We start from the raw sequence: 72,089 nt of genomic DNA on the forward strand, positions 1-72,089 counted from the left end.
TGCAAATAAGTTTCAATAGAAACTTAAAATAATATGCTATTTTGGAAAACTAGCATCAGTTGAACACAATTTGCATCAAGACTGTTGAGAAAGCAGAAACCCAAGAGGAATCTTTAATAATCAGCTCATTGTGACACATTGAAATATGAATAAAGGAGCTTTCTTTTTCAGTGCTCAATTATTTGTTTCAGTGGAGAATGGAATGAATAATTGCCCAGGTATTGAGAAAGTGAACTTTTTTAGAAACTGGTACATGGTTCACATGGCCATTATGAACTTAATACAATGTAAAAGGCAGTTAAAAGAAATGACCAGAGTATGTTCATAAATTAAAGTTCTAAACTTATTTTAAGACATGTTACTGCCACAAGTAGGAAGAGTATTGATATTACATTTATTAACTTACTCAAACCATTTGACTGTTGTTCTCAGCTTCTATCAATTTTAATGAAAACCAATCCTTATGTGTGCATTCACATTGAACTGAGAATGAATTGATTTCGAGCTTGTTGTGGATTTATTCAGTTAACTCATTCTGACTCAGAATATTTTCTTGCTGCCGCTTTCCATTCAGGTTTTGAAACATCATACCATTGTGAAGATTGGGGAATATAAATCTGTAGACAGAAGAGGTAAGATATTCCTAAGAAATAAATTTGGTATTGTCTAAGAGATAATGTCCTGAAGTTTATCTTTGGCCATGGTTCAGTAAGGAGGTGGTAGGAGAGAAGTTAGAGTTTAGTTTCTGTGGAGGGTGGTCATTTCACCAAACCACAATAACAATGGCTCTGTCAGCTAGTTTGATAAATATGCTGAGATTGATCGGCCACGAGTCAGTCACTGTCAGTTTAATGGTGGAGAGTTTAGAGGGAGGACAATTGGAAATTTGAATCAACAGTTGGCCATAAACAGGTATAAAGAGGGTAAGAGACCAAATGGATAGGACTGAATAATCTGAAGTTCTGGGGATGGGAGATGATGTCCATTTTTGGATCAAGACTTCTGGCTAAAAAAGTGGCAGAAGAAAAGATGACAAAAGAAGAATTCAATTTTTTTAACTATTCAGCTCAGTATTCATGAAGAATTGTGCAGAGGGGGATAAACCTGAAGTCTCTATTGTAGGCTGGTTTGTTGGAAACAGAAAGAAGGCAATGAAAATGAGTATCATTGGAAACACATTAAAATCAGATATTTGCTGGGCAATAGCAGAATATCTGGCAAGTCATAGGCTGATCAAAAATATCAGCAAGGCACTTTGGAGGGTAATCATGTCTGCATATTCATTGTTTGAGGAAGTGTCAAACAGAGGCAAGAGAGAGAAGCATTAGGAGGAAATAATTCAATATTCAAAAGTACTACAACAAAGATTATTTTGCAGGGCAAGAGATCATGGTGTTAGGAGTATTATGTTAGCATGGAAAATAGATTGCCTGGTAAAGTCCTGATAAGAATCTACTAGATGTAATTTTTAATTTGAATCCTTTTTATAATGGATCTATATCTAATATTTATAATATGCTGTTGGAAATGAGAAACGTTCCTTTAGATAAAATTAAAAATCATTGAGAACAAGATTTACAGACTTCGATTTCTGAGGAAACTTGGAATCAAATTTTTAAATTGGTTAACATTTCATCGTTAAGTGCCCACCACTCTCTCCGACAATTTAAAGTGGTCCATAGGGCCCAAATGACCAAGGATAAGTTGTCTCGCTTTTATTTAGATATATCTCTGTATTGTGATAAATGTAATAATGGAGATGCTTGACTCATTCATATGTTTTTGACATGTCCATATCTTGGAAAATTTTGGAAAGAAGTATTTTAAACTTTCTCAATACTTTTCAAAGTAAACTTTAGGCCTAATCCTTTGACCGCTTTATTTGGTATTGCTGGAGGAAAGGATATTATTTTGGAGTCATCTGATTTGCACATTTTGGCTTTTATTTCTCTTATGGCCAGAAGGATGCTCTTGCTTAAATGGAAAGATGCAGTCCCTCCTATTCACGCCCAGTGGTTATGTGATGTGATGTCACATTTAAATTTAGAGAAGATTCAATGTTCCGTCTCTGAATCTAGTCAAGACTTTTAAACATTGTGGGGACCTTTTCTGAATTATTTTCAAAATCTTTGATTTGCTGTTAAAGCACAGATGATGACTAATAATTTTTTTCCTTTTTTTTCTTTACTAATCAACTGGGGTCTTGGAAGTGGGTTAGTTTTTTAATATAATAAAATTACTCTATTTCGATGTTATGAAAATTAATTTGTATGAATATAGGGTAAGGAGTCTTTATATGCAATTTAGTATAATGTATTGATAAGTATATTTTTTATACATGAAGCACAGAAAGCTGATATAGAGGCATACAGGTATTGCAAAGACTTATTTTAATGGGACTGGAGTATATATGTAGGTAAGTCTCTCTTGACTTGTTCAGAGCACTTGTAAGCCCACACGCAAATAACTGCAAACAGGTTTGGTCTCCTTATTTAATAAAGTACTGTGCATATTATCATTGGAAATTTTTCAGAGAAGATTCACTGATGTTCCTGAGTGTGAAGTGTGAGGAAAGGTTAAGGAATTAGTTTCTGTGCTTACTGGAGTTAAGAAACATGAGCAACATCTTTCCTAAAACATTTAAGATTTTCAGGGACTTATTAGAGTGAATGCAGGTAAGATGTTTCCTCTAGTGGGATAATCTAGGACCAGAGGCACCTTCCCATAGTTAGGAAAAACTCATTTAAGACTGAGATGAGAGGAAAAAGAATCCCAAAGGGTTTTGACTTTGGGCTCCTTGCGAAGCAGTTAGTGCAATTGCTTCACAGCGCTGGTGATCACCAATTAGGGTTTGATTCCCGTTGACGTCTATAAGGAATTTGTATGTCCTCCCTGTGACCGTGGGGTTTTCCATTGGGTGCTCCAGCTTCCTCCCATATTCCAAAGATGTACAATTATGGGAATGCTATTTTGGTGCTCAAATATATCTGCTTCCTTAACAAATGCCTTCATCTTCAACTTTTTCTATGTGGATTGCAACTGCAATTCCACCCTCTGCAATTCATTCCTACCTAGTTATGCAGATTGTGGTAATGTAATGTGGAAAGAGCCCCTTCAGCTTCCACAGCTTTCTTTCCTCATAGGCAATCACTTCATACCCAGAAATATCATAGTGAATTTTCTCTGAACAACTTTCAATGATAATTGGAGTTCCAGTAATAATGGAATTCAATTGTAAATGGAAAGCAACATACCTGCAGATGCTGGAGATCTGAATAAAAACAGTAGATGTTGGAAATACTATTCAAATCGGGTAGCACATTTAAAAAGGGAACAACTAACACAATAGATCAGTGACCCATCATCTGAAATCAGAAATATGAAAAAGCTAGTAGACTTTAAGTTGTTTAAGAGATGGAGGGGTGGAAATAAAAGAGAGTATGTCTGGCAGGGTAGAGATCAGGGATGTCTAGGTGACACAATGTTTTCTCTGGGGCTTTCCATGTGAAGAGCTCCTAAAACAATATATGCAATAGTAGCTTACATGAGGCAATCACTTGCTTTGTTTGGAATTCTGAGAGGAAGGGTACCCTGTATGTCTGGCTGGAGACAGCAGGAGATCTTTCTGCTTATTGCAACCTCTGGACACTATGGTTGAAATTGTGTGAAAAGGTGACAATCAAAATCTGATCAGCTGGTTATGAGAACTACCCTGTATATAAAGTGTGCACGGCATAAACTAGATCCTTAGAGCCTGTCCTACTTGTTTTCGATTGCAAAGCTGCCCTGCAGTTAAGAGTGGTTAATATTGAAAGGCTTAATATGCAGCTGAGTACCTCAGTGTCTGACACTCCATTTCGTACAGTTGCCCTGTTGAAGTCACAGGATTGATTCACCCTGAGCGTTCCAATGAAGATGAGATGCCGGACCTGCTTTGCTTGCTATTTTGTGGGATGGTAGGAAAGTTAATTGGTACATCTCTTGACTAGATAATTATTGTGCTAGTTTGAAAATCAAAGCAGGAAATCTGACATTTCTTCATTCAGGAAGTCCCTTTTCTCTGGCTCAATCCTTTCCTTGCAGCAGTCAAAGGAAAAGAAATCAAGAAATAGTGGGGACTTGGCAAACAAATTGCATATCTGCTGTTTTGCTAATGACTCTATTGGTTTTACAGGAGGGCTATGTCAGGAGACTGATGCAACAGCAAAGGCATTTCAGACTCTTAGCTTCTGCTTTCCCATGTTATGCAAATGATTGCACTTCCAAAGTGCTTCATTAGCTGAAATGTGCCCTGTGATGTCCTGAGGTTGTGTAATGTGCTATTTAAATGCATGTCTATGTTTCCTTTTACACTTGAGTGAACAGTTCAACATCGTAATTTTGACCTAGAATAATCCTGGTAAAACTTGTTTTTAGTATAGTCTCAAGGTTATGCTCAACAAAATCCACAATTGCTTCTGAATCAGAAGGTAACAAGGTCAAATCCCACTTTGGTAGCTTGTAGACATAATGAAGTCATGTTTTGGGGGAGTGCTACCCTGTTGAAGATGCCATGTTTAGATGGAATGTAATTCTTGTAGTCGGGTCAATATTTATTTCAATGCAGTTACATCACTGGTACCAATAAGATCACGTGGAATACTGCTCAGTTATCTTATTTACAAAAATCAGTTTCAGAACAACGTGGCCAATTTTTGCCCAATCAATCCACTCTCAATCACAGGCAAAGTGATGGATGGAGTAATTGAGATTGCTATCAAGCACAACGTATTCAGCCAAAGCCTACAGATAGATAACTGGTTTGGATATTGCCAGAATCACTTCCCTCCAGACCTCACGGGAAATTTGGACTAAATTTGGATCGAAGTGCAGAATTACAGAGGTGAGCTGATAGCCACTGTCCTTGATGTCAAGCCTGCATTTGACTGAGTGTGGAATCTAATCAAGCTGGTTAAGCTAAAGTCAATAGACAGCAGAGGGAAACACTTTAGTCATTGGAGTCACAAATTCACACAAGGAAAATAATGTAGAAGTCAATCTTCCCAGCTCAAGCTAGTGGTGTTCTTAGGACAGCAACTTCTCTGAATCTCTTCCTTGCAGCTCCCTGTCAGAGTTGCACACTGATCTTCACACAATGTGGAATTCCGCTTTCAGTTCTTCAGCTACTGAAGGGGTCCATACAGCATGACCGAGACAACATTCACTTGTGAGCTGATGAATGAGAGCCAGCATTCACGCTACTAAGGTGCCAGGCAATGCTCATGTTCTTTAGATAGTAAATGGCATTTTCATTGCTCTCCCCACTGTCGACATCATGAGATTCACCATTAGGCTACGATGGTAGTGCGGAGTCTCGGTTTCCTTCAATGAGTGAATCCTGGTATCCCAAGATTTATTCATCATCTCTAAGGAAGAAGTCATTAGCATAATGAAATACTTCCCACTTGCCTGGATTAGAGCAGCTCCATCTTAAGACTATCCAGGTAAAGCAGTTCACTTGCTTGCTAGACCATCCATCACTCTAACATTCATTCACTGCAGCTCTGGTAACTCGTGGCTGCTAGCTGCACCACCTACAAAAGGTACTGCTGTTCCTCACTACACTTGCAAGTTCTGTTGAATTTGCATTCCATCCTGACCTGGAAATATACTTCCTTTTCCTTTATGATAATTGAATCCAAAGCCTGGAACTTGCTTCCAAATAGCATTATGTGAATCCCTTTGTCAGAAGAATGTCAAATGACACCATCACTATCCTTTAAATTCAGAAGTTCAATATCACTAAAACATATTATCTGTTTACTTATCTTCTCAGTTCATGGGATCTTTCTACTTGTACCTTGGCTGTTCGATTTTCTCACATTACCAATGTGCCCACACTTCAGCTATAATTCAATTTCTTTGGTTCTTTCTGAACCCATATGTAGTTATGTATCAATGCCAGTTAGTTCTTTCATTTAAAAAAAATTATTTGGAAAAGCTTTTATTGCCATTTCAAATGTTTATAGGGCAGAAAAGTCAGCAGAACTTGCTGACTAAATCAAGCTAACTTCATGAATTTATGAAAATGCTAATTAGCATTTATCATACTGAGTCACATTAAATGATGCAAATTAAATTGGTTATTGCCTTTGTTGAAGTAATTTCATATGCTGATATATCCTAGGCTAAAATATATATTCATAAACAGGAGAGGTAAATTAAACTTTTCATTTGAACTTAATGCTGACAAATTCCCTTTAGGCAAGCATACTTATTAATTAAAAAAAGTAAAAATGATGCGGGTTTTGGAAATCTGCAATGAAAAATATAAATACTGTAACTATGCAACAGGCCAGTTGACAGAGAAATAATATCATGACCTTTCAAAGTCATAGAATTACAAAAATAACCTTTTTATCCTTTAATAAGGTTTTTATTGGTTAATTTCATTCTTGATGTATTTTAAGTTTTGCAGGATTTTGTCTAAACTATCCTGACATTGTAACATGATAACACTTACGATCGAGGATCTCAACTGAAAACATTGACAATTGGGTCCCCTAGCAGATGCTGTTTGATCTGCTGAGTTCCTCCAGCAATTTGTTGTTATTTGCTCCAAATTCATGTATTTGCAGTCTTTAATGTCTCAAATACTATTCGATCATTGGATATCATGGGGTATGAGCCATCAGGCTGCTAAATGATCAATATCTTGCTATCAATTGCTCCAGAATAGGTCTTCACTGGGTAGTCTACCTACACAATTGCTTCTTGATCTTGCTTCTCAAATAACAAAGCAGCAAAGGTATTACTTTAGTAATCAAGTTATTTCTTGCTTAAATAATTAAACCATCTGAAATTTATGACTGTGCTGTCATCCCAATCAAGATTTACTATTTCTTTACTGAGTGACAAAACCACTGGGTGGCAAATCTAATTAAAATTTAGTAATATGATAGTAGTTTAATACTCTTCACAGCAGCTCTACCCCTTTATTATGTTCTGTTTCAACATGATGCAGAACAGTATTGATGGAATGGTTCTTGTTGTTTTGAGACCCCTACTGTTTGCTTATTGGAGATAAATATAGAACCTGCAGATTCCTTTTGCTGACATGTGCCCTCTCATTAGAGGTAGTTCTATGCATGTACATCACATTCTCATTTAAATCTCATCCTTCCTAGCCTAAACTAAATATTGTTAACAGAACACAAAACACAAGTAATTTTATGTTGGGGTTGGTGTAATGGCGTACTATCAAAATAGAAAAAGAAGCTGGATAAAAAGGACTTTGAGCTGGATATTTTCACTCTAAATGACTGAGGCCTTTGTGCCATATGCCTGCTGCTTTAACAATCACTGTTATTCTTGCTCCTTTCAACATCAAATGCTCTCACCCTGGTTCCCTTCAGTTCAAGAGTTTAGGAGTTCAGGGGTTAATAATATTAACTCTACTATGGAACTTGGGTATGAAGGGAAAAGCAGCATTCCAGATGATTCTCTCTCAAAAGGTCCTCAAAAGAGCCTTTTGCGAATTTGGAGGTTAGTTTGGAGGAACATTATCTGGATGCAAGTCAGCAAGAATCAGGTTATCTGGTTACTCTTGCTCTTTTGTTCTCAAGTGCAAGAGTGCTTTTCCTGAGCAGTGGTTATTTTTGAATTGTCAAATTCAAAAACACATAGAGGTATGGCAAGAGTGTACTTGCACCCCAGAAACACAAGAGTTTCTACATATGATGGACATCTTCAAAACACACACAAAATGCTGGCGGAACTCAGCCAGTCAGGCACCATTTATGGAGGGGAATATACAGCTAATGTTTCAGCCTGAGACCCATCATCAGGACGGGAAAGCAAGGGACAGAGAAGCCAGAATAAGATGGTGTGGGGAGGGGAGGGAGTACAAGATAGCAGCTGATTGGTGAGACCAGATGAGGGGGACAGAAGAAGCTGAGAGATGGTAGGTGGAAGAAACTAAAGGCTGAAGAAGAAGGAATCTAATAGGCCGAATAATTGGCCATGGAAAAAAGGGAAGGAGCGGAACCAGAGGTCAGGTGAGGAGAAGACAAGCAGAGAGACAGTAACCAGAACTCATTTGCCATGTAAACACAAAGTATACTGCAGATGCTACAGTCAAATCAACACATACAAACAAGTTGGATGAATTCAGCAGGTCGGGCAGCATCCATTGACTGCTCATTTCAACGGATGCTGTCTGACCTGGTGAGTTCATCCAGCTTGTTTGTATGTGTACTCATTTGCTATGTCCTGGGCCACTTCTCTAACTGATCAAGATCCCCCTGTTCTAGTCACCATCCTCCATTCCAAAAATCAGCCTCCACCACACTCCGATTATTACGCCCGAAGCAATTTGGAATCCACCTGATTAAGTCTCCCTCGGTTGCACAAGACCAAACCTTCCAGTCCAGCCTACCAGGTGCACCTTGTTAAGGACCTTGCTAACATCTAAATAGATAATATCCACAGCCTTACCTTCATCTAACTTTTAGGTTCCCTCTTCAAAAATCTCTAAAAAGCTTGTTGAACACGACTTTCCAAATACAAAGCTTTGCTGACTCCTAATCAGAATCTGTCTATCCAAATACTAGGTGATCCTGTCTTTCAGAATTCAATAGAAACAGCAGAATCAATAGTAGAGAATAGGCGTTTTGTCTGTAATGAAAAGTATTACTTTTACTGATATTACTGACTTGAAGGAATAAATAAGTCAGTTGTCTACTTAAGAGCAGGTGACGAGGTTCACATAACACATATAATTACAATGACAGAATCACAGATATAATGAGGGACACAAAGAAAATAGAAGACCAAGTACCTTCCTCAACTCTCCAATAATTGCTTAAGAGCAAGCATTTACTTTTGTTACATTGTTGGGCACATTCTTAATACGTAGCATCATGCATGCTAGTAAATTGATGTTCCTGCACATGTTATTCTGCATAATGTGCAGTGATGATGCCAGTACTTAGAGTGAGCGGCTCTCTGCAAGGAGCTGTGAATGGATTGGGAAATTGCTGGTTTATGGAGTGCGGATTAGAACTTTGGAGTGTTTCGCTATTGGTTCAGTATAGAATGCAGGACTTTGCATGGTCGTGGGGTGCTGTAAATGATGTCTTATGGGGTTTAATCCAGATGTTGTGAGGCTTGTGTGCCAATGCTCTGTGGGTGTTGTGCAGATGCTCTGTTGAGTACGTGAAGTAAGGAGTGGTGGATTTTTATGGGGATTTGTTGTATTGCCTGGAGTGCTATGCAGAATGTAGTGTGAGGTATAGAGAGAGATGCAGAAATAGGATTCTGTCTGGTGTGGACTGCAGGATACTGTACAGAGCCTTGTTGCAATGACTCTGTGGTGAACTACATATACCTGTCTGGACACGCCCCCTGCTGACTGCTCCTGTGGCTCTTCCCACAGACCCCAGTATAAAGGCGATTGAGGCCTGAGCCCGGCCTCATTCTCCAGGATGTAGTGTGGTGGTCAAATACTGCTTGGTCTTTCTTCCAGTCAATAAAAGCCGATATCTCAACTTCACGTCTCAGAGAGAGTTATTGATGGTACATCAGACACTTTATGGAAGTTATGGGCATAGATAAAGATTTTCATCTTTACTGTTGAGATACTAAACTCTTAGATCTGGATATCATTTTTATCCATATTCAAAGTTTAAAGTTCAAAGTAAATTTTATTATCTAGGTACATATCCTATATGTCTCCATATATAAACCCGAGATTCATTTTCCTGTGGACATACTCAGCAAATCTATATAATGGTAACTATAACGGGATCAATGAAAGATCAACCAGTGTGCAGAAGACAATAAATGACAATAAATAATGAGAACATGAGATAATGAGATAAAGAGTCCATAAAGTGAGATCATTGGTTGTGGCAATGTTAACTCATAAGCAATATCCATAATACCTACACCCTTAAAAACTTCCCCTGTACCTCTGGTACACATTTTATCAATGGAACACCAAGTAAAATTACCCAGTGTCATTTTCCAAGCAACTGACTCTCATCACTACAGTTCAGACAAAGGATCTTTCACCTGAAATACTCACAATGTTCCTCTTTGCAAAGTTTCTGCTTTTATTTCAGGTTTCATGCATCTGATTTTTTTTTTGGGTTTTACCTCTAAAGCCAGGCTTAGCACCATTTTTTTTAGTATACTGCCACCTCCTTTTCATTTTCATGGAATCATGGCTTTATACTGTCCTTTATTTCCATGTTTTTATATCAAATTGTCATTCCAAGATCTTTCCACACTCAGTTTGATGAACTGTGTTGTTCCTGATAATTCTTCACTACACGACAAGTGTAATGTTACAAATATTATTTGCTCTATTACCTGCCTAGTCATTAGAAGACTCTGCCAGCTGCTTTTCCTTATGTTTTTCCTATGGTTGGCTATCACTCTTTTGAAATCTAGACTTGTATATTTATCACCACCAACAGTTAAAATATATACTTTAGCTTGTAGGTGAACAGCAAGTATGAGCAGCAGTATCAGGCTAGGAATCTTTTTCTTTACTGCAAAGACATTAAAATGAATCTGGTTGAAGGCATTATCATCCATTCCCTACACGAAAACAGAATATAATATGGCAAAGCTTCACAGTCTCATTCTTAGACAAAAAATTAAAAGAAGTTCTTAGTGTCCAAAGTTTATATCCTCCTATTCCCGCCTTCCAATTACAGTGATGCACCATCAATAACTCTCGGAGATGGGAGGCGAATGATAGGCTTTTATTAGCAGCAAGAGACCACCACACAACATCCTGGAGACTGAGGGAGGAGCAGTGCCTCCAATCACCTTTATACAGGGGTCTGTGGGAGGAGCCACAGGAGCAGTCAGCAGAGGGGCATGTCCAGACAGGTATATGTAGTTTACCACATACAGGCTGCTAAATTCTTGGAGAGTTGTGTTTTTTTTCAGTGAAGCATGATATTTCTGTCCTGATTTTTTGTATCCTTCACTGCACCACTTAAAGCAATGGCCAGCAGGAGGTGTAACAATTCACAGCTGGTTACTAAGGCCTAATGCTTCAGTGCACTACTTTCAAATGCCAAGAGCTGGTAAATTGAATTGGGAGGTCAGTGTACTTTTCTAAACACAGACTGAGGTTTCAGTTAAATGAAAGTAGCATTTGACTTACTTTGTATGAGGAGAGCAATCACATAGAAGATACGTGTATCACTTTTGCCACAAGACAAATGACACAGCCTGCAAATGCCTGCTCTAACTCCATAATTCTGGTGAGAGATCAATGGAACTATCTAACAAAAAGGGTGCAAATTGCCATTTTAAACTATTCCTAAGATTTCAGCAAATCTTTAATAGAGGATGAGATGAGACAACAGGAAAACTTCAGTAAAAATCAATTGCAATACAGTTAGAGTTAGAGAGCTGTGCAGCACAGAAATGTGCCCTATAGCCAACAAGTCCATCCTGAATTTTTTTGCTAATCTACACAAATCCCAGCTGCCTGTTTTAAATCTGTACCTACCTGTTGTCCGCCTGTTTAAATGCCTGTCTAAATGTCTCATTAATGAAGTGATTATATTTGACTTTGCTACCTCCTCTGGCAGCAAAATCCAGATATCAACGTCTCCTTGGTATATACTTTAAAACTCCTTTCTATTACCTTGAACCTGTGCCTTCTTATTTTTGGTATCCTGACCACAGGAGAAAGATTTGATTATCTATCTTCTTATAATTTTATATTCCCCCATCACTCCCCAGATTCCTTCACTCAAGGGAAAGACAACTCAATTTATCCAGTTTCTCCACATAATAAAGATCTCCTGTTCAGGCAATATCCTGGTGAATTTATTCCAGTGTAGTCGGTATAATCACATCCCCTTTTCTAATGGGGTCATTGAAACTTCACACAACTTTCCAAGTGCAGTCTAACCAGTATTAACTGACGTTTCAACATTAAGTCTCAAAGTTCATATTCTATACCCTGATCTAAGAAGCTAAGCTTTCACTATGTCTTTTTCACCACCCTTTCTACCTGTGTTGCCATCTTCAGAAAACTGTGGAGTTAAACCCCAATACCTCTCTGTTCATTAATGTTTCATATTACCCCACCATTTACTGTTTATGTTCTATCTCTATTTGACTTCCCAAAATGCATCACATTGCACTTACTAGGATTCAATTCCATCTGTTAACATTCCATCTAATCTACAGGATATCCTGCTTAGCCAACCTTCCTAGCTATCTACAACATTCCAAATATATGCACCATTATAAGCTTACTAATCATATTCTGTATATTTACATCAACATCATTGATATATTTCAGAAACAACAAGTATCCCAGCACAAATCCCTATGGTACACCATTGGCTAAAGAGTTTCAATCAGAAATATATCTTCCTATCACAATACTCTGCCTCCTATCAGTTAAGCCCATTAGCAATGAGATCCTGATGAAGGTTCTTGACCTGAAACATTGACTATGTATTCCTCTTCATAGAAGGTGCCTGACCTGCTGAGTTCCTCCAGCAACGTGTGTAGATTCTTTTGTGTTTAGTCTTATCCATCCCCCAGTTTACTGGCACTTCACTGTGTATAATGGAAAATTGCAAGAATTTCTATCAGTGACCCAGTTATTTTCTTTCTTTCATTCCCATAGCAACCTGGGATAGATCACATCCAACATTGGGGATTTATGTATCACTTATCATCTAGCACCTCCTTCTCCTTAATACTGATTTGCACCAGGCTATTCATGTACCCCTCCCTCAAGTCAGTATCTTCCACATCCTCTCTTTGGTGAATATAGATGGGAAGTTTTCATTTAGATTCCCCTGCACCTTCTTGGCACCACACATAGATTACCCCTTTTGTCCCTAAGGAAACACCTTCTTTCCCTGGATACTTTCTTCATCCTAATATTGAATGCCTTGGGATTTTCCTTAATCTTGCTCACCCAGAATACTTAATGGCCTTTTTCACCATGATCTGGGGTGGAGGGGCTCTGGATATCTTGGTGTCTGGATGGCTCTCGATATCTTTGGTGTCTGGCAGCTGAACTCTACCTCGTAGGGTGAATGGGCATCACTGGGCCTCATCCATCTCCTAAATCTCTCATGTCTGCCTCCAAGTGGCACACTCTGGCACACCACTTCAGCTAGTGGGCTAAACGACATGAGGGGGTGGTGTTAACATGGCGTCAATGGGCGAAGGACGTCATTGGTGAAGGCATCGGCCAGGGTAGATGCATTCCCTGAAGAACTACAATGGCTACGTGTTTGAGACTAGGGTGAGACACCAAGCTGGACAGCTTTGGCTGTGGTCTTGCCTTGAGAGAGCTGGGCACCACCAGGCCTCACTAGCCCCTACAATCCTTAAAAAAGGTTTGTTAGCAAATCATAAGCAAGAGAAAATCTGCAGATGCTGGGAATCCAAGCAACACACACAGAGTGCTGGAGGAACTCAGCAGGCCAGGCAGCTTCTGTGGAGAAAAGTAAAGAGAAATTTCGGGACAAAACCCTTCAGTAGGACTGGAGGAAAGAAAGCTCGGGAGTAGATTCAACCCCACTGGGCTCCGTATCCAGCATATAATTCTCTGAAACTTCCAATGGGATCCCACCACCAAGCAGATCTTCTCCCCCCCCCCACTGAATTTCTGCTTTCCAAAGGGGCCACTACCTACGTGACACCTTTGTACATTCATCCCTCCCCACTGAGCTCCCTCCTAGCACTTATCCTTGCAAGCGGAACAAGTGCTACACCTGCCCCTACACCTCCTCCCTCACTACCATCCATGGCCCTAAAGAGTACTTCCAGGTGAGGTGGCACTTCACCTGTGAGTCTGTTGTGGTCATTTACTGTATTCAGAGCTTCCGGTGTGGCCTCCTGTACATTGGTGAGACCCACTGTCGATTAGGAGACCACTTCACTAAGCATCTACACTCCATCTGCCAGATCAAGCGGGAACTGCCAGTGGCCACCAATTCTGCTTCTCTTTCCCATTCCAATATGTCCATTGATGGCCTCTTCCCTGTTGTGATGAGGCCACACTTAGGATGGAGGAACAACACTTTATACTCCATTTGGGTAGCCTCCAACCTGATGGCATGAACATGGATTTCTCAAACCTCTAATAGTGTTCCCCTCGTCTCCATTTCTCATCCTTTTTCACTTATCTCCTTGCCTACTCATTGCTTCCCTCTGCTGCTCCTCCCCCTGATTTTCTTCCTTCCATGGCCTTCTGTCTCTCACTCATCAACTTCCCAGCTCTAAACCTCATCCTTCAGATTTTGCTCATCACCTGGTATTTCTCTCTCCCCTCCCCCACCTTTTTGAATCTACTTCTCAGCATTTTTTCTCTGGTCCTACCAAAAGGTTTCAGCCCGAAATGTCGACTGGACTTTTTTCCACTGATGCTGTCTGACCTGCTGACTTCCTGCTGCATTTTGTGTGTGTTGAAAAGGGTCGTGGCATTCAAACTGAACTGAACTGAATTATGTACTCTCCAACACACATTATATTCCTCAAGAAGCTGCCTTGATTCCAGTTGTTTATACCTGCCACATGCTTCCTTCCTTAGCTGATGAATAATCTTTGTCATCGAAGGTTTCCCAGTCCTGCCATATTTGCTCTTCACCCTTACCTGAACCTGCTGGCCATGAAACCTCACGTATTCCCTTTAAAAGACTCACTTGTTAATTGTTCCAAATCTAGTTTTGCAAAGCTCTCTCTTACACTATTGAAACCAGACTTCCACAATTTCCCCAATTCTTGACCTTAATATGAGGACCAACCATATTCCTTTAAACTTCAAATTTGCTCCGTCCCAAGGTGCTCCCCGACTGACACTACCACCACATTTCCAATTGTCCCATTTCCAGCAGGATTCGAAATGTTACCTCAAAATATCTTTCTTAGCCATTCACCAAATTCTGCCCATTTAAGCACGGAAGTAATCCCAGTCAATATTGGGAAAATGAAATCCTTCTCTACTATAACTTATTGTTCTTAGTTTTCTGTGATTAGCTTACTCTTGTGTCTCTCTACTGTCTGCTGATTATTGGGAGACCTGTAGTATAACCTCAGCAAATTGAGTCCTGGGTTCTAACTACATGACCTCATTGGACTGCCCCTTCTCTATCATGTCTGAAACTATCATATTCTGCAACCTTAAGCTACCAGTGATGCTCTTTCCTCAACCATATTTCCGTGATTGCAATAACATCATAATTGCAGGCGCTGAGCCATGCTCCAAGCTCATCTCACTCACCTGGCCTTAACGTAAATAACATTGATCCTATCAACCCTCCAATGCTCCTTAATTGGCCTCTGTCTGCTTTGTCCACTGGACTTGATTTATTTATCCTCTGCATTTTCTGGCCTGCTATGATGCCACTTTCACCCCTGCAAAATTAGTTTAAACCCTCCTGAGTACTGGTGTTGGTCCCCCTCCAGTTCAGGTGCAATACAACCTTCTTGTACAGATTTCCATACCTCGGAAGTGACCCTAATGATCCAAGTACTTAAAACCCTTCTTTCTTAGTCAGTTCTTTAGCCATGTATTTCTATTTTTCTCAATGTCACCTTCCCATCATTTGACCAAGCTTCTGCAAGCCTCATTTTCAAAGCTGTGCCTCTTCTGCAAATCCTCCAGGGATCACTTTGAAAATGATTTCATGCTGCTTATAGAGATAAATGCTTTCATTGTGAAGTTTATGACACAAATACAATCAGTTTGGCAAAATTTACTTTCTCTTTTGTACTGTGATGATTTTTGGATCAGAATTCTTATAAGCAGTTACAAATATGGCAATTTGTAAGCCTTTCTATGCAAACCAATCTAATTTCTCCTGCACCAATTTAATCTAAACAGAGCAGCAGAAAATATTCATTGCAACACACTTTACATAAAGCCAATTGATTTCTAAAATGAACAAATCTTTCCAGTAGAAATTTAGCAGTAACTTAACTGATTTCAGGGTGCTGATCATTAATACCGAGAATTGCCTTTTTGACGATACAAACAATTTGTAATTAAATGTGATATCAAAAACTCTGAGTAATGGACATGAATGGGATGGAATTTGGAGCCCCATTGCTTGGACAATAATTTATGTGAGATGGCATTTTAACATTTTTCAGTATCCATATTCTATGCTATGGAATCCAGGGAAATGCCTCAATCTTCCATTTACAGGAGAGAGCCGTTATTCTATGACTGGAGCTGCAGAGGGGAGGAGGGAGAAGAGTTTATTAGAAACCTACCAAGATCATGGATAATCAGGTGAGAATATAGGCATGGAAAGGCAACTTGTGTAAGGTGGGCATGGAACTATTCCAGGATTACAGCCAAGCATTGCAGTCAGGAGATTCCTGGCAAGCCCTCACAGTGAAATCTATTCTTCGCATTAACAACCAATACGGGTAAATATGTGCTAGGGGCAGCTTGCAAGTGTCATCACTCATTCTGGTGCCAATATAGCATGCCCACAATGTTCATCAGAAAAACCCAAACAGCAACAACAATAACAATAGCAACTGGCCATTTCTGAGACTGAGGTATGAAGAACATCCCAACTTGTCAACAGCTGCAATGTAGTGGGGTCAGATGGCATCCCAGGGTGCATCCTAAAGGTTGATGCTGAACAGCTGGATGGTGTGTTTACAAACATTTTTAATCTCTCCCTCTCCCAGTGTGTAGTGCCCTCCTCTTTCAATTTGTCCTTCATTGTCCCTGTACTTAAGAAATCCAAGATATCCTGACTGAATAATTGGTGTCCTGTCACATTCTCCTCTATAGGAAGCAAATGCTTTGAGAAGCTGGTTAAAGAACACATCTGCGGCATGCTACCACCCACACCAGACTCCCTACAGCTTGACTGGCATTCAACACCGTAATGTCCTCTACACTTGACAGGAAGCTCAGAGACCTCGACCTGTGCCCCACCTTCTGTAGTCGGATCCTGGACTTCCTATCAGATTGCCAACAGGTGGTAAGGGTGGGCTCACTCACCTCTGCCCTCTGACCCTCAACACAGGTGCCCCCAAGGGTTGTGTCCTGAGTCCACTTCTCTACTCGCTTTACAGCCATGACTGTACTGCACACACAGCTCCAATCTGCTGATCAAATTCACAGATGACATGACTTTGATCAGCCTTATTTCCAGCAGTAATGAGAAAGCCTGCAGAGGAGAGGCTGACACCCTGACACAGTGGTGCCAAGATAACCTCAATGTCCAAAAACAAAAGAGCTGATTGTGGCTTATAAGAGGAATAGAGACAGGCTTGGCCCGATCAACATCAATGTGTCTGCAGTTGAGAGGGTGAGTAGTTTCAAGTTCCTCAGTATACACATCACCGAAGATCTCACCTGGACTGTACACAGCGGCTTTGTGGCAAAAAAAGCACAACAGCATCTCTTCCACCTCAGGCGACTGAAGAAGTTCGGCATGAGCCCCCAAATCCTCAAGACCTTCTACAGGGGCACCATTGAGAGCATATTGACTGGCTTTATCACCGCCTGGTATGGGACCTGCACCAACCTTGATCACTGGGCACTGCGGAAAGTGGTACAAGCAGCTCAGTACATCTGTGGATGTGAATTTCGCTCCACTGAGGAGATTATTAGCAGCAGGTGCAGAAAGAAGGCCTGGAAGATCAACAGGGACACCAGTCACCCCAACCATAAACTATTTCAGCTGCTTCCATCTGGCAAACAGTACTGCAACATTAAAGCCAAGATCAACAGGCTTCTTTCTACAAGCCATTAGACTTTTAAATTCACGTGTCTGTACATTGTGCAATGGACTCACAACACAAAGTTTTTTACTCCCTCATGTCGTGGGGTGGACTTAAGATTTAAATAAATTCTAATTTTAATTCAGTACAAAAGAAAATTACAATAGCAAAACAAGTCCCATTCAAACCCTCCCACCCACCCACCCATTCACACAAACACAGGCAGGCCTTCAACACTAGCACAGGCATCCAGGCCTCCAGTCCTTGGCCCTGCACTTTCAGACTTGCAGATAATAGGCCTCTGAACTCCAGTCCCAGATTTGGACTTGCAGACATTGGGCCTCTTACCTCCAGACATGCCGACCCAGAAACTTTGATCTTAGTGTCTCCAACTTTGGACTCGCCGACTTTTGTCTTCAACCTTCGGGTTTTCACCTTCACACTCGTGGACCTCTGGACTTTGACCTTTTGCTTTGCCCTTCAGACTTTTCTGACCTCTGGGAATTGATCCCAGGACTTGCTGATCACAGGACTTTGACCTTTGGGATTCCACCCTAGGACTTGTTGATCATGAGTTTCACCTTGGAGCCTTGACTTCCGGTCTTGCACTGAACTTCCGAGCCCCGAGACCTGGAGTGTCACCAGCCCTCATGACCCCTGCTCATATGCTCTGACCTGGGATTCGCCAAACAGGGCATTGCTGGCGTTTTCGGCCCTGCCCACCCAACCTCCAGGATTGCTCACCTTCAACCGTGGAGCATTCCAACCTGGCCTCTAAATACTGGCTCCTGCCCCTGGCTCTTCATTTACAGCCACTGGCCCCTTACTCTACAAGGATTACTATTATCAGTCTATTCTCTAGGTGCCTGCATTGTAGGGAAGTCTGTAGTGTAAACACATTCCCATGACCCTTTTGTCAGTTGAAAGCAAAGAAGATGGAGCTAGGTCGACCTCTGTATTGTAGCAGTGAGCACCAGATCGTAAGACATGGCAACAGTCAGCAGCAGCTGCTTGCAATGATCCTGAACAAGAAACTGAGAGTGACCGTGACCCTGACCTCCAAGGGCAGATCAATCTAGACACTTACGTTAGGCTCTGTTTGATCTTACAGAAGATCACACATCTCAGTGAGGACAAAATTTGCAGCTTCAGTTTTGTACTACACTGTTCCATCATTGATTATTTTCCTCTACTCTGCCCTCATTCAGTTCCTTGTGTTTATATCTCCTCAAGGCAGATCCACAGTGATGAACAAGCCAGTGTCATCATCTCTTTGGTGACCCCAACAAAATTTGTGGCATCTGCATTCTGCTGGTCTACTCCCTAGCACAGAAATTCCCTTTCTTCTCTCCCATTCCTCCCCTGCTGCAATTAAAAATCTCATCTCTCCACTTCAGATGAAAGGGCGATGATGTGAAATGGAAATTCCTTCCCTCTTCCCACAGATGTCACTTCCCTTGTGTTTCCAGCATTTTCTGCTTTACTTCAGATTTTCAGCATCATCTAGTTTTGGTGTGGGCGCTTTTTAAGCTATTTGTTGTTTGGTGAAATAGAAATAATAGAAGCTATATGCATAAATATGAACTGTTGTTTTCAGAACAAATCCAAAAATCAGACTATTTTTCTAAATAGCAGCAATGTTGAAAATTCCTGAAGATTTCTAAGAAATAAGCATTATAGTCTTCACTAGGTTGAGCTGATTTCCAAATACCAAGAACTTTCTTCTTGTGCAAAAGAATTTCTATGTTGTGCACTAGGAGAACTGAATGGAAAGGAATAACATTTAAGGAAAGAGGCAAATTAAGTCTACAGAGGAAAGAGGAAACAATTGTTTTCCCTGTGCCCCATTCATTTGAAACCCTGAATAAGCTTGTCTGACCCTTTCCTTTCCAAGGCACCAGTAATTTAAGCCCTGACTTCAGTAATATTGGTTTAAGCTGTGAAGTAAATGAAGTGACATTCCTCTCTTCAGTAACTTAGACAATAATTTCTACTGGAAACAATTTGTATTCCCCATTGGTATCCCAGTTGCTCTTTTGCTTTTAGAAAGCTTTAAGACTAGGCAATTACTTGAAGGCTTGAAACATAGCTTAAGTCAAAAAGTGGGACCTCAGTTGCAGTAAGTAACCCTATGAGGGTATGCAATATGTTGGAAATAGAAGCACTGTTTGATTCACAGTACATTGTTTAACTAAACTTACAATGGTACGTGAGGAAACTGGTCCCAGTATTGTGAGTTGGGCAAAACATTCAGCAGACCATATTAGATTAATTTGCAACTTAGCTGTTAAACTGGCTTGTACTGAGGGTTATCCTGCAGTCAGTGCATCCAATAAAATTACCTTTATTTATATTTGGCTGTGTCAACTATTCATTTAGTAGTTGGTAGCAATTATTGTGTCAGATCTTATCCTTACCTGAGATACAGTAAAGGTCAAAAGAACTTTTTTATTAAGCTTTACACGTTTCTGTTCAAAATGGCACCGGAGTACAGCTAGAAAGTAATGTAATTCTGATAGCTACATTGGTTGCTACTTCACCAAGGCTGATTTACAATGTGGGAAGTTCACATTTTTGTTGTTATTATTAAACATGTAAAATAGATTTATTTTATATTAGTGTTCATAAAATTTCAATTTCAATGGGACAGTGCACAAATGAATATATAAATTATCCCCTTGTTCATCCCTGCTGATCCCAAACAATTGGCATTCATTTGTCGCTATAAGAATACTCCATAAAGTATTTATCATCCACCTAACTTGCAATTTCTAAGAAATCAAAATTTAAACTGTCCAACCACAATAGGAAAAAATTAAACTACTCATTCCATCAAGTCTGCTCCTCAATTTGATTGTTTATTTTTTTCTCTGAATCCCATATTTCCTGCCTTCTCTCTGTGACCTTTAATGCCCTTATTAATGAAGAATCTATCAATCTTTTCTTTAAATAGACCAAATGACTTGGCCTTCATTGCCATCTACGGTAACGAATTTTACAGATTCACCACCCTCTAGCTAAAGAATTTCAAAATTCAATGTAAACATATTGTCAAGGTATGTATATGTCAACAAATAGTACACTGAGATTCATTTTCTCGCAGGCATTCACAGTGAAACAAAGAAATACAATAGAATCAATGAAAAGCTACACACAAAGACTGATAACCAATGTGCAAAAGAAGACAAATTGTGCGATAACAAACAAAGAATAATAACAATGAATAAATAATACTGAATGCATGAGTCATGGAGTCTCTGAAAGTGAGTCCATAGGTCGTGTTTAGTATGTTGGAGCCTGATTGTTAAAGGGTAAGAACTGCTCCTGAACTTGATGGAATGGGAATTGAGGCTCCTGGACCTTCATCCAAATGGAAGAAATTCCTCCTCGTCTCTGTTCTAAAGAGACATCCTGCTATTCTGAGGCCGAGTCCTCTGTTCCGAGACTATCTCACATACTCTCAACATTTGATGGGTATCAGTAAAATCCACCCTCATTCTTCTAAACTCCAGCATGTACAGGCCCAAGCCGTAAAACCCTCCTCGTATGTTAACTCTTTCATTCCCAGGATCATTCTCGTAAACCTCTTTTGGACCCGTTCCAATTCCAATACATCCTTCCTTATAGATGGGACCCAAAACTGCTCACAATACTCTAAATATGATCAGACCATTGTCTTATAAAGTCTTAGCATTGCATTCTTGCTTTTATATCTTAGTCCTCTTGAAATGAATGCTAATTTTGCATTTGCCTTCTTTACTGTATTTGCTCTCTCTTTAGAAAATAGTTTATGCCTTTATTCCTCCTACCAAAGTGCTTGCCCATACACATACCTACACTGTATTCCATCTGCCACTTTTCTATCATTCGGCGGACACCCTTCCTCAGAACTAACTACCCGCCACCCATCTTTGTATCTTTGTATCGTTTGCAAACTTGGTCTCAAGGCCATCAATTCCATTGTCCAGATCATTAATATATAGCTTAAAAAATATAAGTCCATACACTGACCCCTGCAGAATACCACTATTCAATAGGCCCCCTTTACTCTCTCTCTCTTAGCTTTCTGCCTCTAAGCCCATCTTCTGTCCATGCTAGTTTCTTTACTGTAACAGTATCTGTTCTTATCTTGTTCAGCAGTCACACGTGTGTCACCCTGTCAAAGGCCTTATATGAAAATTCATATAAGCAGCATCCACTGACTCCTCCTTGTCTCTCCTGTCTGCTCTTTCCTCAATTAATTCCAACAGTTTTGTTAGGCAACATTTCCCCTTTAAGAATTCCATGCTAACTTTGGCCGACTTTATCATGTGTTCCAAGTACCTGTAAATTGCATTCTTAATAACAGATTCTAAACATCTTGGTGTTGACACGTGGCCTAGTGATCTGAAGTTCACTAGTCTGGGCCTCAGCTAAGGCAGCGTGCTGTGTTCTTGAGTAAGGCACTTAACCACACATTGCTCTGCGACGACACCGGTGCCAAGCTGTATCGGCCTAGTGCCCTTCCCTTGGACAACATCGGTGGTGTGGAGAGGGGAGACTTGCATCATGGGCAACTGCCAGTCTTCCATGCAACCCTGCTCATGCCTGTGCCCTGGAAACTTTCCAAGGTGCAAATCTATGGTTTTTTGAGGCTAACGGATGCCTATAAAACATTTTGCCAGCCAGTGAAGTCAGGATACCTGTCACATTATTTCCTCCCTTTTGCCTCCAAATGTGGAGTGATATTTGCTATTTTTCAATTCTCTGGAAAGATCGAGAAAGATCACTCCACAATCTCTTCAGCAAAAATATTTAAGATAGCAAGAGTTCACAGTGTTTGTGAAAAATATGATAACAAGCTTATTATGAGCAAAGCTAAAGTGAAGTGATTCTTGACATTTTATTTGATGACTTTAATGAACTCTTGTTTGCAGCAACAAATTTTGTTGCATTAAAGGATGGGTGGATGAACATCACAGACTGACAATTTGATAAAGTGGAAAAAACCAGCAGTTCAAGTACAGTCACAGTTAGGTGTCAGCTTAGCTTTGAAATCACCAAATTCTGGACATGGGCTTTAAAACTCTAATCCAAAAAAAGAAGAGCTTCATCCTCTAGTTCTCCAGGCTGTGAGTGTGACTTGAAATGACTGTAAACCTTACACAGACCACGGAAATGAGAATTCAATCCAAAGATTCTTCTGTTATTAAACTCAAAAGATGATCTCTATTGCACTATTTATTGTTATTTCTCTAAATTGTTGTTAGTAATTCAAGTTAACCAAGGCAGATAAAGCAATAGATGCTAAATCAAACCACATGGTGCAAGTGAATTATAAAAGCTATACATGCACAGAATGTATCCTTGAGCTGAAACTGGAAATCCTAATAATTAATTGTCTTTTGCTATCTGAGAATTTAGCATTAGACATTTTCAATAAATGGGTAACAAAACTGTACTGTGCAATTCAAACTGTCTTCTGTTCTAATTAAGAAAAAGGTGCAACAAATTTAGTTAGGTTATTTGTTGTCAGACAATCTTCATGCAAATAATGGAACATATCCTCAACGTTGCTATAATCCTCACTAAAAATCTGCATAAACTATCCTTCAAGCCTCAGTGTAGATCAGAGACCAACTATCCTGCGGTGACTGACTCACCTAATTGCCTTGCATTTATAAGGCACATGTCATGTGTATGATGAACTGCTCTCCACTTGTCGATATGAGTGCTACACCAACTACTCTCAAGAAGCTGGACAGCGTCCAGTGCAAAGAACCTCACTAAATTGCCCCCACATCTGTTAGCATAAATTTACAATTCATCCACCACCAGCACACTATGCCTTCAGCTGGTAGCATTGGGAAGCTGCAATCTAGTAACTTAACCAAGTTATCCTTGAACCTGTAACCTTGACAATTTGGAAAATAAGGGTAGAATATCTCCTTGCTAACTTGGAAATATACTACTAATCTTTCAGCATTACTGGATCGAAAAGCTACCTACATAAAAGCCCTGTGGGAATACTTTCTACCAGAAGAATTGAGAAGATTAAGGTGATAGCTCAACTGTGTTTTCCATAAATACACATATTCTGAACTTATCCTATGAATAATAATGAAAATCTGCCCAGTGTACGTTTGTGAGAAAAAGGTGTGTGTGCAATGACAGTAAAACTCTGTTAATTTGGCACAAGTGGAACTTTTGTGAAGTTAAGTAGCTTTATGCTGTTGTAGTGGCTTTGGACATTGTAGTTTTTATTAATGGCGTGTGATTGCAAATGTGTTTTAGTCCAGAGGGCAAACTGAAATGCTGCTAAACACTTACAGAAAGAAATTTGGAAAGGTATATGGACAGAAAACATTTAGAAAGGTATGAGCTAAATGCAGGAAAATGGGAACAACTTACATAGTGATGCACCATCAATAACTCTCTGTGAGACGTAAAGGTGAGATATCGGTTTTTATTGACTGGAAGAAGGAACAAGCAGTGGTTGACCACCATACTACACCCTGGAGACAGAGAGGCTGGGCTCAGACCTCATTCGCCTTTATACAGGGGTCTGTGGGAGGAGCCACAGGAGCAGTCAGCAGGGGGCGTATCCAGACAGGTATACGTAGTTCACCACACCTAGTTATCTTCATCAGCATTGATATCTTGAGCCAGCAGTTCAGTTTTGTGCTTTATAGCTCAATGACTCTATGTCTTGAGGCAGGATGACTTTTTTTTCATGTTTTCTTTGACATTCAAAGAGACTAATTTTTCAGGCCCTTGGATCTCATTCCCATTAATACTTCAACATTGTTCTTCCAGATGTTACACAGTAGCATAATAATTTTCCAGTAAACTCAATGAGCTTAAAGGAGGTTTGGGGTCCCAGTGAGTTTCAAGCGAGAATGGGAAACAACACTTTTTTCAATAAGCATGGGAACTGAGGCCGTTGTGTATTAAACGATCCCACTGTATTAATGGGAGAGCAGGAATCAGTCAGTACATCATTGGAGTTTTTCCTGTGTTCTCATGTTAATATTCTGATATTCTCAGCAAAGACAGCAGTATTTTGTAAATACAATTTGCCTTGGGAACCCAGCCACATTCTTCAAAACATGAACTGGCATTTTAATATCCTATGAAAAAAAATTAAACTTCCACCAACTGGAAAAAGTAGATGGAGATGAATGGCAAATTGAAACAATTTGGCCAAAATTCTGCAATTCTACACATCTGAGCTTTGGGTGGTAAATGAAAACAGCTGAAATACAAAATAAAATCATAATTTGAATATACTTAGGGTAAGATTCATTTCATCTTGGCATGCGACAAGTGACTGGAGGATTTAGTACTGTGTCTTTGCCTCTATCTCCACATCAGGCAGGACATTCCTTATTATACATACCTTCTGTTTGAAAACATTCCTCTTTAGATTCCCTCTAGACCTCTTACCCCTCACTTTAAATCTATTTATCACTTTAAATTGTGGCCATCTTAGACAAGGCAATAAGTTTCCCACTATAATTTTATATAACCCCCTTAGCCTCCTTTTCTACAAGTAAAACAAACTCTCATAATAAAAACATTCCATTCCAGGCAGCTTTCTGCTGAATCTCCTCTGCACTCTCTCTAGACCACCCTTCTTTAACTATCAAGATTCTCATGGCATGCAAAACTATTGGAGATGAGATCTGCAGGGATATGTCTTGTTCCTACATTGAACGAGTATGAAGTCAACAGGTCAGATGTCATCCTTTCATGCTGTAACCTGAGATTTCATGCTATTTCTTCATGAGGAGTTGGAGATTAAATGATTTGGGGTCTCATTTTGGAGCATTTCAGTTTCAATTATGAGATAATTTATCTTAAATATGAAACAAGATATGTGAAGAATGTCCAGTGATCTCAAATTACCCCATAATATCTAAATGTCGGCACTATCCACAAATGTTAGTGTGTGACCAAGTGGTTAAGGTGTTCGTCTAGTGATCTGAAGGTCGCTAGTTCGAGCCTTGGCTGAGGCTGTGTGTGTGTGTCCTTGAGCAAGGCACTTAACCACACATTGCTAAGCAACAACACTAGTGCCAAGCTGTATGGATTCTAATGCCCTTCCCTTGGACAACATCGGTGGCATGGAGAGGGGAGACTTGCAGCTTGGGCAACTGCCGGTCTTCCATAAAATAAAACCCTGCTCAAGCTTGTGCCCTGGAAACTTCCCAAGGTGCAAATCCATGGACTTTCGAGACTAATGGAGGTCTATTACTATCCACAATATACCTGTTGAACTCAAAATGAAATGCATCAATGTAGTTCTGCACCTCACTGATGTGAAGCTCATAGACCTCGACCTTGGCTGATCACACAGACTGTAATGTGATAGCCTTGTGTCCTATCCAGCACTACCCTACAGGTTTGCTTCGCCTTCCACCACGCCAATCTTACCGTACCTTCAGGACTGTCAAGCTGCATCAGTGGCTTCCCCGGTTGCTCAACTAGTTTGCTTTCAGTTCTAACCCATGTTAGAACTGTAGAACTGTAACCGATGTCGTAGGACTTGATGTCTGGTGCAATGCTTAACTACACTTCTGTCAGTATCAATACTTCTTTCAACAAAGCACATAGTACACAAGTTTACGATTATATTGAAATGTTTACAATTCCTGTGCATTAAGAAAACAGAATGTAGCCTATCGTTTAATCAAGCATTTTCCCTTCAAATTTTCATTTTCATGTCATGCTGTGCATTCCAATTGACTGATTCACTTAATGCCTGTGATTTCAGCCCCAATAGACTCCCTCTTAGTAGTACTTTAGGTTAGCACAAGTGTCATAAAGAATAAATTTAGTGATCTTGATGTGTAAAGCTGAATTTGGTATTATTAGTAATGACTAAAACCATGTAACAATGTGAATAATATATTATTTCTCTGATGGCAGTACTCTATAATTTAATAACAATACATTTGTCCCACTCTCTTAGGTAAAAATACTCATGGAACAGAATGTCAGAGTAAAAACTAAAGCTGACTATATAACTGTAAAGCAAAACTGAGGCCCTGTGATAATTAAAGCCATTCAGTGTGTTTGCTGAATAAATTTTGAAGATATTCTTTGATTTCAGTTAGTTTCACCAGCAGGTTGGAGCCCAACCACATAGAGTGCGAGGTGTTGTTCCTCCATCCTGAGAATGGCCTCATCATTGCAAAAGAGGAGGCCATGGACCAGCGTGTCAGAAGTAGGGAGAAAGGATAAAAGAGCAGATTCGTGCAAGGCCGCTCTTTTCAGAACATGCAGGCGGGGTAAGTGTCGGCAACAGAGGCCAAACCTCGGCAGAAAATAAAAGGAAGGTAAGCTGAAGCAGAGCTGCCATTGTCAGAGTGTATCAGTGATAGAGTGTGAAGACTTTGGCTTAACAGTCTAAGTTGTGAACAGGAGAAGGCACAGTTAAGAAGAGACAAGCCCTTTTGTTTTTCGGTATAGAATAGTCAAGATGGAATACTCCTCCTGTCAAATGTGGGAATTCGGAATACTTGAGAGCCTCCCTGACGACTACATCTGCGGGAAGTGCACCCAACTGATTGGGTCAAGGAGTTGGAGCTGGAGGTGGACGTACTCAGGATCATTCGGGAGGCCAAAGATATTTTAGACGAGACCTTTGGACAGCAACGTCCCTAGTCCCGCAGAGCGCTGACGCCCCACCCCCCACCCCACACCCAAGGCTGTGTGCTCACACTGCTGACTGTGTCTCAGGATCCGGTTCAAACTGTGTCATCAAGAGGCTGAGGAGAAGGATCTCCCAGGTCGTAACCTCTGGATTACTTCCTGTATCATGGGCTACTGCAGGTAGGAAAGGGTGATAGCATGGATGAATGAGTGGCCGTGGAGATGGTGCAGGGAATAGGGTTTTAAGATCATAGATTATTGGAACCTCTTCTGGGGAACCTGTACAAGAGGGATGAGTTGCACCTGATCTGGAGGGGAACCAATATCCTGGCCAGGAGGTTGCGGATGCTATTAAGGAGAGTTTAAACTAGTCTTGCAGGGGACTGGGAACCGGAGCCCTAGGTCAGTAAGGGAAAGGTCAGGCCAGAAAGTAGATGCCAGGGAAAGTATTGAAAGACAAAATCAAAATAACAGGTAAGATAGGTTGGATAGTTTGAAGTGTGTATATTTTAATGCTAGGAGTATTCTGGGTGACAGTGATGAACTTAGAGCATGGATCAATACATGGAACTATGATATTGTAGCCATTATTGAAACTTGGTTGAGAGAGGAGCAGGAATGTGTGATTAATATACCAGGTTTTCAAAGTTATAGAAAAGATGGAGGAGGAAGTAAAAGAGGGGGTGGAGTTGCACTACTAATCTGAGGCAATATCACAGCTGCTCTCAGAGGAGACATAATGGAGTGTCAGACACTGAGTCCATTTGAGTGGAAATCAGGAACAGGAGGGGTGCAATCTCACTGGTGGGGTTGGACTACAGACCCCAATAGCCACCAGGACATTGAGAAAGAGATAATATAATTGGATTAAGGAAATGTGTAAAAATAATAGGGTTGTGGTCATGGGCTATTTCAACTTCCCTAATGTAAATTGGGACTTCCTTAGTGTAAGGGGTTTAGATGCATTTGTTAAGTGTATCCAGGAAGGTTTCTTGAATCAGTATGTAGATTGTCCAACAAGAGGAGGGACAGTACTGGATCTGGTATTGGGTAGTGAGCCTGGTCAGGTGATCAGTGAATCATCAGTTAGGGAGCAGTGACCACAACTCTTCAACTTTCAGGATAGCTATAGGTAAGGGTGGGTATAGTCCTTGTGAGAGAGTTTTAAATTGGAGTAGGCAAATTATGAGGACATTAGGCATGAATTAGGAAGTGTTAACAGGGAACACCTTTCCTCTGGCAAGTCCACATCAAACGTGGAGGATGTTTAAAGATCAATTGCACAGAGTACAGGATAGGAATGTTCCTGTTCGAAGGAAGGGCAGAGATGGAAAGATAAGAGAACCTTGGATGTCCAGAGAGGTGATGAGCTTGGTCAAGAAGAACCAGGAAAAGTATGAAGTTTCAGAAATCAGGATCAAATGAAGCACATGAGGAGTATAAAGAGCCAGAAAAGGAATAAGGAGAATTTGGAAAGCTAGGAGGGGCCATGAAAAATCCATGGCAAGTAGGATTAAGGTGAATCCTAAGGCATTCCATATATACATCAAGAGCAAGAGGAGAACTGGAGAGAGTTGGGACCACTCAAGGATAAAGGGTGAAACATTTGTTTGGATGCAGAGAATGTGAGTGAGGTACTTATTGAGAATTTACCAAGGGAAAGGTTATGGAGGACCAGGAGATCAGTGTTGGGTATAGAGATACTGTGGTGAGCACTTGGTCCATGATAACAGACTAGAAATGCTCGTTTATCTCAAATGACGTCTTTATTGTGATAAGCACAAACACAGGAAGAGAACCCACTCAGTCACATATAGACGAGGGGAGGTGATTATTACACACCCTCGTTACAGCCAGGGCAACCCACAGGCAAATAAATGACAAACTGTATAACCCAAGCTAAAATGTAACAATAATAAACTTGAATACACCACCATAATCCCACAAACACATTTTAAAACAGGAACAATGAATAGCGCAGGCCACTTGAGATGCTGGGGCAGGCTGACAAACATGCCCCTCCTCAACCCCAGAGTGCCACACTGCCTCCATCTGAGGAGTCAGCCATCTCCAGCAACCCCAGAGTCCACAACAAAGTCCAAGAGTCCCAGTGGTGGTCCACTCTGCCGCTGGGGTGCTCGGTGTGTCTGTAGCCAGCCATGGGAGGCACTGTTTGATGAGGCAAGAGGCAGGGTACCCAGGGTGTCACGGGGCTGATAGTGGTCAAGGGTTGACACAGAGCCAGGAGGTCCTAGTGCAGCACAACTACCTTCCACTGCTCAGGCGACCACACCCAGTATACCACATTGAAGATGCGGTTGAGTATCTCTCCCAGCCCCCTCCAGCAGCTTCCAAGGTGGGGGAATAATCCCTCCTGGGTGGGAAAGTAGACCCATACTAGGGCCCCACCATGTACTGCTACACCCCAGACTGGCAGCCCAGCCCCTTCTGGGATGTTCAAGCATCGCAGCAGTGCATGGATAGCTCCAGGCCATGCCAGTCCTCAGGCCGATAGAAGCATTTGTGCAGCCTGCCCAACGTCTTTGTGGCTCCGAAGTGGCTGTCCCCCTCCAGGTCGTGCTCCGACTGCAGCGCTGGGGCGTGCAGTCCTCAGGGGACCAGCAGTTGCAGGCGATATCTGTCACCGCTGGAACAGCAACCCATGGGGCACCTCCAGCGATGGTACAGGGCTTCGGTCTCTGGATCCAGGGCAGAGATCTCGGCCCACTCCGGCCGAGGCCCCATGCTCGGCCGAAGCAGTACAGAATCCCTTACCTGTTCTCTGTGGGCCGCTGGTCAATGGTGGGGAGGTCTACCTGGTTCTGCTGTGTTGCAGTGGGCCAGTGCGGGCTGGGCTGCTGTGAGACCCACGGTGGCTGTTGCTGCGTCTGCTGGGTCCGCTTCCTGCAACTGCCCTGCCGGAGAGCCATAGCTTCAGCGCCAAGCCAGAGTCTTGCCCCCCAGTGCATCCACATGGGCCGCCCAGTGGGACAGCAGGCCCAGATCAATGATGCAGGAGTCCCAGATGTGGGCTAGCCACAGCTCGTGCTGCACTGTGTTTGTCCCCACCACGAAGTGCAGCCACCTCTTCACAGCCTGGCCCGTGTTGGCTCCGGCACCCAGACGGATGATGGTGACAGTTAACCCCGTACCCACCAACACACAGCACCTGATGCCCTCCACCACACAGTCCACGTACAAGCCTTGCTCTTCACCCAGATGGCTCACTTAGAGAGGTGACAATGGAGAGGTTCAGCTGCTAGTCTCAGGTGGCTCAGCCTGCTTGGCAGCGCTGGGCTATGGCGTGGAGTGGGTGTGGGACAGTTCCACACTCCATGGCCTGCTCGCCACGCCGGTAGCAGAGGTTGCTCCATGACACACAGTGGGGCCAGCACAGTGTTGGTCGGACCTGTCTCACAAGCTCCTCCTCGTCAGTTTCCCCCTCCAGCTCGGACACAAGCCCGGGTTGATGGCATGTGGCATGAATCTAGAACTCCTTGGGGAGCTAAAATTGCTTCTGCCCTACCTGCCTCTGCCAGCGAAGCATGTCAGGTGAACATGGTGCTGAAAGAGCTCCGGCTCAGCGCCTTTACAAAGGCCTGCAGGACAAACTCCTCCTGGAACGTGGGAGCCAGGGAGAACTAGGGGGAGCCACACCTAATACGGTGGCAAAGATCTGCTGTGAATATCCCCAAGCTTGCACCCATATGGTGCCGCCTGCTGCCTAATGCTTCCCTCATTGCTTCCTCCAATGGCCTCGGCTCGAAGCACTGCTGCCATCACAAGGGCCCTGTAGTCATGCAGCCCCAGCCCGCCCTCCTCTCCAGCGCCAGAGCAACATGCACTGCTGTCTTGGTGGGGCTCCACCCCTCATGGCAAGCTTGACGTGTCAGGGAAGGCTCCAGGCAACTGATGCCATTGTATCTGGGGAGCCTCAGGGTGGACTTTGTGCAGTTAATTGCTGAAGCCGGTGGCGTCGATGGTACCTACCATGTTGCCTATCATCCCATGACTGCGGCATCTTGGGTTCCCCAGTGCAGGCCACGAGGGAGTCAGGTGATGCGCTCCACCATTTCCCAGGGGTTGTGGAGCCTGGGCCTGCTTGCTCCGTCACAATTCCCTGGGAAGGCATGATGCTTGGCTCCCAGGTCTTCCCTCTGGGTCCGTGTCCTCTCTTGCAGATCCCAGCCCGGGGGTCATTCCCCAGCACTCCATCCGAAGTCCTAGCTCTTCAATCTCGCCATCAATTCCTAATCCCACTCCTGACACCAATGTGGAGGGAGAGCATTTGATCTGTGATGAAAGAAGAGGAAAGCTTGTTTATCTCAACAGCTGCGTTTATTGCGATAAGCACAAGAACAGACGGAGTGCTACCACTCGTGGGGAGAACTCACTCAGTCACATACTGACAGGAGAGCTGATTGTTACTACCCCGCTCACAGTCCAGGTGACCCACAACCAAGTAACTGTATAACCCAAGCTAAAATGTAACAATAAATGAACTTGAACATCCCACCATAGTCCCTCAAGTGCATTTTAAAGCAAGAACAATAAATAGCGCTGGCCAGTAGGAATGCTGGGGCGAGCTGTCAGCCACATTTCCCAACCACCCCTAACAGTGTGCCACAACACCAGTGACCAGTGTGCCATAATACTTAGGGCATTTAGAGATCAAGGAGGAGGAAGTGTTGGGTCTCCTAATGATTGTTAAGGTGGATAAGTCCCCAGGACTTGATGGGATTTACAACAGGTTATTGAAGAAGGCAAGACGTGAGATTTTTGGGTCCTTGACCAGTATCTCTGTGTCCTCTCTAGCCACAGGCGAGGTCCCAGAGGACTGGTGAATGGGTAATGTTGTACTTCTGTTTAAGAAGGGAAAATGAGAAAATCCTGGGAATTATAGATCTGTGAATCGTATGTCAGTTGTAGGGAATTTTTTGAGAAAATTCTTAGGGATAGGATATATGAGCATCTGGAAACCATTGGCCTAATTAGGGAGAGCCAACATGGCTTTGTGTGTGTAGGTTGTGCCTTACCAACTTGATTTGAGTTTTTTAATAAGGTGATGAGAGAGATTGAAGAGGGTAGGGCAGTGGATGTTGTTTACAAGGATTTTAGTAAGGCTTTTGACAAAGTTCTTCATGGGAGGCTAATCCAGAAGGTTGAGATGCAAGGCAAATTGGCCGTTTGGATTCAGAACTGGCTTGCGTATTGAAGACAGAGGACAGTAGTTGAAAGGACTTGTTCAAGCTGGAGGTCTGTGATAAGTGGAATTCCACGGGGATCTGTGCTGGGACCTCTGCTGTTTGTAATGCATATAAATGACCTGGATGAAAGTATAGATGGGTGTGTGAGTAAATTGGCAGATGATACCAAGGTTGGTGGAGTTGTGGATAGTGTAGACTGGCAAAGAATACAGCACAATATAAATCAGTTGCAGATATGGGGAGAGGAATGGCAGATGGAGTTTAACCCAGATAAATGTGAGGTGTTACATCTCAGAAGGGCAAATGTAAGGAGACAGTACACTGTGAGGGCCAAGGTCCTTAACAGTGTTGCTGAGCAGAAAGATCTTGGGATCCAAGTTCATTGCTCTTTGAAAATAGCTACACAGGCTGATAAGGTGGTTAAGAAGGCTTATGGAATGCTTGCTCTTATTAATCGAGGCATTGAGTTCAAGACTCAAGAGGTTACGTTGCAACTATAAAACTCTGGTAAGGCCACATCTGGAGTATTGCATACAGTTCTGACCGCCCCACTGTAGGAAGGATATTAAGGCTTTGGAGAGGGCGCAGAAGAGGTTTACGAGGATGGTGTCTGGGCTAGAGGGTATGTGCAATCACAAGAGGCTGGATAAACTTGGGTTGTTTTCTCTGGAGCAGTGGAGGCTGAGGGGAGATCTGATAGAGGCTTACAAGATTATGAGAGGTATTGATAGAGTGGACAGAGAGTATCTGTGTCCCAGGGTTGAAATGCCTAATACCAGAGGGCATGCATAGAAGTTGAGAGGGGGTAGGAATAAGGGGGATGTAAGCGGTAAGTTTTTTACTCAGTGTTGTGGATGCCTGGGATGGTGGTAGAGGCAAATACATTAGATCAGGGGTTCCTAACTTTTAATGTCATGGACCTCTAGCATTATCCAAAGGATATGTGGACACAAGGCTGGGAACCCCTGCATTAGAGGCTTTTATGAGATGTTAGGATAGGCACATGTATATAAGGAGATGGAAAGATATGGACATGGTGTAGGTAGGAGTGATTGGTGATTGGGTGTTTTTTGATTTGCTTTTTAGCTGTTTTGGCACAACTTTGTAGGCCAAATGGCCTGTTCCTGTACTGTACTCTTCTACGTAATGAGAATGGGATAGGAATTAAAATGGTTGGATATGGGGTAATTTTGCTCTTAGCAGACAGAGCAGAGGTGTTTGACAGAACAGTCCCCCAATTTACATTGGGTTTCAGCAATGTTAAGGAGGCTGCATTGGGAGCATAGGATAGCGTCTCCTCTACAGTGGTGGAATTTCCTGGTGGTCAAATATTTTAATTCCTATTTCCATTCCCATTCCGACATGTCGGTCCATGGCCTCTTCTTTTGCCATAATGAGGCAACTCTCAGGGTAGAGAAGCAAGACTTCATATTCCATCTGGGTAGTCTCCAACATAATTTTATGAACATCAATTTATTCTTCTGGTAAAATTTCCCTCCCCTTTCCCTCTTCTTCTCTTCGCCACTCTTCTCCTCACTTGCCTATCACCTCCCCAATGCCCCTCCTTCTTCCCTTTCTATCATCGTCCAGTCTTCTCTCCTATCAGATTCCTTCTTCTCCAGCTCTTTAACTTTCTCACCCACCTGGCTTCACCTATCACCTTCTAGCTAGTCCTCTTTCCTCTCCCCCACCCTTTTATTCTGCCATCTTCTCCCATCTTTTCCAGTCCTGAAGTGGGGTCTCCTCCCAAAACATTGACTGTTTATTAATCTCTGTAGATGCCACCTGACCTGCTGAGCTCCTCCAGCATTTTGAGTGCGTTGCTCTGGATTTCTATCATCTGCAGAATCTCCTGTGTTTAGTTATACAGTAGCTCTTTAGTTTAGTATAGTAGATCCAGAATTACAGACTCTTATCAAGACTTACATGGGCAGCTTGCTGCTGGCAAAAAAATTCTGCCCCTTTCTTTAACTGTTAAGACCATGACACAAAGGCAAAGACATGGTTATTAAATTGTTTCCTTCTACAGTTTTCGCAAGATCAGTCCTATAATTTATTCCACCTCCCTCCTGACAATAGCAAGTGAAAGTTCTGTACAAAACCAGTAGACTCCTAATGATAAATGAACAGATCTCCTGAGTATGAATCAAAGGTACACCCTCACTTTTAGTAGTGTTGATATGACCACATACCATCTATGTGGTACCAATGTCTCATCGTGTATTTGTTTCAGTCTTCCCTGAGAGCATCTTATCTTCTTCCACAAATTTGTTCTGTTGCTTTTTGATAACTTGACTTCAACGTGTTTTGTTTATGAGTTGTGAATAACCTTATTTGGATAACATGCAGGCACACTTGGAATAAAAGAATCAATTGTTCTGTTGCAATTGTGCTAAAGTGGTTCTCCAAAAATTTAACCACTGTTCATGATATGTGATGGCACTGATACTATTGATCAAGCCATTTCTGATGACTCTGAATGAATTTCTAAACTCAGTAACACTTCTTGAGGTGTTTGTCAAATATCATGTGAATAAATATATAAATAAAATGGATGAAAATCAAAAATTGGCAGCTCATATTTATCCCAATTTCTGGCCTTGCTTAAAAATTTCAAACCTTTGTTCTTTAATTATCTGTGCTCAATCCAAATGAAAATTTGATTATTTTGCTTTGTTTCTACCTCTGGGTATCTTAAAAGCTGCATTTGTGTTTTATCCCTCTTCATAACAAAAAGTACATCAGTTCATTCTTGAGAGATTTTCATTGTAACATTTTTGAGCTAGAGGCTGCTGGAATGTCTTAAATCCTCTTCCATGAAGCCTTTCCAAAACATTTATCTCATTTCTAAGTCGGGTTCTGAAATTGCACACAATGTTAAAATTTACATGGAAAATGGCATTATCCCAAATGCTTGAAAATAAATTGCACAAGAAATTGAAGTAGAGTGCACTTGTGCTAGTCACTGACATCTTGAAAGTTGTAAGGCTTCTGCTGTCCCCATCCTCAATCAAAAACAGTTTTCTAAACTTTATTCAAGCCCTTATTATTATTATTACTGTTTTTGTGTTCTGTGGAAGAGTTAGCAATGTCAGATTGATTGTAGTCATTTCTTAAGCATGGTAATCAATCACTTAAATATTTAGGTTGGAGTGATTTGAGGAGTTGGCTTGAGAAGCTGCGTGGCTTATTCTTCCTCCTTTTTCTCTGTTCATTAGAGGCATCTCTGCATATTTAAACTCCATTATTCAAACTAATTAATTCACACGCATAGTCCAAAAGCATTTAAGCATAAAACCCCTGATACTCAAAAAAAAACTTTAATTTTAATCACAGTATTGAGGGAGAGCTCTTTGGAAGGTAAATATCCAAACCATTCATTGACAGAACAAATACGCTTATGACCATGTTTGCTGCAGGTTAATTAACATAGTCCCATTGTGAGTTGGGCTAATGATTCATGGTCATATCAGTTTCCAAACCACATCTCTTCAAGTGGCTTCCCACTGTGAGCTTGCTTTTTTAGTTGGCATGGGTGTCTAAGTGTTTATGTTACTGTCCTTTTGATTTTAAAACAGGTTAATCTGTGTAGTTTACATTTTGAAATTGTTCATGAAGACTGCCTCCCATTTATATAAATGTCTACTTAATCTTATACTGTGCACTGTCAGGTTTTGGTTGCTTCTCCAAAGAATAGACATTATCTATTTTGGAAAATAATGTTTCTCATAAATATTAGGCCTGAAACTCATTTATACTCATATGTCCTCACATACAAATGAACTCTTTGTTCATATAGACTGTGATTTCACTTTCATACATTACTGTCTATTAAAAACTGTACTTCAGTTTGAAATAATACAGCATCCGCTTTATGAATGAAGTAAAATTTTGACATTCTTCACCTTTCCTGTATTTTCCAATTTCCTGAAACCATCAAATGTAGTACATTGCTTCTGATCTTCCTCTTCAGTCTGTCAATACAATCAGTTCCATGAAAAATGGGTTCATTAAATCATTGTACAGATGTGATTTCTTTCTGTCACTAGACAGACCGAGATGTAAAATTATGAAATGTGATTGATGAACTCGATATCACTATTCTGTTATATAAACCATTAGTTCTGCAATGTACAATTTCATTGGGTTATTTTGGATCAGGCACCAAGATTGCTTATTTGGAAAGCTTTAGCCTCCCTAACTGTTGATCACTTTATTTTAAAAATAGCTTTGATTTCATTGTTCAACACCAAGTTTTTATCTGCTGCATAGTAGAGATTTATTTAAACTGCAATTGATAGGGGAGCTCCATGCATGCATAATGCACTTGAGTAAAGTTGATCCCAGTATTTCAAGTAGATGAGGCACATTAAATAGGTTAATGAGTTTATAGCACACCGTTGATATCAGATGTGATATTTTAATTGCATGTCCATGTGGTTGAAATAGAGAGGAGTTTAAATCTGGAGCAAGTCTTAACTGGAGGGTTAAGGACTTCTCCAATTTTAAAGGGCTCATGTCCATCTATGAGCCACTACCTTGGAGTTCAAGCAACCTTCGATCACTCTCACCAGCCTGCAGCCCAGAGCCACATTTTCCACCCCCCCCCCCATAAATTTCTTCATTTAGTGGAGGTTGAGCATTTGGAATGGTTTTGAGAATCTTGAGCCCATGCTATGTGACTACACAGAGCTCAGCATAAATAGCAGGAGCAGCTCACTTCACAATCTACTCACCAGCCACCTTGCCATTAAACTCCTGTCCTATCTGTGGTCTCATCAGTCACCTCAGCATCTTCAAACCACAATTACCCTCAAACCTGAATAACTTCCAAAATAGAAGAGCTGTTTCCTACTATTACTCCAAGTGAAATGGCACAGAACAAATCAAAACAAAACTGCAATGACTGGAAATCTAAACTCTCAGCAAGCCAGGCAGCATCAAAGGAATGAGAGTTAATATTCAAAGTTCTATCGTCAGAATTCTGCTCCTCTTTCTATACAACATATTGAGTTTTTTATTTGCATTATAAGCAACTCAATGCCATAATGCAGTGGTCCCCAACCACTGGGCCGCAAAGCATGTGCTATCGGGCTGCGAGGAAACAATATGATTTGTCGATATGAAATGATATGGGTCAGGGGCACTTTTCCTCATTCCCTATCATGCCCACTGTTGAACTTGAACGCATGTGAGGTCATTACCCACACGAGGTCATCAGTTGCCTAAACGCAGTGATACATTAGCACCAGGGATCACTGGTTGGCCTCGGGTAACCAGCCACCTCGTGCGGCCGGCGAGAAGTGCCGTCGCTACTAGCCTGGAGCGCCGACAGATGGGTGCCGCCTCTAAATCTCTTTACCACATTGAATGTTCGTGGGGAACCCGGTGCTAAAATATTCGCAGACAATCTAATTCGGGCTCAGGTTTTCGTAAGTAGCAGATCAGCTACCTCGTTGCGATCTACAGAAAGTCAACCCTCGAGCCAAACTTTTGTTGGCTGATAGATCCTACCTATCTACAAGAGGGGTGGGCATGTGCCCTGTGGAACTTCGCTTCGCTCTCTCTGGACTGCAACTGCCATGGCCCTGGTATGGAGACCTCCGGCCCTTACCTTGTCCTCTCGCACCACCCATGACCAGCTGCACCTGACCAAGGCATCCGGGGGTGGGAGGCTGGAGTTCAGACCTGGAGGCTGTCTAATGAGGCAATGAAACCCGCAAAACTGCTTCAGCCCCTTGAGTCCAAGCACCCTGCACTTAAAGACAAACCTGTTGAGTTTTTTGAGCGGAAGAAAGGTGAGCAAGCTGAACAGAAGCAAGTGCTGATAGCCACGAAAACTAAGTTGCAAAATAGACTGGACATAAGGAACCCTCTTCGAGTATCGCTGTATTCCTGTTGTGATTAACACCCCCCTCCCCCGTTAGCCGGTCCACAAGAATATTGTCAATATTAAACTAGTCCGCGGTGCAAAAAAGGTTGGTGACCCCTGCCATAATGATTAAATAATACAATTTTGGATGAAGTACCAGTTCCATTTTGACTGTCCCTTTACCCCTTTACCTTTACCCTTTACCTATGATTAGAAAAAAAAATCAACAGTGGTGAATGCTAAAACGTTCTAACTTTAAATATTGGAATCAATGCCATTCTCGGAGATTTTCTTTAACACATTTCACTTGTTTAAATCATGCAAAATGTTGTATGGGCAGTGACACTCTCCATTGCTGGCAGTGGTCCGGCTTTCTTGTTGCCAGTCCATGTGAGTATATGGTACTGGGTGAGTGTTAAACAAGTCTGCGTACTGACTCTGCAGGAATCAACACATCAGTTGTTATAGTGCAGCTACCACAACAAATTTAGTTTGAAGTAAGCATCAAGGTGAGAAATGAGTTTGACTTGACATTTGACCGTAAACATGAGAAAACAAGAAAATAAAGCGGGCAACACACACAGAATGCTGGAGGAACTTAGCAGGCCAGGCAGCGTCCATGGAAAAAAAGTACAGTTGACGATTGCTGCCTGGCCTGCTGAGTTCCTCCAGCACTTTCTTTCTGTGTTGCTTGGATTTCCAGCATCTACAGATTTTCTCTTGTTTGTGAAATGGAACGGGAGTAGGCACGAGGCTCCATCAGCTTGTCTTACTATTTGATATGATCAGGGTAGATCTATGTTGGCCTCAACTCCACTTCTGTGCCAATTCTCCATAATCCTTAGTTCCTCAGAAGACAAATATTTAAACAATCTCCACCTTAAAAACATATAATGATCTGGCCTTCACAACATTCAGAAGAAGAGAATTCCAGTGTCTTCAGAGCCCTCAGAGATTCATTACCCTCTGAAAAAAAGTCTCTGTTCCGGTAAATTCTATTCACATAGTTTGCGAATGCACAGTATGGAGGATTTTTAGATAAAAAAGCAAAAATGGAATGCTTTGGATAAAAACAGGAAGAAAATAATGCATTCTGTATTTATGAGCTAAATTAAGTAATTTAACAATCAGCCTTGTGTATATTTGAGTAACTTGGATTCTACCTTTTTTCTAATTGCTAACGTAATCAAATTAACTCCTTGTTAAACAGCTAAGGATTTCCACTTTCCTTGGGAAAGGAAGTGCCATCCATTATGAAGTTGCAAAATTTAATACTAGACTTTTCCTTTCTATGCCTATTCGACTCTAACAAGTCTCATAAGAGAACCAAACGCCAGATAATTGCTGCAATTTCATATTTTGCCATGTCACTTCATTCATTTCAACAAGCACTGCCTGCTTAAAGGCCTCTAGAGATAGTAATTCCCTGCTTTTGCAGCCTGTGAGCATTGCATTCACTGCAACCGGCTATTTTCAAGTTAAAACATACAAATCTGTACAGCTCCTTGTTAATGAGAGCAAACAACAAAATTGTAATGAATTCAAGCAATGCCCTTTTTAAGAATTCCTTTACTGCTTGCTTATTCTCTGTTCTAGCCTAGTATACAGCTAATAAAGCTTTTGAACAGCTTATGGACTCCTTAATGCTGCTGTTGGTGAAGCAGGTGAAATGAAGCTAGTGTTTGCTACAGGAGACTGGTTTCATGCAATTTGAAGGCATAGAGAAGGGAAAAACTTTTCATCCATTCTCTGTAGCAAAATTATGATATTTACCTTGTTATATCATTGCCATGCAGCTTGACAGTAAGTTATAATTAATATTATGCTTTAGTGCTTTAAGAGCATCTATTTGATTTTAAATGGCTTTTGATATTCTAGCTATGATGATCAGTTCTTTCAAGTAGCCCTGACGTGCTCTCTATAGGCCAAAACCAATCTTGCTTCACAGCACTGATTAGAAATGATGAACTTACTTGCTCCATTTGGCCTTGGGATTTCTGTAATAGTCCCCTAAATGTGCCATTTTGTTTCTTATTTTAAGTAAGTCCTTACTTACTATAAGCAGCAGGAAATTAACAGGTAACAATATACATAAAATCAGGAAAATTAGCTTTCTTGATAGATTAATGATATGGTAACAAGCAAGACAGGGGAAAGTCCTATGTTTGATTCACTGTGTGTCATCTTACGTGGACTAAATCCAAAAAATTAAAAAAGGATGCTGCAATTGATTCTGTTTATTTTAAGAGAATTGAAATTAATTGTAGTGAGAATAAAAAAGAACACACACTTGCATGCATTTCTCCAGGGGGTTTCTGATCTGAACAGAAGCATAAATCAGGGGAAGTTATTTGTTGTAGAAATTGGTGGAAAATTAGAATTAAAACACTGATTGAAACAATAACCATGATATGTACAGATCTTAAATCATTCCTCATTTGAAAGCACAGCATAGCTATAACAATTATATTCAAAAAACATTTATAATAGAAACATTAATGCATTCACAATGTCGTGAAGGAAGTGAAAAGCAAAGTGAAGTTAAAGTGGTTTTAAAATCTATAAATTTTTAATACCTTCAAGCAATATGCCCATATAAATGCAGATACACAGATGGTGTAACTAGGCATTATCCTGCTTGTTTATTAGAAAGAACCATTATTCTTCTCTTGCTAAAACAGGTTGCATGAATTTCTTGAGCAAATGAACAGTCCCAAAACATCATTGATTTTCATTTATGAAAGCACTTTTTTATGTATATGGATAATACTTCTGGTTTGATCATCACAATCGAGATCTGTCACTTATGTAAATTAGTTTTCTTCATTGGCTACTCATTAATGTAAATGGACAATAATCTTAAACGAGCAGATAATGGAATAGAAAATATTGCTGAATGCCTTCTGAAACATACAACAGTTGCAGAAAATCTGATGCTCACTGAAATTTGCATGCTGCTGTATTTCAATTAAAATCATAGAAAGCTCCAGTGAATAGAGATAATCTTCAAACAATCACCTATTCCTTTGGAGGAGGTATTTTTCAGCTTCCTCACTTTTTCACCATAGCCTTATAATTTTTCTGTTTTGCGAATTTGTAAAGTATTGTTTTTATAGTTACTTCTTCAATCTGCTCTCACTGTCTTTTCAGGCCATGCAATTGATGATGTTTAAGATATAAAATAGTAACTATTTCCTCATATCACATCTGGTTGCTTCACCATCCATTTTAAAACTACACCCTCTTGTCCAGACAATTAGGCCACTGGAAACATTGCCTCTGTATCTATTCCATCATAGAGCCAGAATACCTCGAACAGATCTCTTCTTAACCCCCTCTGCTTCGAGGAGAGGAGAGCTGGCTTCATCTTTCTATACAGAAACAAGTTGCTTATTCCTGGCACCATTTTAAGAATCACATTGAAGACAAAGGTATCTTTTCTAAAGTCTGACACACAGGATAGAGTACAATTCATAAGCTGAGGGCCAACCACTGTATAATAAAAACCTAGCTTAAATTGACTTGCTGAGTTCCTCCAGCACTTTGTGTGTATTTCTTAGCTTAAATTCTTTGTTTTTGTACCCAAATGCAATGATCTCACACTCTTATTTAATAGGCTTCTCAAATCACATAGCTGCATTCAAAAATTTGCATATGCCTACCCTAGCTGTTTCTATTACTGCATGTCTTTTGAAGTCTTGCCATTTAGATTTTGTCAGCTTTCTTGATTTTTCCTACCAAAATATATTATCTTTTTGCATTGTATATTACCCACTCTATGTCTATCCACTTCACCTGTCTGAAGATTATTTTCATTGTATTTTGGATTTCCATTCTTTTTCTGCATTTATTGAAAATCTGCTTTGTATATCAAAGTTCTTGTCATTAATGTTAATCAGAAATAGCACTAGTCCTAATTCCAACCCCCTAGGGAATACAACTCCATAGTTCCATCCCAACAGAAAAGAAACTGTAGGTGATACTCTGCAGTGTATCTTGTAACTTGTGACATGAGAATGGCGTCTTATTTTTTAAAGTATTTAAATGACCATTAGGGACATTTATATGTCTTGAGATGCTATAAGACTGCAGGTTATTTAATTCCACAAACTTAAGATACTCTGCAGATGCTTGAAGAAGACATACAAAGGAGGAACTCAGCAGGGCACATAGCATATATGGAGGGGAATAAACAGTCAACCTTTACCGTCAAGACTCTTCATCAGGACTGGAAATGAAGGGGGAAGAAGCCAGAATAAGAAGGTAGGGGGAAGGGAAGGAGTACAAGCTGTCAGGTGATAGGTGAAACCAGGTGAGGGGAAGGAGGGTGGGTGGGTGAGGAAGGGTGTGTGAAGTAAGAAGATGGAAGATGGTAGCTGGAGCAGATAAAGGGCTGAAGAGGTTAGAAGAGGATCTGATGGTATTGGCTTTGCTGGCTGCAAAGTTCTAAACCAAAATGATCTTAATATGATATAGTTAGCTACAGGTATCCTCACTAAAGAGAGGTTATATTGTAGTCAAGTACTCTTCAAAGGCTAGACCACTTCCCTGTTTTTCTTCCATAGTGAATTTGGCTGCTATTTGAGCAGTGGGTCCTGCCTCCTGAACAAGCTGGAGGTGCTGCCAGGCAACAAAGTAGTTTAAATACCGTTCATTTTATTTTTAGGGATACATGTTTCAGCCCAAACTCTTAAAACATTTTTAAAACTCATCGCGGTTTTCTATCTTATAAAAGATTTCTGAATGACAAGCCATTTTGAAAAAACAATAGATTTCCAAAACACAGGTGCAAATCCTATAAGCTAAAAAGACATAGCAGCAAGTTGCAGATGAACAAATTATCCGTTGCAGAAATCAAAGGCAGAGGAATAGAATCTAGTCGCCCTATCCTTCTGTCGTTCTTCTTGCTGTTCCATGACTATTCCTCACAAGCCTGACTGCTCTCTTACATCTATACTGTTTCTCTACCACTTGGGTGATGTCCCACATGTGGGATATTTGTTCAGACAGGTTTTCACACAAATGGTCTAAAAGCTTCTGGGGTCAGAGTTCCCAGATACCCATAATGAATGCTGTGAAACTTACTCTGTGTGTACACAAATTTTCCAACTATTAATAGATCAGCTATTTGATGAGCTAAGTGCAGGGTAATGTAATGAGCAGAAATGTATATAATTCACAACCAATAACATCGAGTTCGGGTTCACTTTAAGAGGTTGATCTGATGTGATGATGTAATTATGTGAAGTTTTTTACCGTTTTACAGATTTTTGGACCATTGGTGTCTTAGTGCACCAAACAGTTGCTATCCTTGCTCAGCCTGGGGGATGCTAGGCCTTCAGATCTAATGGATCATGTGCTGCCTCTCCTGTGAAATCTCCATTCTTTTTTTATTTTTAAAGAACTCTTCATGCAGCAAATGTCTGATCACGATCGCATAGCCCTTGCTAATGCACTCGTGAAGGACTATAGGAAGCTTGTTAAAATGGTTGATATTCTACACTCAGCCAGGCAGAGCTGCATGATTTCTCTTCCCTTCCCTGCTTCAATAAGTCCGGTCAGCAGAGCCTCCAATACATGCTCACATGTGGCTGTGAAACAGACAATGCCGTCTCTGCGCTTCTACCACGGTTTTCCTTGATAGGAATGCTAGTAGGTGATGACCGTCTTGCAGCTTCGACAGTGCCAGCACATCAGAGATCTGTGAACACCAAGGGTTCCAATTACCAGGGTCGTCTACTGTTTATTACGGACACCCTTTCAGGGCAACACTTCTTATGTGACACACGGGGCTCAAGTGAGCGTGCTGCCAGCATCGCCTGTTGATCGAAAGGCAAAGAGCGACGAAACCTTGCTGGAGGCCACCAACAGCAGCAGATTCCAGACTTACAGGACATGACGGGGTGTCACTTGGCTTCAGGGAGGACATTGGTGATGCAGATTGCCTCTGTGCACTAGGACTGTTGGTTGATCTTAAGAGCTGCCGGATTGTGGATGTCAAGGACTTTGGGCCGCTACCCTGCTACTCAAGAAAGTTGCCCAGCCTGGGGGATGCTAGGCCTTCAGATCAACTTGACAATGTTGCTGCCAAGTACATGCACCGCTGCATGTGAATTCACTCAGCTTCTGGGAGAATTTCCAAATGGCCCCAAGCCCACAGTCTTAGCTACAGTCATAAAACACGGGGTTGACCAGCACGTCTCCACAACTGGTCTGCCTGTCCATGTCTGTGAGCATAGACTAGACCCTGAAAAGATGGCAACTGAAAAGGCTGAGTTTGCCTAGATGTAAAGGCTTGGCATTGTACACAGGTTGAATAGAATAACCCCTGCACTTCATCCCTCTATATGGTGGTTGCCACTCATGTGGTGATTTCTAATGTCTTAATGAGACCACCCCACCCCCCCATGATCATTACCCAGTCCCAGAAATCCAAGACTTTTCAGCATATTTAGTCAGAAAGTTAATCTTTTCTAAAATCACCTTAGTTGGTGATACTATCAAGTTCCTGTGTGCTCAGAGGACATTCCTAAAATAGCTATGATCTATGATAACCCCATTTGGCCTCTTTGAGTGTATGCACATGCCATTTGGGCTGAAAAATGTAGAACAGCCTTTCCAATTGAAAGACTTTCTGTTTGCTTACCTGGATGACATATGCATCCAAATCCAAAGACATATCACACTTTCTCTTTGTAATTTATTTTTTATTGAAGTTTATCATCAAACAAACGTTTCCATAAGATGTATTTCAGACATTGTACATATATATCATATAGTCATATATGCCACAAATCTCTGCATAATATTTATCTGAGGTATGCACTTATAGAAAAGAGAGGAAAGAAAGAAAAAGCAAAAGGAGAAAACTATGTACAAATAGGGAGTGATCTTTATTTTGCAAGATATTCATTGAGTTTTGAGGGCTTAAGCCAACATGAGTTGATTGTTAATCCTGATAAATGCCAATTTGGGTTGACTTTCACGGTCATCGCATCTCCACAGAAAATGTGAAACCTCTCCCATCAAAATTAGCTGCTTTTTTGGGATCTCCCACCACCCCGCAAAATGAAAAAACTGCAGTAGTAATTAGGTGTGGTGAATTTCCATCACGGTTTCGTTCTGTGCGCTGCAAAACTTTTGTTCCCCCGTATAGTGTCCTTAAAGGCAATGCCCCTAATCGCATGCTTGACTGGTCAGCAGACATAACCAGAGCATTTTGTAACATCAAACAAGCTCTTTCCAACGTGACCCTAGTGGCACACTCCCTATTGCATCCATAGCCATGACTACTGCTGCTTCAATCTGTGCTTTGGGTGCTGTGCACGAACTTCCTCAGCTGCCAGCTCCATCCCCTCAAAAGGAAATGCAGCACTTTTCACTGCCAGCTTCTCTGCCTCTATCTGGCTGTCCACCATTTTTATTTACTTCTAGAGGGTCGCCATTTCACAGCATTCATTGACCACAAAACTCTTGTGAATGCAATAGCCAAAATATCAGATGCTTGGTCTGCACAGCAGCAATGCCACCAGGTCAGCATATCCAAGTTCACAACTGACATACAACACATCAAGAGGAAAAATAATGCCCTGGCTAATTGCCTCTCACAACCAGCAGTTGAGGCCATACACATACGGGTTGACTATGTCAGTATGGCAGCCGACCAAGCTACTGACCCAAAGGTCCAGGCTTACTGAACAGCAATCACAAGCTTGCAGTTGGCTGACATGAAGCTTGGAAAAGCTAGGGTTTCTTTCCTGTGCGATGTCTCAATTGGTTGCACTTACCCCATAGAGCCTACAAACTGGAGGAGGAGTGTTTTTAACTCCCCTTGCTTCCGATCCGGAAGGCCTCACAGAAACTGGTTCCACTAAAGTTTCTGTGGCACAACCTCAGAAAGGATGTGTGTGATTGGAATGCAGCCCGTGTTGTGTGCCAGCGGGTGAATATTAACTGTCATGTTCAGGTGCCTTGGCACCTTTTGAGATCCCTGAGCAATGGTTTGACTATGTCAACATGGACCTGGTTGGACCTCTTCCCTCTTCCACCCCCCACCACCTCCCCACCATGGTTTCATGCGCCTTCTTACCATGGTGGACAGTACCACCAGGTGGCCAGAGGTCAACGATGGCCGTAGGCTTAGCTCGGACATTCATCAGCACCTGGGTTGCTGAGTTCAGCACCCCATCTGATATTTCATCTGACCGCAGTCCCCAATCCACAGGCATATGTGTTATGGTGGCCCAGAACCTACATCACACACACAAGCATATCATCTGCAGTCCAATGGCTTATGCGAGTTGTCTTACTGCTCCTTAAAGGCTACTCTGAGGAATAATAGCATGATCATCTCCCATGCTGGGCTTCAGAACAACTGCAAAAGGGGACTTACAGTTGTCTGCAGCTGAGTTGGTGCTCTGGTAGCCATTACGAGTGCCAGGTGATTTTATCCCTGATGCTATGACTGATTGGTGGAACTCTCAACAGTGATGCAGTAAACTCAATTCCTACCTGCCATCATGGGGATAGCACTCATGGGTTCCTGTTGACCTACGTTCTGCCCTGTTTGTTTTTGTCCACCATGATGCACACCAGCATCCCCTTTGGCTCCTTTATGATGGCCCATTCTGCATTTTGGAATGGAGAGGAAAGATTATATTGTCGTTAGGATGGGTAAACCTGAATGTATTACAGTAAACTGGCACACCAAGATTTGGAGGATTCCACGACCATGTCTTGCCGTCAAGACATGACCATGAGTGTGTCAATGCACCTCTGGTTGAGCCAGAGGCACCGGTTGTTCCTCCTCCCCGGAGAACATAGAACACAGGCCAGGTGGTTTGCCTGAGCTCCAGACAGGCTCACAATGCTGGTGTTAGTGATGTTTAGAATGAAGGGGGCACTGGATACAGTAGACAACACTGACAGACATGCAGATGAAGTGTTTCCTCACCTGGAAGGACTGTTTGCCCTCCCTCAGTACCATTCCGGGCTCACGTATAGTCTTTCAGGTGTGGCAACAATTTCATTGCAAGTTTTTTGGGGTCGTCTGCTGAACGGAGCAATCCCAGTGCAGGCTCCTCTACATTGGTGAGACCCAACATTGACTGGGAGGCGTCCTCGTTGAGGACCTTTGTTCAATCCACTACAAAAGGCAGGTTCTCCCGAAAGCTACCCATTTCAATTTGACTGCCCATTCCCACTCCAATCAGTCCATGGCTTCCTCTGCTGCTACAATGAGGCCACACTCAAGTTGGGGCAAGCCAGATCTCATATTCCATCTGCGTAACCTTCAACCTGAATATATAAATATCAATTTCTCTGCCTTCTGGCAATTTCTCGCTTCTCTCTTTTTCCACCCTCCGTTCTTGTTACCCTTTTACCCCTTCTCTTTTCCTCATCTGCCTATCACCTTCCTCTCGTGCCCCTTCTCTTTCCCTTTCATCCATCATCCTCTGTCCTCTCCTATCAAATCTTTTCTTCTTCAGCCCATTACCCCTTCAAGCTATCACCTTTACACTTCATTCCTCCCTTCCCCACCCACACACCTTACCTATCACCTGGTTTAGGTAATCTTATTTACAAGAATGATGACAAATTAATCAGAATGTGGATTTAACTGCACTCAGTGAACACTAAAAATACCTAAAAAAGTGGCCCTGGGGGTATGTCCGTAGTGTTCTCCTACTGTAACTCAACCACTTCACGGTTTGACGTGTTGTGCTTCCAGAGTTCCCTTCTGTACACCACTGTTGTAACGCGTGGTTATTTCAGTTGCCACTGTCTTCCTGTCAACTTCAACCAGTTTGGCCATTCTCCACTGATTTCTCTCTCATTGACAAGACATTTTTGCCCACAGAGTTGCCACTTACTGGATGTTTTACTGCTTTTGTCACCATTCTTTTTAAACTCTAAAGACTGTTGTGCACGAAAATCTCGGGAGATCAGCCGTTTCTGAGATACTCAAATCACCCTAAATAGCACCAATAATCATTTCAGTCAGAGTAACATTTCTCATTTAACATGTGAGAGAGAGAGTCTTCCCCATTCTGATATTTGGTCTTTAGAACTGAATCTTTTGACCATGTCTGCATGCTTTTGTGCATAGATTTGCTTCCACGTAATTGGCTGATTAGATATTTGCATTAATGAGCAAGTAGGCAGGTGTACATAAAAAAGTGGCCACTGAGTGTATATCTGTGGTTTGCAAAGTTACTTGAAAACAAAGGTATCTAAGCAGCTTATGAATGCAGTCCTAGGGTGATAAAATGTAATATGAAGATAAAGGCCTCAGAAATCCTCACTTGTAGTTGTTATCTGAACTGCAAATAAATATGGATGCAAAGAATATTTTACATTAAGAACTTCTAAGGATAAAATGGAGAACTGTTACGCGATCAATAAACTGCATTGTCCGAGGCTACAATTAAAGCTTATTTTGGAATAACTCCAAAGTTTCTGCTTCCTCTTTAATGACAGTAATAGCAACATTTTATATCAGGACTATCCTTTCTCATTTATACTTTCCAAATCTGTTCAGAGGCTCATTCATATCAATTGCAACCTTTGCATAATTTCACACCTTTTTGCACAGTGTAATAAATGCAATCTGTGTTACAAAGACCATATTGGACAGACTATTGGAAGGAACCAGGATTGCTAAAGAGATGAGTCAAAGTGCAGCTTGGCTTATGCTTTCAACTGTTTGACGGAGTACCAGTGCCAGTGTATATCAAATTACGTATGTTCCACAGTGAGCGTTTGTTTAGACATGTACTTGAGTTATAGACTTCTAAACTGCAGAAAAAATCAAATGGTTATTAGTGTGTGGAGTCACTTTTATGATATGGTCCTGATGGAATCTTGATTGGATTAATGATTTCTAGGTTACTGGCTAAAGAAAACATGATCTCATTTTATTTACTGCATGCTGGGGCCCGGCCTGGTCTAAAGTCACAGTAACTTTAAAATATTTTGGTTTGTATTGTCATCTGTGCAGTGAAAAACTTTGTCTTATGAGGAATGCATGATTCTATTTACTGGCATTAACATCAATTAACTGATGATCAAATATAGGGGAATTTTGTTTTCATCAATTAATACCTGGAGATGAAGAAATAGGGGAAATGGAAATAATCACCCTGAAATGCTTTTAAACTTATTTTAGGTATGTTAAAACATTGCTATGTTAAACACATATGTCAGATTAAGATTCCCACAAAAAGATTGCTTCAAGATTCAGGGGAGAAGATTTAGGATGGAAATGAAGAGAAACTGTTTTTCCCAGAGAGTGGTGAATCTGTGGAATTCTCTGACCAGGGAAGCATTTGAGGCTTCTTCACTAAATATATTTTAAGATCCAGTTAGACAGGTTTTTACGAAATAAGGGAATTAAGGTTTATAAGGAAAAGGCAGGTAGATGGAGCTGAGTTTACGGACAGATCAGCCATGATCTTATTGAATGGTGGGGCAGGCTCGACGGGCCAGATGGCCGACTCCTGCTCCTATTTATTATGTTCTTATGTTCTTATTTACAGAATTGTCGAAAACCAGTTCTGAAAAGATGTTCAACTGATTTCCAACCAGAACTAGTCAGTGGAACGGGAGCTATCTGATTCCCATTGGGACCTCAACCTACATTTTGCAATGAGTCAGCAAGGAGATTAATTCTTCAAGTCAAATGCCCCACTACAGCCACAAAGGAACAATGCTTCAGTGGCTGTGGAGGAGATAGCAGCTATAGGCAAGAGGAAGGCCCCTCCCACATCCAGTCGGTGATATGCAGTTCTTGGTTAGTAAGACATATGTGAAGAGGAAACTCTTGTCAGCTGTGTGAAAGTGAGGAATGCGGGAGGTACACAGATGAGAAGCATGGCAGGAGATGGCCTCCTCTGATAGTGAACATTCTCAGCCGAGGCAAGTGATGAGCCATTAAGATCTGCCAGGTAATCTGAATATCACTGTTTATACCTACAGAATGGAGCTGTTCACAAATGCTTTTAATATGGAGGTGACACATACAGCAACTGGTACCACTTATCCAAAGAAATAGAAATGGGGCATGTCACTAAAGTAGATAGAGCAGGAATTCATTCATTTATTTGTTACATTCAGTCATACATTACACACAAATGTGAGGGGACTTCGTATACCATTTAGTGCCTCCTGGCTGCTTATGGGTGTTCTGTGTTGAAGGTAATGATGAGAGTCCACCACAACATCCATCAGTATAGGTGCACCACTTGGCTGTGCACTTAATCCCCAGCTCTACCTGCGTAACACTTATGACTGTGTGCCTAAGCACAGCTCCAGTGTCATATTCAAGTTTGCTGATGAGAACACTGTCAAGGGCCAAATCAAAGGTGGCGACAATTCAGCCTATAGGAGGAAGATTGAAAATCTGGGTGAGTGGTGCCAGAACAACCTCTTACTCAATGACAGAGACCAAGGAGCTGATTATTGACTTCAGGAGGTGGAAATGAGACTCCCATGAGCAGTCCCGATCAGAGAATCAGAGCTGGAGAGGTTCAGCAACTTTAAATTTGTCTGCGTTATCATATGAGAGGACCTGTTCTGGGCTCAGCACCTAAGTGCAAATATGAAGAAAGCATGGTGGTGCCTCTGCTTCTTTCAGTACATACGGCATGACATCTAAAACCTTGATGAAACTTCTATGGATATGTGGTGAAGAGTATATTAACAGGCTGCATCACAACCCGATATTGAAACACTAATGCCCTTGCACAGAAAATCCTACAAAAAGTAGCATGACCTAGTCCATCATGGGTAAAGCCCTTTCCACCATTGAGCACATCTACATGTTTTTTGCTGTATGCATGATTTGTTCTTCTTTGTCATGCTTTGGGTATTTGTATTGGTTTCCATGCATGTTTCATGGCTGTCTGCAGGAAGACGAATCTCAGCGTTGTATATTGCATATGTGCTTTGATAATACATGAAACTTGAATCTGTGCGTGTTGTTACAGGAAAGCAATATTCATCATCGGGGCTCCACACCATCCATAACGTGCTCTCTTCTCACTGCTGCCATCAGGAAGAAGGTCTAGAAACCTCAGGCATCGCATCACCAGGTTCAGGAAAAGTTATTACCCCTCAACCATCAGGCTCTTGAGCCAAAGGAGATAACTTCACTTGCTCCATTACTGAAATGGTCCTACATGTCCTGTGGACTTACTTTCAAGGACTCATCATCTTATTTATTTATTACTATTATTTATTACTTTTCTATTTGCACATTTTGTTGTCTTTTTACATTGGTTAATCATCCAAGTTGGTGCAATCTTTCATTGATTCTATTGTGGATTTTTTGAGTATGCTCACAAGCAGAATCTCAGCGTTGTATGTGGTGACGTATATGAGTACTTTGACGATAAATATACTTTGAACTTTAAAAGTGTGGACAATTGGTTTGCATTTTAGACAATAGACAATAGGTGCAGAAGTAGATCATTCGGCCCTTCGAGCCTGCACCGCCATTTTGAGATCATGGCTGATCAATTACTATCAATACTCTGTTCCTGCCTTGTCCCCATATCCCTTGATTCTCCTATCCATAAGATACCTGTCTAGCTCCTTCTTGAAAGCATCCAGAGAACTGGCCTCCACTACCTTCTGAGGCAGTGCATTCCAGACCCCCACAACTCTCTGAGAGAAGAAGTTTTTCCTTGACTCTATCCTAAATGACCTACCCCTTATTCTCAAAACATGCCCTCTGGTACTGGACTCTCCCAGCATCTGAAACATATTTCCTGCCTCTATCTTGTTCAATCCCTTAATAATCTTATATGTTTCAATCAGATCCCCTCTCAATCTCCTTAATTCCAGTGTGTACAAACCCAGTCTCTCTAACCTTTCTGCGTAAGACAGTCCAGACATCCCAGGAATTAACCTCGTGAATCTACGCTGCACTTCCTCTACAGCCAGGATGTCCTTCCTTAACCCTGGAGACCAAAACTGTACACAATACTCCAGGTGTGGTCTCACCAGGGCTCTGTACAAATGCAAGAGGATTTCCTTGCTCTTGTACTCAATTCCCTTTGTAATAAAGGCCAATGTTCCATTAGCCTTCTTCACTGCCTGCTGCACTTGCTCATTCACCTTCAGTGACTGATGAACAAGGACTCTGAGATCTCTTTGTATTTCTTCCTTACCCAACCCTACACCGTTCAGATAATAATCTGCCTTCCTGTTCTTACTCCCAAAGTGGATAACCTCACACTTATTCACATTAAACACCATCTGCCAAGTATCTGCCCACTCAGCCAGCCTATCCAAGTCACCCTGAATTCTCCTAACATCCTCATCACATGTCACACTGCCACCCAGCTTAGTATCATCAGCAAATTTGCTGATGTTATTTTCTATGCCTTCATCCAAATTGTTAATGTAAATGGTAAACAGCTGTGGTCCTAATACCGAGCCATGTGGCACCCCACTAGTCACCACCTGCCATTCCAAGAAACCCCCATTCACCGCTACCCTTTGCTTTCTATCTGCCAAACAGTTTTCTATCCATGTCAATGCCTTCCCCCCAATGCCCTGAGCTTTGATTTTACCCACCAATCTCCTATGTGGGACCTTATCAAATGCCTTCTGAAAATCGAGGTACACTACATCCACTGGATCTCCCCCATCTAACTTCCTGGTTATGTCCTCGAAAAACTCCAACAGATTAGTCAAGCATGATTTACCCTTGGTAAATCCATGCTGGCTCGGCCCAATCCTATCACTGTTTTCTAGATATGCCAATATTTCATCCTTAATAATGGACTCTAGCATCTTTCCCAGCACCGATGTCAGGCTGACAGGTCGATAGTTCTCGGTTTTCTCCCTCCCTCCTTTCTTAAAAAGTGAGATAACATTAGCCATTCTCCAATCCTCAGGAACTGATCCTCAATCTAAGGAACATTGGAAAATGATTACCAATGCATCCGCAATTTCCAGGGCCACCTCCTTTAGTACCCTAGGGTGCAGACCATCTGGACCTGGGGATTTGACAGCCTTCAGTCCCATCAGTCTTCTCATCACCGTTTCCTTCTGAATGTCAATCTGTTTCATTTCCTCTGTTACCCTATGCCCTTGGCCCATCCATACATCTGGGAGATTGCTTGTGTCTTCCTTAGTGAAAACAGAACTAAAGTACTCATTAAATTCTTCTGCCATTTCTCTGTTTCCCATAACAATTTCACCCAATTCATTCTTCAAGGGCCCAACATTGTTCTTAACTATCTTCTTTCTCTTCACATACCTAAACAAGCTTTTGCTATCTTCCTTTATATTCCTGGCTAGCTTGCGTTCGTACCTCATTTTTCTCCCCGTATTGTCTTTTTAGTTAAGTTCTGTTGTTCCTTAAAAACTTCCCAGTCATCTGTCCTCCCACTCACCTTAGCTCTGTCATATTTCCTTTTTTTTAATGCTATGCAATCTCTGACTTCCTTTGTCAACCACTGTGGCCCCTATCCCCCCTTTGAATCCTTCCTTCTCTGGGGGGATGAACTGATTTTGCACCTTGTGCATTATTCCCAAGAATACCTGCCATTGCTGTACTACTGTCTTTTCTGCTAGGTTATCCATCCAGTCAACTTTGGCCAGCGGCCAGCCCCTCCCTCATGGCTCCATAGTTTCCCCTGTTCATCTGCAACACTGACACCTCCGATCTGCCCTTGTCCTTCTCAACTTGCAGATAAAAGCTTATCATATTGTGATCACAACCTCCTAAGGGCTCCTTTACTGCATCTAAAGGAAGAAATGGGGAGAAAGTTGAGAGAGAGGGTGCACTCCCTTTCACTGTTTTCAGTCCTCCATTTGCAGTCTTGTTCCCCTGTCCCACTGCCTACAGTGTGAAGATCACTGCAGTGCAGCCTGATCTCTAATCATCTAGATTCCTCATGTCACTGTGGTAAGTAATGGACGCCAATTACTCCATGCTACCAGAAGCCACACAGGGACAACTTCCTCTAAAAGGTCTGAGATTTATTCATTCATAAATCTGAGGGCCTTTCTCAGAAAATACACGTGATAATACTGACATCTGAATGAGTAGATAGTGAATTCAATCACTGTTCTGAAGTCTAGCATATGTGGAAGCAGTTGACCTTCCATCTTAGAGGAAGCTGTTGAGTTCGTCCCCTTCCCCACTTTGTGAAACATCAGCAAATATGAACGCCAGTAGTTTTGTTGTCCAGAGTGGCTCAGCTTAAATGATCTCTTATTAGTTACTTTATGAAATAAATCCTCTGACAGCAACAATTTGCTAATTAATTAACAAGTGTCAATATTGGTGCTAAGCCACTGTTAAAGAATACTTTTGTCACTGGTGTCACTCTTTTCTGCAAGTAGTAAGGACCTTGTTGGAGATAAAAACCATGCAAAATACTATGTCCTCAGCAAAACAGTGAATGATTGCAATAATACAGCAGTTGGTCACCTAATGCAATAAGATGACAACCGATTAAAAAGGTGCTTGTTTCCAATACATCTTCAGCCTTCAAGATCCAATGTCCTGTAATAGACAAACCTATAATCCACTGATGTATCTAGCTTGCTAGGCAGGTTTATCCCTTCATAAAATATGAAGTAATTTTTAAAAAAGTTATTCTTAATATCGAAAGCAATAATGAGCAGGAGGCTTGCTGGGAAGCAGTGGATTATGGAAAACAAATGACTTGAGCTGCAGCTGACACAGCTCACCCAGGGTGTTCGTTCCTGAATGCTGTGGGCCGCATCAGTTGCTTCATTTTTCACAACCCATTGCTCCCTAGTGCATATCTGCTGTGAAATTCAGTTAAACTTTAAGATGCAATACACTTTGAATTACTTAAAAATGCAATCTCAGATGTATCTATGCATCAAATTAAACAACACTTTTTTTTTATTTTCAAATGAACCACACAATAAAGACGCGCTCAGTTTAATTTTTTTTCTAATTTATTTTTAGAATCTCAGTATTATAGATTCATTTTTATGCTTAAAAGCAGACAGAAATTTGTTCTTCATTAACTGGATTAGATATCCAATATCTTTTTTCTCTAAGCCAATCCCTTAGGGTTAAGAATTACTTGCTTCCAATCCAGTTCTGTGAGTTCCGAAATCAATGACAAATCCAATGTTTCTACTATAGTGGGGCCAAAGAATCTTGATGGGATCAGCGGGTGGCTAGTCTGGGATGTGGTGCAATCTGTCTCCAATTTATACTGGGTTTCCATACACATCCTGTATAATTCTCAGTGCCAACTCGAATGATCCTTCTTCACTAGTGAATTCCCAAGAAGTTGTGTGAATACTACCTTTTGTCAAGGAGGATTAAAAATCATTCCTGGATTAGTTCCTCTATCCTCTACCTTCTAATTCTTGCTCTGCCTGAGCTCAGTATAGGTTGTCTGTTTTGGGAGTTTGATATTGGAATTGTGAATAATATTTGCTGTTCATCGAGTTAAATGAGTATTGTCAGAACCACTGTCATGGAAATGTTGATGTAGGACAGGATTTTGTAACGTACTTTACAACACAGTTTTTTTAGAATTTATGGAGATAGCATTGGTGATGCTTATCCCCTGCTCTGTGATGTCTGTTGTAGGTAGTCCATACTTCTGAGGCATATAGTAAGGTTAGAATTACTGTTACCCAGTAACCATGGGTTTTGTGTAGGTCTGAAGTCTGGATCTTCAAACACACTTTTCCTGATACTTGTCCTTGTGCACTGCAGGTGGTGGTAATCATTATCATCAACATTTGCTGAGAGGTAGCTCTCGTGTGGAATATGGTTCATATTTTCTGGGGTCTTGACAAGGATCTCTTCTGTTGTTGAGTCATGGCAAGTTGGATGAGGATCTTTGTTTCATGGTTGGTAAATGTAAGGCCCATTGCTTAGAATAATTTAATGACGACATGGCTTGGAGCTCAGCCCCTGAATGTATGGATATGTAAACTTCAGTTGTCTACTGCAACTCATTGGCTGAAGTTGGGGTAAACTTGGTTCTGGAGTGGGGGTGACATAGACTGACCATCATAGCTTGTTGTAAGAGAAGTTAGAGAATGCAATAAGCAGATTGAGGAAAGTCAATGAGCCAGCCTTGCTTGCCAGTGGGCTGTATTGAGGTCAGATCTGTTGCAGAATCTTTGTCGATACCTTCATTGAGGTCATCCCTATCAGAAGTGATATCACTGAGGATAGCTGCACTTGAGAAAGATTTCACAGTGCCTCTCCATTGGGCTATAACAGCAGGTAAACAAAATTCATTCTGGAGGAGCCAGGCAATCAGACTGATAGGCAGTCGGGCAATCAGTGATAGAGAGTACTACGCTGATTGATTAGCATAAATAGAAGCTGAATGAATTTCAGAGCATTACTAGCACAATACTTCATTTGAAGATATTTATTGATTAAATGGTTTAATGTTGCCTGTTTGCATCAATGGCATTCAACTCAGCTATGTGCTCAGCTACATCTCTATATCAACTCTCCACTTCAGTGAATTATGGGGTACAGACAGCAACACGGATCAGAGAAGGTGTGATCTTACTGCAAGACAGAGTAGACTCATAGGGCTATCTCATTTTCTTCTTTTTCTTTCTATTCTCTCTCTATTTCCCTTTCATTCTCACCTTCTTACTCTCTCTATCATGCATGATTGTTTGATGCTGGTTGCCGCTGATGATCAACACTGGTGCACCTCAGGGGTGTGTGCTTAGCCCACTGCTCTACTCCCTGTATACACATGACTGTGTGGCTAGGCATAGCTCAAATATCATCTACAAATTTGCTGACAATATCGCAATTGTTGGCAAAATCTCAGGTGGTGACGAGAGAACATACAGGAGTGAGATATGCCAACTAGTGGAGTGGTGCTGCAGCAACAACCTGGCATTCAACGTCAGTAAGATGAAAGAGCTGATTGTGGACTTCAGGAAGGGTAAGGCAAAGGAACACATACCAATCCTCATAGAGGGATCAGAAGTGCAGAGAGTGAGCAGCTTCAAGTTCCTGCATGTCAAGATCTCTGAGGATCTAATCTGGTCCCAACATATTGCTGCAGTCATAAAGAGGGCAAGACAGCGGCTATTTTTTATTAGGAGTTTGAAGAGATTTGGCATGTCAACAAATACACTGTAAAACTTCTATAGTTGCACTGTGGAGAGCATTCTGACAGGCTGCATCAATGTCTGTGTGGAGGAGCTACTGCACAGGATTGAAAGAAACTTGTAAGGTTGTAAATCTACTCAACTCCATCTTGTGCTCGAGCCTATAAAGTACATACAACATCTTTAGGGAGCGATGTCTCAGAAAGGCAGCATCCAATATTAAGGACCTAACACCCAGAGTATTCCCTTTTCTCACTGTTGCCATCAGGTAGGAGATACAGAAGCCTGAAGGTATACACTCAGTGATTCAGGAACAGCTTCTTCCCCTCTGCCATCTAATTCCTAAATGGACATTGGACCCTACCTCATATTTTTAAAAAATATGCAATATTTCTGTTTTTGCATCTTTTTAATAATCTATTCAATATATGTAATATTTACTTGTTTATTTATTATTATGTTTTATTTTATTTATTATTATTTTCTCTCTCTCTGCTAGATTATGTATTGCATTGAACTGCTGCTGCTAAGTTAACGAATTTCACGTCACAGGCCGATGATAATAAACCTGATTCTGATTTGGATTCTGATTTATTTACCTCGAAAAACCTCTACATTTAGACAGCACGTGAAAAGCAAAATGAAGATAAATGCATTTAATGCTGAAGATGTTCATGTTAATCCTTAAGAAGGACTATAAAACAAGTTTGTATGGTTTAAAATAGAATGCTTTTAAATATGGAAAAAATTAGATAAAATAAACTCAACCAAGAATAGTTATTATTCTGCAGGATATCTCTTAAATGCAGCCTGTTTACTTATTTATTTTCTAAGCATGTTTCACACCATAGGTGATGTTACAGCAAGATCATCTGGAGAAAGGTGGGAATTACTGGCATTTGTGTAATACAATTTCAGCAAACTCTATGATGGATATGGATTTATCACTCTGTTAAACAGCACCACAGGAGAAAAGCCAGGGGTCAGTAATGTTATGCTGAAGACAAAAAAATAAGCAAGTTCTGCAAAACCTCAACATTTAGCACATTCACCAGAATCTTCAAGTATAATAAAGCTGAGATATTGTTTTCTATAGACAAGGGATCATGCACTTGCTTTATCAAGTGTCAAACTGGATCGTGCTAGCCTTTTCTTTTATACTCAGTCATTACTTTAAGTCATATTCTTTAAATAGAAAACAAGCATTTGTTTACACTGTGGATTATTAGATCAGCTTTGTCCCATATCAGTACATATTTCTGAGAACACAGAACACAATTATATGTGATTGTCATTTAAAATTGTACTATTGTTCATAAGCACATAAAAGAAGATAGTACCTTATTTTTAGGCACCAATAATTGCAAAATGTCCAGGTAATAACATCTTATTCCAGTTATCATTCTAAAAACCTAATCATGGTAATTTGTAGTGAGTATGTTCATTTCTGCGTAGTTAATTGTGCTTCCATTCTTGATAACTGCAGTTTTTTCCTTCCCTCTACCAGCTGAATGATTTGTTTATTTTAGCTGATTGTTTCTAGTTCTTTGTAGATCAGCAGCCGTGATTATTTCTGCATCACTTAAAGAATGTCATAGCCTTCATAGGACATATTTATGTGTGTAAACACTGATCTTGTCCAGTCAAAGACATGGCACCTTACATTTGTTCCTGAATACTGCATGACTGAATTCACACTGTGAGGAAATTGAGTCCTTTAAAAATATTCAGTCCTCAAATCATCAATCCTCTCACTGTCGTTCTTCATCACTTCGAGCCCACACTAAAAACAAAAGCATAAAGCTTTAAATGAATCTCTTATTCGTGTCAATTCTGGATACACATTAGGGCTAATTTTGTTGGCAAATGGCATATGAAAGCATCACTTATTCCATTACTATAGTAACACATTACTTACTTATGCAGATGCTGTAAAAGGAATTGATTTTTCGTCAACATCGTCAACATGCTGGCTGCTGTGCCATTACTACTTAAAGTAGCTTCATAAAACGAAACTGCCTTAGTCCTCTGAGTGCTGAGCTCCACATTCTACATAATGGCAGAGAGGAAAGCAAAAAATATATATTTTTCTTCTCAGCATTCACTCTCTTAATCCATTACGGAGAAAATGCTGACACTTTTATTCCTGGAATACTGCTGTAGCTGAACTGATATTTAAACATATCAGTACCATTTGTAAGGGAACTAAAATTCATGCCAGGTTTTACCACGATGGCTGAGTAAATAAAAATAAAATCTGCTCAGAAAGGGAGCTAGTTGTCCAACGTAATTTGCCTTAAGGTGGTAACAGTTATGACAATGGATCTTCATCAGAATTAATCATTCTGTTTCTCTTTCCAAAGCCCGACCTATTGATTATTTATCCTTTGCCTTTTATTTTGGATTCCCTGCTTTTGCAGCTTTCTGATTGTAAGGCGGGAGGGGACTTCCTTCCTGATCTGTTGCAGACTCAGTATGAAGGGTGACATATTTATCAGCCAGAATATAAATGAACTTGTTGACAAGATGGAGGTGAGGGAAACCCAAGAGTCCTACTTTGAATTAGCCCATAACTTGTGGTCTGAGGACAATCACTGATGCTGAAGACTATTATTGAGAGAGTTGCTACCTTAGTTGACCATCTCATTTGAAAGGCATTTGAAAAATGCAGGTTTTTCTGTGCCGCACTGAGGTATCTGCCAGGGTTGTAGTTCAACATAGAGAAGTACAGCACAGGAGAAGGCCTTTCAGCACATTATGTCTACATTAGAATGCCAGTGTCTCTGAGCCAGAGGCCTGCACGTGATGGTTTCTCTCTATTTCTGCCTTTTCACGTGCCTGCATAAATTCCTCAAATGTTGTTATTGCATCTGGTTCTAACATTTTACTTGGCAGCTCATTTCCATTAACTACCATACCTGTGTAAAAAAAAAGTTTGGCCCTTGAATCTGCTTTAAACTTATCCCCTTCTTTCTTAAGCTATGACCCTTGTATTTGACATTTCTATCCTTGGGGGGAAACCTCTCTCCTCCCAATTTATGGCGCACTTAATTTTATCCATTTCTATGAAATTCACACAGTGCACAGCACTGCAGAGTAAACTGTCCTAGTATGCCTGACCTCCCATTATAGCTAATATTTTTCACCCTGGGAAACATCCTGGTCTCCAAGGCCTTCACATTCTCCCTATAATGTGGCAATCAGATTTGTATACAACACTGGAATTGTGGTCCAAGCAACATGACTTTCAGAGTCTTTCCTGAGTGTCCCAGCTGATGCTTGCTATACACCTTCTTTACCAGCCTCCGCACTTGATGCACCGTCAATAACTCTCTGAGACGTGAGGCGAGATATCGGCTTTTATTGGCTGGAAGAAAGAACAAGCAGCAATTGACCACCACCCTACATCCTGGAGTCTGAGACCAGGGCTCAGGCTCCAATCGCCTTTATACCAGGGTCCGTGGGAGGAGCCACAGTCAGTGGGAGGAGCCACAGGAGCAGTCGGGGGGGGGGGGGGGGGGCGTGTCCAGATAGGTATATGTAGTTCACCACAGCACTAGTACCTCAACATCCCTCTGTACTTCAATATCCTCACGGACTAGCCTTCACGACACAGAAAGAATGGGAAGGTTAGTTTCTGGTATGATGACATGGCATTTAAATTGCTGAACTAACAAATCTTAGACACAAGTTCAAAACCTGGTGAAGTTAATTATAAATATTTTAGAATAAAACGTTTATAACGATAACCATGAATGTGGTGGAGAGTTATAAAACCTAGCATGTTAAATAATGTTGCAATGGATAAAATACTGAAGTTGGTTAGGCAGCATCTATGGAGAGAAATGAATGGCAAAGAGTACAGCACGATGTTGGGCCAACCGTTTAACCTAATCCATGATCAATCTAACTCTTCCCTCATAACCCTTCCATCTTTCTTGTATTCATGTGCTTGTCCAAGAGTCTCTTAAATGTCCCTAAAGTACCTGCCTCTACCATCACCCCTGGTGGTGCATTCCAGACACTATGTAGAAAATCTACTTCTGACTTCTCTCATAAATGTTCCTCCACTTACCTTAAAAGGATGCCTTCTAGTATGAGCCATTTATGCCTTGAGAAAAAGGTATTGGCAATTAACACTATCAATGCCATTATTAAGTAAAAAGACCGAGCTAACTCAACCTTTTCTCATAAGAGGTGTTTTATAATCCAGGAAGCATCATGATAAATCCCCACTGCACTTCCTCTAATGCTTCCACATCCTTCCTATAATGAGGTGACCAGAACCGAACACAATACTACAAGTGTGGTCTAACCAGAGACTTACAGAGCTGCAATATTACCTCGCAGCTCTTGACTCAATCTCCTGACTAGTGAAGGCCCTCACAAAATACAACTTCTTAAACACCCCAACAATCTGTGTGGCAACTTCGAGGAATCTACGGACTTGGACCCCAGGATCTCTCTGTTCCTCCACGCTGCTAAGAATCCTGCACTTAATTTTGTACTCTACTTTCATGTTTGAATTTCGAAAGTGCATCACTTCACCCTTTTCTCGACTGAACTCTACCTGCCACTTGCCAGCTTACCTTTGCAAACTGTCTCTGTCCTGTTGGAACTCACAACCTTCCACACTATCCTCAACACGATCAATCTTTGTGTCATCTACAGACTTACTATCTTACCCTTCCACTTCCTCATACAAATGATTTATAAAAATCACAACGATCAGGAGTCCTAGAACAGATCCCTGCAGAATACCGCTGGTCATGGACATTCAGATGGAATTCATTCCCTCTGCCTTTTGTGAGCTCCCAATTCTGAATCGACTGTATGCTGCCTAGTTTTGGCTCAAGCTGTCCAGATGAAAGGTCTGGGACCAAAATATCAACTGTGTATTTCAACCACAGATACAACCTGACCTCGTGAGCTTCTCTGAGGTTTTGTATGTGAGTCAACGTTTCAATATTCGAGTTCTCTTGTAACCGTAGGTTTAGTAATGTCCTTTGGTGAATGAAATTCATCTTATCATTTGGCAAGGAAGAAATACAATTCACAACAAAGGCATGTCAGTATGGTTAGCTCTTATGTGACCTCTGTAATGACCTACCAAGCCACTTAGTTCAGGGACAATAAATGCTGGCTTTGCCACCACTGCCCAGAACCCATAAATATATTAAAAGCAGAGAGTTTTGCAAATTTGGTGGTTGATATACTTGCTTAACTGTCAAGTCTAAAAATTTCTTAACACTGTTCTCAGCTACTAGATACAAATTGATTTGTTCCCAATTTGGTTCACCATAATCTGATGTAAATTATAGTCTACATCACTACTGCCTCACCTAACTCATCAGCTCATCTTCTTTCCTCCCATCCATTCTTCATAACATTGTATGCTTGCTCTTGGAACTCACCGCAGAATTAAAATTACAATATTACAAAATAACAAAATTACAAGGATGAATAGTCCTCAACATTGGGACAAGCTTTTTGGTGTAATTAGCTCTGTCAAAATGTTTTTTTTAATGTGTTTGGCTTGAAGGTTATGACTTTCATTTATCACCTTTTGACCAATAGGCAGTAGGGTTGTCAATGACTCATGTTAACCCAGAAACGACGAATAAAATAAGGGAACTGAGACACAGAATCATAACTTTAAAATTATACAAAGAAGTAAAAATGTTCTGAAGAGGGAAAGACATCCAACATTGTAAATCTTCCAAAGAGGAAGTTGGAAAATAAAGCAAGTATTTGCATTCTAAGCATATTTTGTACACTGACGGTTCCGCACATTTGCTCAGCATTCTTGCACAATTTCAGTATAAATATTTTATGCAACACTTTGATTTCCAGTGAGTGATGTGATATAGTACTGTGGTACATTTGTTCTATTTTACTAGCATCAAACTACAGACACCTTTAGACAGCTATAGAATAACGGTAACTTCAAAAATTGCATTTGAGGTCCTGGCCTGCCCCTGAGTAATACCCAGGCAGATTAAATAGTATACCAAAGTCTTGTAGGTACTTGCATAGGGCAGAATATTTAAAAGTTGTTGCTGTTCCCTTGAGGAATTTTGGATCAAAGTTCTCATGGAGAAGATAAAAAAATAACTAGCTGAAGAAACCATGGTCTATTAGGCAAAGCCACCAAAACACTTCTCACTGGAATTTCTGCAGCAGGTTTTTCTTTATTACCTGATATAAACTTTCTCCTTTTTTGTCATTCCATGTCACCATAACACCATGAATCTTTCTCTGCAGACAGCAACAACACAAAATGATCAAATTATATTTGGCCACAATTTTAAATATTCGTTACTCAGCACTCAGCACAATCAGAGGGGCACAGACATGGTAGATGGGACAGGACAATGACTGCACTCACTTATAAGTGTGAATAAATATGAGGTGTTGTATTTTGGGAAGACAAATGAGGTTAGGGCTCAGTAAGGTTTGGGATGTACAAGTATATGAATCCCTGAAAGTGGTGTTGCTGGTAGCTAAGGTGGTGAAGTCATGCTGGCATTCATCAGTCAGGGTACTGAGTATAGCATGGTGTTATGCTGCAATTGTAAAGATGTCGATGAGGCCACATTTGGAATATTGAGTTCAATTTTGGTGACCCTGCAATAGGAAATAATGCAGAGGAGATGTACAAAAGCTGTTGACTGTACTTGAGGGACTGAAGGGCTGAGTTATGAGTTCTGCATTAAATTTAAAAAATATATGTCTGCTATTTAATACAGATTCAGTAATGTAATTTCAAACTTAGAATTATGCACGCTTGCATTCTCTGGGTGTCTATATATCCTGTATTACTTGAAAGTAGCCAAAGCAATGTATCAAAGAGGATGACTGCTGACTGAAATACAGCTTGTGTCTCTGCTTGGACCTGAAGGATGTCTCCATGTGCCCCTGACAAAGTATTCAGCACATTTCACAAATGCCATTAATGTAATGTCAGCCAGTATGGACATGTAAGCTTCAAGAGGCCACAGAGGTGTGATTCCAGCTGACTTTATGTGATCCATTGTTCAAGAACATCAGTGACAGGTCAGTCACCTTCCATCACTAAGGTAATGGCTACTTTAAAGCTTCAATGAATGGAGTGAGCTTTTGTAAGTTATATAATAGAATAAAGCAATTACTCAATACTTTTCTTATTCTCCAAGCTACAGATTGCACAATATCTGTAACACTGTCAAACAGATTTCTTACTAAGAATATATAACGGGAGAATGTTTTGGAAAATAGCAGTATACCTTCTCAAGCTGTCACTCAAATTCCTATTATTTATTCAGACATTTCTCACACTTACAACTCAGCCTCTGAAGTGTAGTATATTCCTTTTGATTCCCCAATAAGGTAAAAGGATTTAAATGACTCAGTATGCACGTATGTGAAAATACGTTTCTGCTGCTAAGTTCCTTCCGGAAAATGAAGAAATATATTGCCAATATCTGATGCCCCCAAAAGATTTTTCATGTTTAATGCAAACTCTTTATGGAAATTGGAAACAGTCTAGCAATATATTATCTGAGGTTTTCTTCCAAAAATCTAAATTATTTCATCAGAATGAGAATATATAATACAATATATGATCTCAATGTAGTTCGCAGACATTGAAATGATTTTTATTCTTCCTCAATCTATCCAACTCTGTTTATTGCAGATCTGAAAAATGAATAATAGCAAAACAATGGGAAATTTTCTCAACCAGATGAAAGAAAATATAACACTAACTGGGGAAAGGTAGCACTAACTGGGGATAAGTAACACCAAATAGGGAGAAGTGCATCTCCTCTGAAACGAACACTACAGTTTGATCTTTGCTAAAATTGATATCCTATTAATCATCCTGTGGTGTGTATCTAAGGATTATAGAGAGGAAAAATTGCAAAGAATCATAAAATGAGGGCAAAGTAATGTAACGTGGATGCATGCGCAATTGAGAATAAAAAAAACTATTTAGTGGAGATGTACAGCAGGTCAGGTAGCATTTATAGGGAGAGAAGCAAACTTAGTATTTGGGTTGCTGACCTTTTATCAGATCCAGAAATTATTTGTGGAGTACAGACAGAGGAGTGAACTAGAATCAGAATCAGAATCAGGTTTGATAATACCAGCACTTGTCATGAAATTTGTTGTTATATGGCAGCAGTACATTACAATGCATAATAATAAAATCTGTAAATTACAGTAATAAATATATATACACATTTAAAAAATAAAGTTAAATAAATAGTGCAAAAAGACGAAGAAAGAAAAAAAGTGAGGTAGTGTTCATGAGTTCAATGCCTATTCATAAATCTGAAGGCAGAGGGGAAGAAACTGTTCCTGAATCATTGAGTATGTGCCTTCAGGCTCCTGTACATCTTCCCTGATAGTAGCAATGAGAAGAGGGCATGTCCTGGGTGATAAGGGTCCTTAATGATGGATGCTGCATTTTTGATGCATGACCTCTTGAAGAAGAAATGTCCTGGATGCTAGGGAGCCTAGTGCCCATGATGGAGCTGATAACTTTCTACATCTCATTTCAAACCTATGCAGTGCCACACGAAGCACTTAGGATGCTCCCCATGCTGCATTTGTAGAAATTTGTGAATGTCTTTAGAGGGACATCCTTTCAAAGCAGAGATGAGGAGGAACTTTCTTACCCACAGAGTGGTGAATCTATGGAGTTTAGTGTGGAGGCCAAGTCTGTATGTATATTTAAAGCAGAGGTTGACAGTTTCTTGATTGATCAGGGCATGAAGGGTCATGGGGAGAAGGTAGGAAATGATGGCTGAGATAAAACATGGATTAGCCGTGATGAATTGGCAGAGCAGACTCGATGAACCAAATGGCCTAAATCTGCTCCTATGTCTTATAGCCTTACAGTCTTACTAAATCTCATCAAATTCCTAATGAAACACAGCTACTGTTGTGCCTTCTTTGTAGCTGTATCCTTTGGGGTGGAAATAACAAAAGAGAAGACCTATGATATAGTGAGATGCAAGTGATGAATGGTGCATTAGTAAAGGAAATACAAAATGGACAAGTAACAATGGAAGAGTTAGGTCAATTAATCTTAAAGGGAAATGGCAGGACCTTTGCCTGAAATAGTTGAACTCAGATTCAAGGAAGTTTAAAGAGTATTATGAGAATAATTATCTGAAATTGCTCAACTGAATATGGAAGCTGAAAATCGTAAAGTGCTTGGTTGAAAGATGTGGTGCTGTTCTTGGAGATTCCATATTGGGGCAGTATGGTGATGGGAGTATATTAAGCTCAGAGTGGGATGGGAGCAGATAGTTAAAAGAACAATAATTCAGTCTCTTGGATGATTAAAAAGTACCTCCAAAGTTGTTACCAAGCCATCATCTGGTTTCCCCATTATGCAGGACAACTCACAATGAGTAGATTATCCTTTATGCTAAATTGGAACAAGTACATGTAAATTACTGGAAAGAAGTTTTGAAACACTGAATGGAGCTAAAAACAAAAAGTAAGAAGATAGTTGTTATATTTCCTATAGGAAAGGAGGCAAATCATGGATGATGGAGGACTGGAGTAGGTACTTGGAGAGAGAATGGTTGAAAAAATGTGCTTCATATTGGCTTCAAGCTGGACGGGTCAGAATTGGTGCATTGAATGTGGAGAAAGCAACTGAGAATAAAGCATGTTTTTTATCGTACTGAGAGAGGGGAGAGGGTGTTGAAAGTGTTATTGAAGGAATTTTGGAAGCATTAGTAAATCAGGTGGCAATGCCTGAACCAATATAAAGGAGAAGGAGAAAGCTAGAGAAGGATCGATTTCTCAAAGGACAAAATGATGCAGTGTAGGGAGACATGTAGTAATGTTAGTTGTGAGTTAGAATAGAATAGTGGTTAATAGTTTATACCCAGGAAGAAGGAGGGAAAGAAGAGAAATGAGAGATCTGAAGTGGGACAAATCCTTATTGAAGTGAAAGAGAGGTGGAAGAGGGTTTAGAACCATCAGTGCATTTTTCTGTCAATATGAAGCTAACAAGAACACATGTGTAGGACTGGGAAAAAATCTCCAAAGGAGTCCGATAGTGAAATAAAGTACAGTGAGTTTATCTGTGAGAGGCAGATAGTTAAGGTCATGAAACCGAAAAGTGCTGAACTGGAAAGGTTGCCAGAAGATTTGCAAGTGAAGGTCAGAAGAAAATTGACATGTTGGAGCAGGAACAGAACTGAAATATTAAATTTAAAGATCAGCTTCTGGGAAAGAACAATTCAAAAATACTAGGCTTTATCCAAACAGTCCCATTTGAAGTTCTTGGGATTGTTGTGTTGAATTTGAATTGCATGCCTTGGATTATAGACATTTTGAGGACATGAATTCATTGAAAGCCTGGGAATTAATGCGCTGATGTTAGGTGCCATGATTCAGAGGGAGATGAAAGAAAGTTTTGGCATTCTGTTTTTGCAAGATGGGGTTCATATAATAAAATAACTCTGCCTTTGTCTCCAATTTTAAACAATTTGGAAGGATAATGAAAAAGTTCAGAACAGTGTAAATTAGTGAGCTAGGCTACTCTACGCACTCTCTAAACACATCCACTCATTACATAAGCTCCATATCCCCTTTCATTCTGCTGGAGATGCATGCCTCTTTATAGCCAATGAAAGACTGAGATTTATTCAGTTCAGTGCCCTCCTAAGCTGTGTGACTAAGACTCAATTATTACAGATCACTGCATACACACGAGGTTTAGGTTGAAACTGAAATGTGATAAATTTAAATATATCTAAATTAACCACAATACCTTTTTCTTCTGTTTAAAAACAGTAATCTTGCAGTTCACATATTGAACAGTATTTGTCAAGTTTAGAGAGTTTGCAATTATTACATGTGATTCTTCTGCAATCCCAGTTTCATCTCATTCTATGAGATAAAACTTTTTTTTAACGTTTTGCAAAGAATTCAATTCATGAGTAACTGAATTTCCTGACTTACACTTGTTTATTTATTCTGATCATAGGTGGTTGTAAATGCGCGTCCGTAGAGGTCACAGGGAATCGCCAACAGTGCCTGAGCATGGGTGCACTCCAGAAGTTGCTGCCAGATTTCTCCCATTGTGACAGTGAGTGTTGGGAGGCTCGCTGACCTCCTGAGTATTGTGTTATCCTGTTATTGTGAATATCGAACATAGAACATAGGACAGGAACAGGCCTTTCAGCCTGCAATGTTGTGCCAAATCAGCTAAAAAGTAAATCAAAAACACCGAGGAAGTAATCCCTCCTACCTAGACAATGTCTATATCCCTCCATCTTCCTCACATTCATGTGCTTATCTAAACATCTCTTAAAAGCATCTAATGTATTTAGCACCATGCCAGGCAGCACAGTCCGGCATCCAGCAGTCTCTGAGTAAAAAAGGCTTACCCCTCACATTCCATTTGAACCTACTTGCCCTCACCTTCAATGCATGTCTTCTGGTATTAGATATTTCTACCCTGGGAAACAGATGCTCCCTGCCTACTCTATCTACACTTTTTATAATCTTATAAGCCTCTATCAGATCTCCCCTCAGCGCTCCAAACAAAACAACCCAAGTCTGATCATTCCTATGAGGAATACAGTCAAGATTCGGTATGGCTAATGCATCAGGATGACTGAACGTTTTGACTCCTCTTAATCATATCCCCTAGCTGATTAAAGAACCCAAAAGATCCAAGAGCTATTCAGTTCTGTACTTCTGTAATCTCCGTGCATTTTTATTTTGCAGTCAACTTTATCTCACCAGCAAGCCTCAAACCTTTGAAGGAGACAGAGAATAATTAATTAATAGCCCAGATAATAGTAAATGTAACCATTCTACGGTTGCTTCAGGAGCTATTTATTTTAATTCATGCCCCTGAAGCAAATTAAAGTATACAGTCCCTGCAAAAGTAAGTATTGATTCTGAAGGCAAAATAGTCATTAATATGTGTGAAGAAAATAAGGCATGTCACAATTTTAAAGTATATAAAGCACATTTTGGTAGGTTCTGAGCAAGATTATCCAACATTTACAAGCATCAGTTGTTTTGCACTTAACATGTGCTGTGAAAAAGCTCTCCTCTTATTATTAATAAGCACTTTCAAAGGTCAGTTAAGCCCTATGAAAATAGCTGCATATTTTAATGGAATGAACTCACATTTATATGGAGGTATTAGCATTAACCTATTAATGCAGCATTTTTTGCATTAATTAACTTCCATACCAGCTTAAAGATCACAAAAGGTTAGATTGTAACAATAAAAGGATAATTTCTCTGGAAAATGTACAGAGAAATAACATGAGCATGAATTGTTGAATACATTTACATTTTGATCACTCTGTCAGCAGATGAATGCTGACCAACTAGGTCCATTGGTGGGAGATTAAATCTTTAATGTAACAAGTTGAATTTTATATTTAACATTTATAATGTTTGCCTCATTTGCAGCACAGTTGTAGAATACATACTACCATGACTTGCAGACTGGACGGAAGATGTCAATAAATGCAATAAAAACAAATTACTTTTAAAACTTCCTTCATCTTGTTTATTACTGTTTTCATTATTGCCATTCAATAAGCATAAATATATTTAAATTAATTAACATGAATGTTTACCGTACCCAAATGGAGATAATTGATAGAATGAAATGTGCTATTTATTTAATACATTAAATAATTTATTGATGCATCTTAGAGGGGAAAAGAAAATAACAGGAGAAAAAGATTATTAAAGATTTATATTAAATTGTTTGATTGAAAGGATTGTCGAAACAACTTATACTTTTGTCCAAAGTTCAATACGATCCTCTTTGGAACACAATTAAATATTGATGAATAGATTCACAAACAACATTATTCTTCACTATGTAAAAATATCATAAAGTTCACTGGTTCCATTAACATTCAACTCAGCAATATTGAATAATTGCAGTGATATACTGTGAAATTCTCAGCTCTTAAACTTGAGATCTCTAAAACTGGTCCTGGATGTTCTCTTGCATAAAAGATCTATAAACGTATTGTGCTTGTGGATTCAAGTCTATTTGACAGACAGCCATCACACTGAAATATGCCCCAAAGACTCAAATGCATATCCACACCTTCTACAGGTTTTGTTCATGGTGGACCTGACGAGTGGAATAACTGCCCATTTATCACCTATAGGATTTATCCCACAAACCCCTCTACTGGCAACTGTTCCTCTTCCCACTCAGACCTGATAAGAGGGTTTTGAACCAAAATATTGACATATAACATTTGCCTCCACAGATGCTGTTTGACCCGCCACGTTTTTCCTGCTTTCTGTTTTTTTTGTTCTAGATTCAAGCACCTGCATTCTCCTTTGTCTTTACTTGTTTGGATACTTCATGAATCAATTGGTTCTGATTGGTTATCATGTGAGTTGCCGCATCAGTCATGTTAATATCAAACATAAATATCCCAGTTGCAGCAGTTATACCAGGAAGAACCTAACTGGTCCAACACTCTTGTATGCAGAAATATTCAAGATAGGCAGGCTGAGTTGCTAATTATAATGCCATATTGGGTTAGAACTATAGAACATTACAGCACAGAAATAGGCCTTTTGGCCCTTCTTGGCTGTGCCGAACCATTTTTCTGCCTAGTCCCACTGACCTGCACCTGGACCTGGACCATATCCCTTCATACACCTCTCATTCATGTATCTGTCCAAGTTTTTCTTAAATATTAAAAGTGAGCCTGCATTTACAACTTCATCTGGCAGCTCATTCCACACTCCCACCACTCTCTGTGTGAAGAAGCCCCCCCTAATGTTCCCTTTAAACTTTCCCCCCTTCACCCTTAACCCATGTCCTCTGGTTTTTTTCTCCCCTAGCCTCAGTGGAAAAAGCCTGCTTGCATTCACTCTATCTATACCCATCATAATTTTATATCCCTCTATCAAGTCTCCCCTCATTCTTCTATGCTCCTGTTACTTCAGTGAAGCAGCCAATATAATTAAAGAGCACACCCAACCCAGACATGATCTATTCTCCCCTCCCCCATTAGATAGAAGTAAGAGCTCTGATATGGACTTGAAATGTGCAGATATTGCAACATACTTAACTTGTGTGCAAGGAGCCTTATTTAATTGGTCACTTGCAGATTAGCTAGTAACTGATCTGGGGAGATGATTGGAAGAGGCTTCTGTTTACTTCTTCCAGGCCTCGTGTCAATTTGTTGAATTGAATAGAATTGAAATTAATTGGTTTATTATGCTCACGTGTACTGAGATACAGTGAAATACTTGACGTGCATACTGTTCACCACGTCAGTTCAGTACAAGATAGAACAAGAACAGAATGCGGAATAATGCAGAGAAAGTGCAGTGCAGGTAAAAAACAGATAAGGTGCACAATCATAATGAGTTACATTCTGAGGTCAACGGTCCCTCTATTGTATTAGAAAAACAATCAATATACTTACAAGAGCAGGGCAGGAGCTGTCGTTAAGCCTGGTGGTATGTGCTTTCAGGCTTTTGTATCTTCTACCTAATGGGGGAGGGGAGAATAGAGAATATCTTGGGGGGGG

General features: G+C 40.7%; 1 long non-coding RNA gene across 1 annotated transcript; it reads left to right on the top strand.

Annotated features, from left to right (window-relative positions):
• Positions 1-3,853: 3,853 nt before the first annotated feature.
• Positions 3,854-51,994, top strand: LOC132404392 (uncharacterized). The gene is made up of 3 exons (XR_009515521.1): positions 3,854-3,956; positions 16,187-16,273; positions 51,429-51,994. It is a non-coding gene; the product is annotated as an uncharacterized LOC132404392 (long non-coding RNA).
• Positions 51,995-72,089: the final 20,095 nt, after the last annotated feature.

Source organism: Hypanus sabinus, chromosome 14, assembly GCF_030144855.1.
Source record: "Hypanus sabinus isolate sHypSab1 chromosome 14, sHypSab1.hap1, whole genome shotgun sequence".
Taxonomy (NCBI): Eukaryota; Metazoa; Chordata; class Chondrichthyes; order Myliobatiformes; family Dasyatidae; genus Hypanus; species Hypanus sabinus.